Source organism: Lathyrus oleraceus, chromosome 5 (assembly GCF_024323335.1).
Source record: "Lathyrus oleraceus cultivar Zhongwan6 chromosome 5, CAAS_Psat_ZW6_1.0, whole genome shotgun sequence".
Classification (NCBI taxonomy): domain Eukaryota; kingdom Viridiplantae; phylum Streptophyta; class Magnoliopsida; order Fabales; family Fabaceae; genus Lathyrus; species Lathyrus oleraceus.
Window position 1 is genome coordinate 103,107,449 of NC_066583.1, and position 72,089 is coordinate 103,179,537.

The 72,089-nt window shown below is 34.0% G+C and overlaps 1 protein-coding gene across 1 annotated transcript; it reads right to left on the reverse strand.

Moving 5' to 3' along the window:
• Positions 1-22,333: 22,333 nt before the first annotated feature.
• Positions 22,334-25,703, reverse strand: LOC127087976 (AP2-like ethylene-responsive transcription factor ANT). Its single transcript, XM_051028892.1, has 9 exons — positions 25,127-25,703; positions 24,385-25,036; positions 24,203-24,285; positions 24,068-24,076; positions 23,889-23,977; positions 23,718-23,791; positions 23,563-23,613; positions 23,389-23,465; positions 22,334-23,061 (listed from the first exon to the last, which is right to left on the reverse strand). Exons 1-9 carry the CDS (start codon positions 25,428-25,430, stop codon positions 22,442-22,444), a joined length of 1,959 nt encoding a protein of 652 aa, XP_050884849.1. The 5' UTR covers positions 25,431-25,703; the 3' UTR covers positions 22,334-22,441.
• Between the last annotated feature and the right edge of the window lie 46,386 nt (positions 25,704-72,089).

The window sequence follows — 72,089 nt, forward strand, 5'->3', positions numbered from 1 at the left end:
GAAAGATTTTCTTCATACCGGTGAGCCAATATCAGTTTCAGACTTCCTTCGAACTCCAAGGAAATCTCCCATTAGAAATCCCAAAATTCCTAATTTCTTATGTCTTGCTGAGAGGATTTAATGGCTTGGAATCTGCTGAGAGGAATGTGAGATTCATGTAAGAAGTATTCAAAGGTGAAGGCATCTGCTTACGTCTTTTCCATATCTGAAGTTAATACTTTAGTATATTATGGAGTAGTAGTACTTATTATAACCATTTTGCACTCTTATATTGTTTAAAATTTCCAGGTTGAAATGTCAACAAATTAGAAAAAATATTATTATTATAATTTAATTTTATAAATTAAATAAGTGAATATTAATTAAGTAAAGAATATTATTAAATTACTTATATTAATATTATTAAATAACTTACCGTGTAAAAGGATATTAAAAGATGTTTGATATTAATTATAGACGTTGGATATTAAAAGATGATTGACTTTTATTTTAAAAATCTATAAAATAATATAAACACATAATGGTGATGAACCGACGGTATAAATTTTTTTACACAGTGTATAGTAATTAATCTCAATTAATAATATAATAATTGAAAAAATAATCTAAATGGCGTATAAAACAATTTTATACGCAAATAAGAAATTAATATCAACTATTTTAAAAAACAATAATTTTATTTTTAATATATCCGTGAGCTAAGGTGTAATATTAATCATTCTTACTTTTGTTTCTTTTGAAACAAAATTTTAAAATTAAAATTAATAAAATTTTATATATATTAAACTATTAAATTCAATAATTAAATAAATGATTTATATTTTATAAAACTTAAAATGTTAATTTTTAAATGGACTTTAAGACCCAAAAGATAGTTAATAATTTAAAAGATATCACTATAAAATATGCTTTAGACCTCCATATTCATTGGGTTGAAGATAAAGTTGTTTTAGTGAAAAAAAATCAGTTTTGGATGATAAAATAATTCAAATAGTCAACTTTTCAAATAAATATTCAAACTAACTCACATTCCCACATGTATTTTTTAAACTAACTTATTTTTAAATAAACTTTTTTTAATATAAAAGTGAATTAGTTTAAAAAATATGTGAAAATATGGATTAATTTAAATATTTATTTAAATTTTTTGATTATTTGGATAAAAATTTCATTTTTGGTTGGTGCCTATTCGAAGTGCATGATGGACGAAGATGCTCTATGTATTTAGTTAAAATTCAAATTGTGCATAGCATAGTATACCAATGCTTCCATTAATTTCAGATTATGCATTTAGAAAATTGAATAGGGAAGGGGAAGGAAGTAAATTAAGGATCCCAATAAATAAAAATTGATTACTTTTTAAAGAAAATTTAAAGTGGTCGGTTCTGTGTTCATTTATTTACTAAAACCATGCCCTAACCAACCACCCAATCAAGCACCATACCTAGGTGTTTCTCTGGCCAAACACCATCCAACAATAATGCTCCTCCATTGTGTGTGATCCATTGCCATTTATATTTAAGCATAATAAGTATATATCTAGTTGAGATGGAAGGTAGTTTATGTTCCATATGTGAAATTAGCTTATGCTCTATATGTAAAAAAATTATGCAGAATGAATCTACACATGTGTTAATAATTCTTTGAGACCACACATAATTAATATTAACAAATCTAAATCAAAGTAATTTCACTGATTCCCCCCAATTGCTGGCAAACCCTAAGTCATATTCCAATCTGTCATATCAAAATTAGTTACCTGTAGTGTTTTATGTGTACTTGTTTGTATCGAAGTAAAATCAGGTGAGTTATATGTTAGATCATTATTGTGCATGATAACAAAGTCATAAACATATAGTAACCTGAATTTGTGATGCTTCTTTAGATATATCAGCATCTTAACCGCGAAGTATTTGCAATGCTGCCACGAAATCTTTATGTGCGTCCTATCTTCACATTCAGTCATTAATTAGTCAGTTTTGCTATCCTGAAAGTTGAGTTAACCCAATCTAAGATATTAGAATACGTTGGATAAAACACGCACGATTGAAACTTGTTCCCGTTAGAAAGCAAATCACAGATGTATTTTCCATCTGACCAAACTCGTGCATAGTTTTCATTGACAGAAACAAGAAACTTTCCACTTCTATCCCAACAATTGGAAGCAACATCTTTATCATGTGCCTAGAAGGAAAAGAAATTCAGTTATGATACATGTTGCCAAATGCAACATTCAAGCAGTGAAATGAAAGGTAAACCCAATAGATTACCTTCACTTCATTCAATTTTTTGAACAAAAACTCAATCGGTAAGTTTCTCATTTTCTTTCTATTTTTGAGTTGTGATGCATCTATTAGGTAAAATAGATTGTTTAATCATTAAATTTAAATCCAATGGTCTAATATCAGACAGGAGAGATGGCAACAACAAAAATGCAGGAGAGAATCTTTTTCCGTTTAAAATACATTAGATTGTAGTTCCATTCAAAATATGTACTTTTTTAAACATGCATACAAATTTGGTGGTGTTTAGGACATTGTCTGCATTTTCTAGAATTCCCGCTATCGCACACTTTTACGAAGATACATCTCCAGATTTTTTATGGATTTTTTTCCTTTTTAGTTTTATAGAGATGCATCTCTGAACTTTTATGAGTTTTGATTTACTGTTTTACAAAGATGCATCTTCGAATTATACTTGCCTTAATTTTGATATTGTTTTCTATTTTGTATTATAGAAACAATGGTTGAAATCCAGGACGGGTTGAGGCACGATCATGTATCCCAACATATGTTTGTTCATAGGGAGAGGGCAGAACGCTCGAGGCCACGAGTTAATGCTAGTTTCTTTATGCAGAAGGGTCGACTTCGCATGGTCGCGTGTCTCAGACTTCACAAGGTCGCATGTCTCATACTTTGACCTCCCGATGGCACGTGTCTCTTGCCGACCCTACAGCTTATGAAACCCCTGAAGCTTAACATCAATAACATGATGTTGCTGTTGATTTCATTCCTGATAGTTTTCTAGGAAGTCCTTATGACACCTCCTTACTTCCTCTTTATGCAGAACATAGGCATGTGTGGGAATGAGAGGTACATTTATTTACTTTTATGTTACATTTATTTTATTCTAATTGAGTTGCAATTGATGTTGATATATTTATTATTACAGGAGCGTCAAATAATAAAATCTCTAAACCATGCCCAAGGGATTTTGAACTATAGTCCAGATGATTCATACGATTCATCGTCATGCCATCGTTGTCCCCCATCAATGACCACCTAAACATCCCATTGCCACAACCCTAACCATTGGTTGACTATAGTACCCTCCAGGAACCATTGATTCGTTTCCAAACCGATTCAATGTCTCAATTCAGGCAACCATACGGTCCACAATTCTACCCAACCACAACGACCCAATTACGACAACATGGGCACTGAACTCAATTAAGGACAAATGATGACACGTCTATCAAATATCATTGGATCTTCCACAGGACCTTCACATCAACCATCATTGGATCATGTCAGCACCCAAAGACCCCAAACACCTCAGGAAAATCATGAGAGACCTTGAACACAGACTAACGCACCTGGATGTGGAACATGGGGGCGTTTCAATCGGGCAGGTCATTGAATTTCTTGTCAATTCTATGTAATTTTTTATTATAATATAAATATAATTTTTATTTTCAATATTTCTTTTAATTAATTATAAATTTAACATTTAAAATATAAAAAAAAATGAAAGGTGCATGCGCCATATGCATTAGTGTATATACTATGTAGTGTATGCATGCGTCAATGCATATGACACCAAGACATGCATGCGGTAATGCATATGGCGCCTACTTGCATTGACTTTACATTCATGCGCATGCACTCTGGGCGCCTCCTATGTTATGTGTCTTAGTTTGATGCGCCAGTTCAACTGACGCATCAGTTAAAAAAAGTGGTTATTTTGATATATTTTTTGAATTTTTGGTTATTTTAATATTTTAGTTAAAAATGTTGATTACTTTAAAATAAATTCAAATTTTATTTTATTTTAGAATTATTGACGTAGATTTTAGATGTGTTAGTACATGCTACTTCGATTCAGTTGCGCATAAGAGTAACACTCTAATACTCAAATAAGATCTTAATAAAAAGAATATGAAAATAATCATATTTTAATTTATATATCATGAATGATAATTGGACTCACATATTTGTGGCCGGTTGAAAATATTTTTTTTTAAGATTTATTTATTTCAATTTGATAATAAAATAATATAAACTACTTAAAATGAATATTTAAGATTATGTTCACTCTCAAAAGCATATTTGATTAGAAGCTACTAGACCGAGAATCTTTGGAATCAATTCATCTTTTTACTAAATTCTTATTAGTTTGAAGACTCATGCATAAATGAATACTCACAAATGATAATTTGATTTCAAGAGGTTGTATTATTCTTTGCACATCTTTCCATGTGCAGTCTCTTTTTTATGAATTTATTTATTTATAAAATAAAGTGTTATTGTATTTATCTCGTGCTGATTATATTTTATAAACCTAAAAAATCAGACTCAAAACGATAATTTTAAAGTGATAAATTATTTATTTATTCTGCAATGTATTGATATTTTATTTTTGTTAATCACATTTTATTACATTTTAAAGTAAGGATCTAACACATAAGAAGAAATTAAAGAGGGATAGATCCAAGAAAGCCCATTTTCTTAATAGTCTGGTTTTGCAAGTAATTCGAGAAAACTTTTTCCGATACCCCTTACCTATTATTTTTACCCTTTGAAAATTGCTAAATTTTGCATCTCTACACCAATTTATCGGAAAATTTTACATAAAGAATTTCGATATGTAAATTATCTTTACCAGATAACTTATAATCAAGTATTCTGGTAAAACTATATATTTACGGATAATTTGGTTATAAAATTTCAATAGTTTTTATATTGTTTACCAAATGACTTAATTAAAGTTTTTTTTGATAGTTTTGATATTGTTCACCGAATAACATAGTTAAAGTTTTACGGTGATTTTTCTTTATAATTTTTTTAACTCTATGCAACGATTTAAAGCGGTGGCTAAAAGTGATGTAGTTTGTAAAATACCTTGGATTGAATTGCAAAAGGTTGTAGGCCACGATTTCCTTAAGTTGCATAAACTCGTTTTGTTTGTAAGTTATCTGAAATGGAATTTGATTAAACACAAATTCAGACTACATAAGAAATTGTTGCCTAAAACCTTTTGCAATTCAACCTACACTTTTAGTTACAATTTTAAACTGTTGCCTAAAGTCATAGGTTTTGAAGAAAAAACCATTGAAATTTTTTAAATAAGTTATCTAGTGAACAATATGAAAATTATCGAAAAACTTATAACCAAGTTATCAGCCGAGGATATAACCCTATCGAAATACTTGATTACAAGTTATCTGGCGAAGATAATTTACATACCGAATTCTTTACGTAAAGTTTTTTGGTAAACTGGTGTAAGTGTAAAATTCTCCAATTTTTAAATTTTTTAATAATAAATGAAAGAGTATAGTTGAAATATTTTGATAAATTGGGGTGGGGGAAAATAGCAAGGGAATAGAGTAAAAATTTTGTAATTCGATTGGGCTTGGACGTTTAAAATTTATTGGGCCCATTTTATAAAATTTTAAAAATTAATTAGTTTTTTATAAAACTTTCTTGAACATTTACTTTTTTGGCATTACTTTATCCATCCTACGGAAGAGGAAGAACAAATTGGAAACTCAAATTTGCACTTCCATATTATGAAGATGCATCTCCTAAAATACACACAACGCTTCATAAATGAGTCATTCACCCCATATTTGCTAAAAATTGTCTGGAGATGCATCTTCATGAATTTTTAGGGGTGATTTCGTAGATGCATCTTCAGAATAACCCCTATATACTTTTGGGAGTTATTAATATTTGGCAGCAAGTGTCCCAAATTAAAAAAAATTAGGCCATTTACACTAAGGATATATTAACACCATGTTAATTATACTAATGTAATTCAAACATGTCATATATAAATTCAAACCCAAATATTAATCAATTAATCAAAAATATTATAATGATACATAATTTGTTCAAAAAATATAATTGTTACGAAAATAAAAATAAAAATAAACTCATGTGTATTTCTAACCGCACTAGCTTCTCCTCTACTTCATATACCCCAGGCATTCCATGCCTCGAGTAAGATGGTTTGTAAGGCGACCATACCAGGATTACCTTTTGCAATGTCTCCTTTATCTATGGCGTCTCTCGCAATCATCATGATACGCTGACAGACCGACAACATGTCTGATGCGTGGTCATCCCTAGATGGTTCCTATTATAATATCTCTTGATGAGTTGATCTAGGTGATGTTTCTACGACACCTAGTGTCATATAAGGATGTGACACTAGATATAACCAATTGATGTAGCTTCAACTGGTACACTGCGTGCCTCAAGAGCTGGCACACTGCGTGCCTCAACTGGTACCGAACGATTATAGAAATCATCGAGTATGACATAAAGATCTTTGCTGCAAATTGTCGAAGGAGCAGACACGAAGGAAGGTCTTGGAATAGTTTGTAGAAACTTTAACTGGCGCATAACCTGTTCAGGAAGATGTGGATCCATTAGGTATGACCCACAAGTCGACCATCTAGAGTAAAAGGCCATATCTTCAAAGGGACGCGTCTGAAGGTAACGTTGGTACAGGAAGAAGCATATGTCATATACTATAGTGTGTTTAATAAACACTCGAAATGACTCTATGGTATGATTCCCTCTATAACGGGAAAAGGTGCAAGCACATGGCCAATCCTCAGTGTAGCCCATCTCAGATTCCCGCCTGAATATGTGAGGAAAGTGTGAGATGATCCACTCTTAAAAATGATTCAAATAAAATATTAGTAACAAGTGTAACACAAGCGTTGTGAAAATATTAGTAAAAGTAATGGTTGCAAAATAAATTAGCGTAAATAGTGTGAAGCTTCAAGTCATCTGTCTTGTCTTCCAAAGAAAAGCTTCACCTAGTTTGGAGTATAAATAAACCAAACACGTAACCCCTAGTTGCACTCCTGGATCTACTCTAAATCGGTGAAGTATGTCAAGGAGACTACATCGACCTAGGTTGCACTTTTGTCTGCGAATATTATCATTCCAACCAAGTATAAAAAGTATCACCTCAATGCACATTATCTGTGGAACAAAACCTACTCGTCATCACCTATAGATTCAATTGTCACATAGATGAGATTGAGTTGCTGCCCTAGGCTAGTGGTGCATGTTTTGTTTAAGACATGCATGGTCATATCCGCCAAGGTTAGTGCAAGGAGTAGGCGCCATGGCAAGTGGCGCATGTCTTGCTTTATGCCCCATTGATAAGGGTGTCTACCTTGGATTATTAGGGCAGAAGAATCTTCTTTGCAAAGGCATGCTTCTAGTGTTTCGATTATTAGGGCAGAGATTATTTGCAGGCACATGCTTTGCATTGTCTTGTCTTTGCATGGATTATTTGCATTGGATTGTCTTGTCTTTGCAGATTAATTGTGTGATCAGTACATACACTGTCTCCCTTATTTAACTGCATGTGAATAACATATCAATGCATTCACCATCAAACACTAAACTTACATTTAAAAAAAATATCTTCGTCACCACATTACATGATCAGTGCCCATACTGATGGTGAAATATTTGATCATCAATTATTCAGTTTTTGTTTTTGCAACATAGAAGTAACTCGGTTTACAATAAATCAACGGTCAAAATTTTCACATTTGAAACAAAGAATAGAAAAGAAATTGCAGTGTAGTCAGGTGGGCCAAATCATCTATAAAAATCCGGTGTGGTTTGCAGACAACCAATTAAAGTTTTATCAGTTGAAGATTCGAAATGATGACGATGTTCATCATATGTTTGTCAGTCATGAACAATCTGGGTACACGATATAGTTATATATATTACCACAACAACAACAAGTGTCTTAGTTCATTGATCAGTCACAAGTGTTTTGTGAAACTGATAACGATGAACAAGCTGAAATCGATGTTGTTGATGAGGAAGATGAAGAAGTCGAGTTATTGGTTGATTCAATGGTGAACGATGAAGAAAAAGAGGAGTCATTACCAGCTAGTCATGTATATTGTCCACCTTAACACATGACAAACTTGAATTTGGGTGCCGATGAACCTTCATCAGATATATTTTACAATCCTTATGTGCACATTCAAGGATCATTGAAAGAAGGAGACACATTTCGCACAAAAGAAGATTGTGTAAAAGCCATTAAAAATTATCACATGGAACTATCAGTTGATTATAGAGTTGATCGAACTAATGCAATGAGGTATAAGATTTATTATTGAAATGAGTGTTGTCTTTTCCGGTTGTCAGCTTCTTACCGGAAGAGGAGTGATTCTTGGGAGATTGGATCCATGGGTCCAGTTCACACATGAATGCTCATTAGCGATGGAGTTTTGTCTGTCATTAGCGACAATCCTTCGTTAAAGGTGAGTAGAATAATCTCGCATATTATAACACAATACAACTACACTCCATCATATAGAAATGCTTGGATAGCTAGGACAAAGGCGGTTGAAAAAATGTATGGAAATTGGGAGGAGTCTTACAAACAACTTTCAAAATACTTGGTGGCTCTTAAAAAGTATGCTCTATGGACTACTATCAAGTTGGAAATGTTGTCGACGTATACCCCAAACGGGACTTGTGCTATTGGAAATGGAATATTCCACCGTCTCTTCTAGGTGTATCAACCATGCATCAAAGGTTTTTCTTTTTGTAAATCTATTATACAAATTGATGGTACATGGTTGTACGGGAAATATAAAGGAACGCTACTGATGGCAGTGGCACAAGATGGCAACAACAACATTTTTTCAATCGTCTTTGCCCTAGTTGAAGGGGAGACTGCTGAGGGATGGATTTTTTTCCTAAAAAACCTCTGATTGTATGTTGCTCCTCAACCTATGTCATTTGTATGCCCTGCTCCCATGTCATTGCGGCATGTTCAAAGGTTCGAAGGGATCCATCCTACTTACTATCCGACGTTTACAAAGTCATAAGTCTATCCAATGTTTACAAAATTAGATTTTCAGTGGTTGCAAAAGAGGATTACTAGCCTGAATATCAAGGGGACATTCTCTGGCACAATTAAGTAATGCGAAGAAAGAAAAAGGGTCGCCCAAACAGCATCTGTATTCAAATCGAAATGGATACAACGAATAAAATGGTTCGATTATGTAGTTCATGTCGTCAATTCGGTCACAATCGTACTAATTGTTCTAGTGTTGGAACAAGCACAACAAGATCATTTAAAATGTACCTCTTTTGCTTTATATTAAAAACAATATTTATTTCATATGATAACTTGGTGAGAAAATACCATCACAAACAAATACAACACATTTAACACACAAGCAACACATAAACAACAACACAACAGACTACAACAAATAAAATACCATTACTAAAACTAAGCGATTATAACCATCAAAACAATTTTGAACATATTATACATCATCCTATAAACGTCTCTGTCAGTCTTAATATCCACCCATACATGCACTTCTCAATTTTGGTTGAACGTAGACTCAAGCCATTGAATTCTTCTAATCCTTTCACCATCTATAATTTCTCCATCTAACCAACGGTTCAATGTCCGATTAAGACGTTCAAACGATTCTATATTCCAAAGTCGAATCTTTATCGGATGTTGCACTGCTGAAAAGATTAAATCGACATTTCTCTTGTGAATGTATTCAGACATGGTTAAAGAACAAAAAATTGAAGGGGATTGAAGTATAATGAAAGAAAATGGGGTTGAAGGGTAAGAAGTTGGTTGCAAAAATATGGGAGATGCGCATGTTATTTATAGATGAAACCATGAATGCATGTGTCAATGTCCTAGGCGCCACACACGCATGACACAAGCAGACACATGCATGCATCAGATGCATGGGCGCACACACTAAAACATACATGCATGCGCCAGCTAGTATGGCGCCTAAGTGCAATGCCATTGGGAGCATGCGCCAACTCAATTGACACATCAGTTAAAAAAGGTGGTTATTTTGGTATATTTTTGAAATTTTGATTATTTTGGTATTTTAATTGAAAATATTGATTATTTAAAAAAAATCACAAAATTTAATATAAAAAAAAATCATAAAATAAATAAACACAGTGTTATTGTTATTTTTAATAGGTTAACTATATTTTTTGTTCTTTTAAATATTTTGAATTTCGTTTTTAATCTTTCAAAATAGTTCTTTCATAAAATTTCACGTTCATATTTTTTGTCTCTCCTACAACTTAACGATGGTTTTTATAATTTACTGACACAATTAACTATGGTTTTAACGATAATTTATAATTTAGTGACTAAATTAACGACAATTTTAATGGCGGTTTTAGTATTAAAGATTAAAAATATAGATGAAATTTTTTTTAAAAATTATTATTTAAAATATATATTCTTTATTTATTTAATTTAGAAATTACTACCTCACAATCATGCAAGGGTATATATTTTTCTTTTCACAAATGGATAAACTACAAATTGCTATGTTTATAATGGGCCGCGGGTAATTTTGACATATGCATGTCCATAACATAATTGTTTCAAATATGAAACATATCCCAATTCCTAACTAGTTCCACCTCTATTTTCTGAGTACCTCATTGTTCAACTTTTACTATTTTCACATTGAAATTCAACTACCACATTCACATTCTTTAGTTTCATATCCTATTTTCAAGTCATCCCTTCAATGCAAGTACATTAGTAATCCTAAAATTTTCTCACTAATTCACCTTTCAAATTCTTATAATCAAGCATATAATCCAGCTCATGAGCAAGTGTTTTCCAAATATATGTTTAGTAAACTATTTTGCTTGTGTGCTTAAGCTGTAAACATTAATAAGATTTGTAATCATATTTGTTGACTATAAGTGTCTTTGAAGAGAAAGAAAAACATGGATCTTACTTTTTGCAACTATTACGAGTAAGGAATCAATCTTTAACTTTTCTAAGAGACTTGTTAGCTTTTTGACTATCAATTGTACACATTTTTGTTTTGCATGCAATCTGCTTCTTTCTTGTGTTTCACTTTTAGACATTCCCGCTTTTTCTTTGTCAAAACTCAAAGCTAAGGTTTCACTTTTAATCCAAAGATTTATACTTTAATTAGATAAAACAAATGAAAAGAAGATAAATCGTCCCTTCTCATTTGCACTGTTTCTATTATGAGGAAATAAAGGTAAGTTTGCCGCCAAAAAGAAAGAACAAGAAGAAGAAAAAAGTGTGTATTCGGTGGAATGTTCATACTCTCTCTATTTTTTTTTAATAAAAAATTTAATTAATTTTTATATATATTATAAAAAAAATTTAATAAAATTGTTACTCACTCAACTCTTTCAAGTGTATTTTGTTAATTCTTTTCGTATAATTAACGACCAAAAAAATTCAAAAATCAATTCCTAAAATTTGTCATTAATAAATTGAAAAGATTGACATCGTTAATATAATAAAAAGATTAATATAATATTGTTTAAATTAAATGATCAAAATAAATTTTGACGGTAATATATTGGATAATAAAATATTAAACTCATAAAAAAATATGTAATAAACACTAATAATTTTATATGATCATGACTTTGTTATTTTTTATGTAAAGATTTAATATTGATTTCTATATTATGATAAACTAGTCATATTAATTAAAAATACAATAAAAAATATAAAAAATATGTACACATAAGAACAACTTCTTTTTATGTTTAATTGTAACTCAATTTTCTATTCTCTTGTCTCAATACATGAATCACACAATTTTATGATGTTACAAAGTATTTTCTAAAACTTAAATTACAATCAAAGATGAACACAATCAATAGAACGATGAATCATACAAATTCTCTCTATGTCTCTCTTGGTTTCTCTTTCTCTAAATTCTTATGTTGTTGTTAACAATAAAAACCTCTTAAAATTAACACGAAACGCGCCTTGCACGCTAGATAGTGGAAAAAGTTCTAAAAAACATTAAATTGTGGCCCTTGCGAGTCCTCATGTATGCCTCATGGGTGAAGGAGAGGTGAATCCTCTTTTAGTGGTGAAAAAAAAGTGGGTGAAGGAGAGGTGAATCCTCTTTTAGTGGTGAATTTTTTTTTTTTGAGATACTCCACAAATGTTTACTTTGACTAAAAAAATGATGGTGATGTCAACCACCTTACTTCTCTCTATAAGATTGAATCATTCTTCAGCAATATTTATCAAATCTAAACAATACTTGAACCTTGACCTTGGTAAAGACTTGGTAAACACATTTGTCGGATTTTCTTTCAAAGAAAACTTCTCTGCCACAATCTCCTTAGACTCGACCATTTTTTTAATGAAATACAAACAAATGTCAACGTGCTTTGTCCGCTCATGATACATTTAATGATTAACTAAATTGATTGCAAATTGATCATCACAATGTCTATTCACACATACTTTAGTAATCATTAACTCCCTATCATACCTCTTAATCATATGGAATTGTTGCCTCATTCAACTAGGGCAATAAATTTTGTTTGAGATGTAGATACAAATTATTAATTATTGACGTCCTTTTCAACTTGTAGTCGTTCCAAACAAAGTTACCACAAGACCTGACAACAGTTTTCTAGTGTTTACATTATTCATATGATTTGCATCTAGGAAATCCTATAAAGCTTTTTTCTCTTGAGTTGCTTCTATGTACTTCATTGAACCATCCATCAATAAACCATTCAAATACCTCGTCTTCAACTTCAACACATCCCAATGAACTTGGTCCATAATTTCAATAAACTAAATTACTATAATAGCATATGCAAGGTCTGGTCTAATACAAACCATATCATACATGATACTTCAGACTCCACTTGCATAGGGAACACTCTACATCATATTCTGCTCTTCTTCGATTTAAGGACGTTGCATAACTGAAAACTTATTGTGATCATCCAAGGAAGTGTTAATGATTTTAGCATCTAACATTCTAAATCTCTCCTCTAATTTATTCTATTTATATCAGAACAACTCACTCGCTTTGAAATTCTCATGATATTCATCTTTAAGATCCTGTTAATTTCACCAAGAACTTTCATCTTAAATTCTCCATTCAAATTCTACTTGACTTATCGATTTTTTTCATAGCTAAAGCTTCCCATCTAAATATCATCTACATATAGAAGTATATAAAAATTGACTTTATCGCTCATCTTCTATGTTTACACAAATATCATAACCACTTCTCATAAGACCATGCTTGTGAAGAAATTTATCAAACCAAATATACCATTTCTTAGGGTTTTATTTAAAATCATACAAATATTTATTTAAAAGACACATATTAGAATTTTTCTATACAAAATCACCAGGTTCCTCTATATAGATTACCTCTTCTTCAAGGTATCCATGTAAGAAATTCATTTTGACATCCATTTTTCCAAATCAAGATTATATTGATACACAATTTCCATAAGTGTCTTAAAGAACAATGCTTTGCAAAAGGTGAAAATATTTATTTGTAATCAACTCCCTCTATCTGAGTAAAACCATTTGCTGCGAGTATTTATGTATACTTTGTTTCTTATATTTTCATAATTACTTTTTCTTCTTGAAGATTCACTTACATTCACAAACTCCTTTTCTCTTAGGTAGACTCATAAATTCCTAAGTATATTTCTTCTTCAGTGAATGCATCACATCATTTAGTACCTTCAGTTATTTCTGAATCTCTTTTATTTTGAATGTCTCTCTAAAGGTCTTTGATTATGAGTCTTGTAATCTTTTAGCCACATTTGGTGTATACCATATAATAGTGGGACAAACATATATCATAGGTGTTAGAATCTATATGTTTACCCTATTACGAGCCAATCGATAATCTTAAGCCATAAATGGTTGTCAATCCCTATAAATAGAAGTGGGAGCCTCTATTTCCCCTTCATATCTAATCTCACTAGAAAACCCTTCATCCTAAACTGGTTCTTCTCTGCCTTAGTTCCAAATCTTTCACATCCAAGTCTTTGTATTTCATCCACATAAGGTTCTAGTCAAAAGTAACTCCTCTACTTATAATAAAATTTTCTCCCCCAAGGTTTTATCTTCCTAAACTTATACCATTTCATGCTATCAAGATAAACAATTAAAGCATACTCCATATACCTAACATCAAGTTTATCTTGCATGATATACATAAACACCAAAGCTTTAAAATTCTTCAATTTAAGGTGGTGTGACGAATTCCCACTATGAACCTCCTTAAGTCTCTTGAAGCCTATTTCTGTATATGGATATATGTTGATCATGAAAATTGTAGTAAAATTAAATTCACCATAAAAACTCGAGTAACTAAGCTCCCAACTGAATGCACCTTGTAGCACCCCGTATAATATAATTTCAGAATAATATCATACACAGTGTTAATTGGTAGTGATACAACATAAGTTTCTAACAACATCATATATATATATATATATATATATATATATATATATATATATATATATATATATATATATATATATATATACACACACACACACACACACACAACAAAAACTACTCAAAACATCATAATCTTGTTGAGCGTCTTCAACAAATTATGCTTTTTCCCTTGTCCTGTCTTGAATTACCTGAAATTCAAAAATATAATTGGGTGAGATATTAATCTCAGTGGATTCTCCTATCTTATGGGTTCACTCAACTCTAAAGGGACTATCAAACAGTATCTTAACTTAAACATGTCGACTTTATAATACTTGTGTACACTTACACAATAGACAGTGGCTTAAGTATCTGAGGGGGTTTTCGTCTCGTATAGAAACATAAGAACTTGAGTTCACATAACTCAACGAATCACTATTCGGGAATACAATCACATGGTAACTTTCCCTAGCAAGAACCTCTCCCGTAGGTCAAGACACAGGTCACGGTATCTATCTTAATTGATTTGTCTTTTCTGCTGTGAAATTATGATCCTCCATAGGAGTCAAACCGAATTTGAGGTTCACTCCTTGTATGAGACTCTAACTCACTTTGTGGTTCACTCCTCATACGAGACTCTAATCCACTTTGAGGTTTAATCCTCGCATGGGACTTTAACCCACTTTGAGATTCGCTCCTCATATGAGAGTCTAACCACTTTAAGGTCCACTCATCGTATGGGACTCTAACCCACTTTGAGGATATGAATCAATGGTTCGTCTATCCCGGTCACTACTTTCCATAAGTATAGAACTCGGGACAAGCACAAAAGGGGTTATTCCTGAATACGTGATTATTCACTACAATTTACTACATAATTATACTCATCAATCACTTCGTGATTATACTCATCAATCACTATTTGACTATTCTTATCAATAACATTATTATAACATGTTTCCATACAAAAGACCCATTATCTCGCAACTAAACATCGTTCACCATCCTTGCCATCCGCCATTCTCATAGATGGAACGATTCATCTCAAGCGACTTATCATTCATGGGCACCACGGAGGTACCTATCATGTTCAAGTATCACAACCTAAGTTATTTATCATAATCTAGATATCTTTGTTAATATTATTCACCTAGCTATGATCCTAGGATTACTCTCACTTATGATCATAATATTGGATCAATTTCTTTTCATTTCAATTCATCATAATTCTCCTACCATTATCATTCTAATAAAAAAAACATAGCATATAACATGTAATGAATCACACAAATACTCTGCGTACGGTTTATCCTCACAAGTTTTTTAATTAACTTGCTAATTAAGCATTAGATGAAGCTTTCACACAACCTGCTTCAGCCTAAGCTAATTCATTTACACGTCACAAAGTAAGTGCACGTTTGATCATCCAATATTGGGTTTAACCGGACCAAACGGGGAATTAGAGTGGAATCTCCACTATTATGCATAAGCTTTCCAATGCATCTGACCTGTCAGAATCCGAGTTGCGAAACTCAAGTTATGAGTAAAACAAGCTCTTAACAAAATCTACCTCTCCTGATTTGAATCATGTGTATTCCTTGATTTGAATCAAACCAGTCAGAAGGCTTTTTTGGGAAATTTTGAGCTCTGATTCAAATCAGGTTAAAACCTTGATTCGAATCAACCTTGGAAAAGCTGAATTTCTCGGTTTTCTTCCCAAAAAACTTATTTTTAAACCCATATTCTTCAACCCCTAACCATCCAAACCATATCCAACCATATTACAACATATTCATGCATTTTATGCCATTAAATCAACATCATAGAAGGATGTATATACAACTATGTTTTCATCACTTCTAAACCTTATTAACCTATAACAATCCAACTCATGTTATCAATATGTCATAACAACAAGAAACAACAACAACAACATAGTTTCGTCACATGTTCCACAATAACAACACAACATCAACTTCATGGATTAGCACCAACAACTCAACATAACATATAACACCAACACAACATATCTTCAAGACATAATTTCATTACTTCACCATAACCTCAATACTCATCAACACAACATAACATATCATTATGATTTAGCAATAATAACACAAGACATGGTTAGAGTCATATCTCAATCATCAATTCCATAACATATCAAGAATTCACAAACCCTAATTCCCAGTTTTCATGATAGTTTTCCCCCAAAAACTAAAACTAAACTAGAACCCACCTCTTAGAAAGGATTATGATGATAAAATTGAGATGAAGTTACTGATGATGATGATGATCGATGATGCTCCTTCCATGAGTTTTTTCTTCTTCTCTTCTCCTCTTTCTTCTTTCTGCTTTCTCTTATTTCTCTCTTCTTTCTCTTTTCCTTACTAACTTTATCAAATGAGAAAATTAAAAAGAAAAGAAGTTGGTAAATGATATGTAGTTAAGTCCTTTGTCATTTAGTGTCTTACTTGTGCTTTGATCATTATACCTTTTCCAAATCCTCATATTCTCCAAAATTCCATTCAAAATTACCAAAGTATCATCTCTCTTACTAACTAGTAATGACTTAGAGAATTGAGTAAGAATTACTTTTATCTGAGTTCACTAATTACTCAATTTGTCTCAACTGTCAAAGAATAGAGCATTTTGGAAATCATTTTGTCTCAACTGATAAAGAATAAAGCATTTAAGAGGATATGGGATATTACACACCCTACCTATTCCAAAATAGTCTTACTCACGTGTTGGATTAGGCCATATTATTGTGGTATGTCGGTTATGGTTATATGCCTCTTTATACCTTGTTTTTAGTAAAACTCATTAAACTACTCTAAAATAAACTCCATGTTATTGTTAGTTCTTAAAACATCAATTTATTTCCCAGTTTTTTCCTATAAGAGTGTTTCATTGCTTCAAATTTTAAAAGGTGTCATTTTATATTTTAAAATGTGAATCCATATTCTTCTAGAAAAATCATAAACTATAGTGAGAAAATATAAATAATCTATGTGTGTTGCCATCTTTGTTAGACCCTAAATATTTGAGTGAACATATTCAAATGGCCAACTACAATTATGCATATCACTTCCAAACATCACCCTATGTTGTTTTCCTAGTATGGAATTATCATTAAATTTTAGTTTGTTTAATTTTTTACTTCCTAAAAACCTTTTTTTTGCTAGCTCAACCAAACATTTTTCACCAACATGTTCTAACTAGAATTTTATCCTCAAGGAACAAGATAGTGGCACTCCTGACCTTTTCCAACATCTCAATCTTCTTCGCTTGTGTAAGGATTATCACAATAAATGTCTCACATTTCAATGCTTCTTAACACATATATTGAATCAAGATTGCTTGCATATTTACTTTCTACTGCCCAATTTTGTAGTCTCCATAAAAAATATAAATATCTCGTTTAGAAACAATGGTGTGCTCACAAGGAAACTCATACCATTTACCCCCGCGTTGGATGTTAGTTGTTGTGAATTGAAGATCAAACACATAAAAAAATATGATGTATGTGACAAAGAACAGAAGCAACTCCACTAAACAGTATCAAGCAAAATTAATATACCAATTAGTGCAAACAAACCCACAGTAAAAAGAAAAACAATAAGAACAGGAACATACACATATTGTTTACCCAATTCGATTCAAAATGATCCACTATGGGGAGACACAATCTCTCATATCCACTACCAATCTAGAGTCTTCAACATGAGATTACAAAGTAGTTATAAGAAAATAGATCTTCAAGTTCTTAAGAACGTCTCTTATTTTATACTAAATACAAGACTGAATATGTTCTCTTATCAATACATGAATCACATAAAATTACAAGGTATTAAGAATTGTTTCTCAAAGTATATATTACATGTATTTATCCTTGCCATGTCATCTTTTTTACCTTTTTATAAACATCTGTTGAAGCCATCGGGGAGACGAATTCGAAGAATGCCATTGAAGCAGTCATTGAAGCATCACGAAGCACGAAGACGAAGTTTGGTCCCAAGAAGTATTTCTTTGTCATTGAAGAGGAAGCACGAAGACTCCATTGAAGCTTCCAATGTCTGAGGTTAGTTTGTTTGGAATGTCTTCCAATGTCCGAGCTTGCTTCTGTATTGAATGTAGAACATTAAAACTTCTTACCAACCCATTTCACATGACATGCAACAATTTAATGTTATTTTTCACCATGGAAGTGAATTTTTAATGGCCAAGGAGAACGACATCATATGCAGAGGTGGTTTGGATACAATATTTTCCTTGCAACAGATTGACAAGTGGATAATGTTTGAAATCCATATGTTGGCGACGGGATAGGGTTATAAAGAAGGAAGTTATAGGATGTGGACGAAAATTCTTGAAATAGATAAAAACTTCTTTCAGCTAAGGAATGATGATGATGCATATGATTTTGCTGCATATGCTTGTGTCACTCAAGTTAATGGTGATATTTATCTGGAACATGATGTGAGTGACATAAAACTTAAAGTCAGGGTACCCAAGTGCACTAGTGGGATGACATATATGTAAGGATTAAATGGTGAGGGCATGGAAGGTTTTGATGATATTGAGGATGAGAGAATTACTGATATTATAGATGGTTTGGATGGAATTGGTGTTAACCTACCTATAAATCCGGAAGGCATAATTGCAGGATACCTAAGTATGCCCCAAAAGAAATTTGAAGATGATGATTATTTAAGTGATGAACTAGACAACCCGGATCCAGATGAATCTGGTGATGATTAATGGCCAATGTTTGAAAAGCATATAAATGAACAACTTAATAAGGACTACAAGTTTAAGTGGGATATGGAATTTAATTTACTAGCTGATTTTAGAGATGCAATTCGTGAATGGTCAATATTAAGTGGTAGGGAAATTATTTTTGTAAAAAATGAGAGTTATAGGGTGAGAGTAGAATGCAAGACTAAATGTGGTTTTTTAGTGCTATGCTCTAACGTGGGCCACAAGAAATTTATGCTATAAAGACATTGGTGGTGGAAAAAGTGATAGAGCATGATGAAGGAACTATGACACAAGGAAAAACTGCTCATGGACCTGATTCAAAGTTGGGTGTGTGTCTGAGATCAATGAAATCTTGAGCAAAAATTAATGAGAGATGTTATCATTTTGTAATGAATTTCTTATGCCTTATGTGCAAAGTACTATGTTATCATTTTTAATGAATTTTTTATGCCTTATGTTCCAAGTAGTATGTTTATGTCGTATCTGATGCACTTTTATGTGCCATTATGTACTGCAAATGTAATGACTTATGTATTTTGTGTGCTTCTTATTATCTACAATATGTTCACTTTGATTTGAGACAAATTGACAGTTTGACGGAATTTTAATTTTGTGCTTCTTGTTATGCACTTAATCACATGGCCACATGACAGAGATTAACCAAACCCTAATTGTAGCAAACCCAAAATTTCCTTTTGTAACCAAAATCAAATTTGACTGAATTCAACATCACAATTGTAACCAAAACATAAAGTTTCCATTAGATAATCTAATATTACATGAACATCATTATTGACAGAATTCAAACATTACAATATCATCTTATACACTAATATTACATGAACTTGACAATTATGGAGAGTAAAATCCAAGACAACATAAGTGTAACCATCAAACAATAAATTTTATTCTTATTCATTTCAAGCTTCTTCTTGGCCTTTTCATGCTTCTTTGAGCTAACTTCTACACCAAATTGCTTGTCAAATTCCTTCCCAACTTCCTTGTCAATGTCCTTCCCAAATTCTCCAAATAAGCCATTACCATTTCATAATTATTGCAATTTGTGGGAATCTTCTAAGTTCTTTGAACCTTACCAAGTTCATCGTTCCGATTGAATAATTCACATCTTACTACACTCTACAATTAGGTACATAATAAAAATGAGTTAAACTTATGAGAAAAATCGAGAAAAAAATTAACAGTTGCTTACCTCTGAATTTCGACATTTTTCAGAATTTCCTATTGGAGTTTTTAATGGTGTTTGAGACCCACATCTTCATTGGTTCATTACATCCACGTCTGGGTAAACTCAATCCTTGAGTTTCCAATTGATGAGGTTTTTCTTCCACCCATTTTCAAACTTTAATTTCTTTTTCACGTGAAACCTGTAGCTGGAACAACGAAGATGGACGAAGAACAATGAGGCCTGCAGCTGGAATGGCGAAATTTGATGAAGAACAATGATATTTGCAGTTTGAACGATAGCAAACATGAAGAACGTCGAAGGTTGGAATGAAGAAGAAGAAGAACAACGATGATATATGACATCTCAATTGACATGGCAAACCAGGGGCGACTTAGGCTAAAGAAAACATGCCACATTGGATGAAAATGAGATTCTGGATTGAAATAGTCAATCTAGGGGCCAGACATAGGAAATCTTGATGTTATAAGGGGGGAATATCAACAAATTTTTTTACATAATATTCAGAAATTCGCTAAGGAAGTGACGTATATTTAACCTAAATTTCTATTTCTAAAAATTCCTCCTCTCTTACAAAAGTGGTAGAAATTGAAGACTAATACATAATTCAAGACATTCACCTTGGACGTCCTTATTCGGACCTCACGTTTTAGACTAATGTAATGTTGTTTTTTGAGTTTATTTTGTTTTATAAATTTATTTTATAAATATAAGTAAGAGTCTCACATAAAAAAAAGATATTTAACAATATATTAAATAGACAACTCATATTTAATATAATCCCTTTTTACTTTGTTTCAATAAACTAATGATAATGGCCAATGGTATGAACATACATTTACTTATACCTAACCCATCCATTTGATGTGGCTGCACTACTTTTTTGCAATTGGATGGGAGAACAACTTTTTAAACAAAACTATACAAGTGAAGGTAGCTGTATTCATTAACATCATCAATGGATTATTAATCCACACCCCATTATAAATCAATCACTACAACCTGTCCTTTTCTATTGTTAATAGCAATATTAGCACAAAATAATTTCTTATTATTAACACATTACTACAAAAACATTATAAAAAAAAACAGCTATTAACCACTTCCAGCTTTTCCGGCATTGATTCCTCATTTTCGTCCCAAAATGTTGTTATGGTCAAAGAATCAACAAACATTGCATTCAAACACAATATATACACACACGTGTGAAAACACTTGATTACAATATAGACTCAATAACCACACAAGACATGAAATCACTTTTACCTCCCAATAATATAAAAATTATTATATCTCTAATGATTTTGGCACTTGCAAATGGAATTACAAAAAAGATATATAATTTTTTTAACAATGAAAACAACTTTTCTTTTAAAAAAGAAAACACAATGTCCCCATATAATCATGAAAATTTGGCCACTTTCATGCAAGAATGACATAGTTATTTTTCCTTTTTGAATAATGAATAGAACATTTAGTTGCCTTTGGAAATAAAGCTTAAAAAAGAAAGGTTTATGCAATGATAGTGTTATGAGAAGATTAAGAAACATGATGATTTGGTCAAAACTCAAAAACCTTAAAGGCAATGTCTTTTATATGCATTATTAAGAAAAACAATGAGTTGGTTTTTGTACTTAACAAAATAAAACATAAGTAAAGTTTGCAACTTCAAAAAGAATTTTCAATAATAAAATTTTAAGGGCCACTTTCATTTGTCAAACATCATTTCATATAGAATTTAATCATTAGTGTTACCTTTAACTAATTCTTTCCCTCCAATATGCATATTCTCATATTCATTCCATTGATTGATTCCAACAATATATAGCCAAAAAGCTATGCTTGTGTTACATAAAGAAAATAAAATTAAAAAAGTGGCCCCTAAGTTCTTAACATTCATTCATTCATTCATTAATTAATCCCCTAAGATATGTTTTTTCATAACATAATTTCTTTCCCTTTTTACCCTTTTTTCTAAGCATCATTCCATGCAGCAAAAACAGGAAAATGTGACAAATTGATAGATGAAGTTGGTCTCATTTGAGTTGTTACTTGGGAAGGAAACCAAGAACTAGTAACACCAATGCTAGAACCAATCTTTGATTCCATTGAAGGCTTTGGAAAGAGTTGAGAAGGAGCGGTTTTATCAGGACTAGCTTCTCTAGAAGAGCTTAAGCTTGTCACCAATGAAGACGGGTTCGAAAAATGAGTACCGATCTTTGTCGAATCGTCTAAACCAACAAGGTCTTGTAAAGACATCGAAAAATCAGAATTCTTGAAATTTCCAGCAGAGTTTTTTTGGTCACAACCATTTGACACCATCTTCCATTTTGAATCATTACTTTCGTTGCTGTTTCGCGCTTGATCAGCTTCTCCGTTGTTCTGGCTCGTTACGTTTGTGTCGTTATATTCGTGAACATCGGCTCTAGGAACATTTTGTTTGATTCTTCTTGCTTGGTCACCAGATAGAAGAGTATTGCTAGCCATGATTTTTTCGACTTCGTATTTAGATATGTCGAAATTCGTTACCGCGTTCGAGCCACGGAATTTAATTGCTGCTACATCATATGCTTCTGCTGCTTCCTCTTGAGTGCCTGAAAGTTTCATTTCCAAGATGATAAAAAAACAAAATAAAGCATTACAAAATTTTGAACTTTACTCAAACCATTGTATTCAAAATAGCCTTTATCTAAAAAGAACAGCCTTAGAAAAAAGTGGAATTTTGTGATCAAAGTGGCAACATGTTCAGCCTTAAAAAAGCACTTCCAGTATCACTAGTGCTTTGGAAAAGAAATATTGAAGCATAAATTACATAAAAATATTATATTCTTATGCATGAAATTTAAACAATGTAGAATCTTTAATACACATAACATAAACATTGATTGGTTTCAGTAACAATGTTTGAGGAATCTACTTACTGAATGTTCCAAGATAAAGATCTTTGTTACCAGCAACTCTTCCAATCCTTGCTTGCCACCTACCATGTTGGTGGTGTCTGCAAAACACATAAAAAAAAGTGATTTTAGTTCAAATTTCAAAATAAACAGTGTTACTAATTTGAATGAAAAAAGGGTCAAGGAACTGAATAAAACCTTGTCACTCCTCTGTACATTGAAGCACCCCTGGAAAATCCACTGCTTTTTCTGCAAAAGTTAATGAATACTAAATCATCATGATTATCATATAATTTTAGTACTAGTAACTTTTTTCAAAAAATAATTGGTGATTAATGAACAGATTTATGTACCTTCTCAAATGAGCAACATATTCTTGCCTAGTCATGTTCTTCATTTCTTCAAGCTGAGTTTGATAATTTTCTAGCTGCATAATTATAGTAAAAAAAAAAAGTGATTCTAAGAAACATAATAATTAGATCAAAACTAACAAGAAAATGCTAAAATAGGGTAATGAAATGTACTGGGAAGTTTATATGAGTTGAAGGCCCCCAATATTTAAGTGCTGCTTGATCATAAGCTCTTGCAGCTTTCTCTTCCATATCATAACCTCCTATTGAGTCCAAGAAAATCAAATCAACTAAGTGAAAAATCAAAAGTAGTAACAATAATTTAGTAAGAGAAAGAGAAAGAGAAAACTTACCCAAATAAACTATAACATGCATGCAAAAGTTTGGTTAAATCATCATCCAAACATGACACATAAGAAAAGAGTTAGTAAAAAAACTTAGCAGTTAAAAATAGTTATGAACAAAACTTGAGTATTTTTCTTACTAACCTTGTCTTCCTTTTCTTGTTTGACCTTCTTTCTTGCAACTGTTATCCCATAAATGTGCTTCATATCTACCAGTCCATCTATGCCTAATGTAGAGAATAATAAATAAACATCAAAAGCAAAGTTAAAAATCACTATTTCTATCAAACTTTGAGAAAGTGAAAGAGTGGTGAATGAAGTTTTACCTTGTGACACCTCTATACTGTGAAGTTCTCTGTCCAAAAGTGTCGATAGATTTTCTATGAACAGGTTGTTTCTGTCCAAGCTTAGCAGCACCTCTTTTTTTAGCTTCCATGGTGACTGATTCAGTTGCAGAAGGTGAGATCTGTGTAGGAGCAGTAACGCAGCTAGATTGAGAACCAGGACTCATTGATAGGCTTAGAGATTGTAACTCACCACACCCAACAGAACCACCAACAATAGAACCACCACCATTGTTGTTTCCCATGTTTGTGTTCATTTGTTGCTCAAGAGTCTGAGAAGCATGGGAAGCTGAAGAATAATCTCTTTGAGAGAACCAGTTTTGCGGCATTTGGGAGGTACAAACATCAACATGGTTTGCTGTTGTTGTTGCTGTTGCTGTTGTTTCCTTTGATTCAGCCTCTAATGGTGTTTGAAACATTCCATGGAAACCAAGTGCTGCATAATATGGATGTGATGTCATGTGGCTATGTTGTTGTTGATGAGGATCTGCATTTTGTTGGTTATTGTAGTAGATACTGTCTAAGCTTAAAGCCATTGCCGCATCTCTTTCATGGCTACCATAATCATCATGAGTCCCCATTGTTGCACCACCGAGAAAGTCTTCAAGTTTAGGAGATGAAGATGACACCATCACTATACAACATAGTAGCAACCAAAAAAAAACATTAAACAAACATGATTAAAAAAAAACTTTATAATAAAATAAGATACGAAAAAACGAACCTTGTGATTGTGATCTACCAAGAGCTTCCATGATACAAAGAGAGCCATCTGATTTAAGAGGCATAACAGACAAAGATGAATGAAAGTTAGGATTGTCAGGAACACCATAACAGATAGGTGAGTTGGTGAAATGAGAAGGTGATAAATAGAAAGCAGTAGGAACAGTGTTGGAAACGGAAGAGTTTTGGGTTTGTTGGTAATGATGATGATGATGGGGTGAGAGTGAGAAACCCAACCAGTTGTTGTTATGATTATTGTTTCTGTCATCAGAGTTGTTATTGTTAGTGTCATTCATGGATTTCATCTTGAAAAAGGTTATTCAAAATGGTTGTTCTACCTAACAAACAAGAGAATCTATTGATCTTCAAGGTTGGAAAACTCAATCATTGTTTAGTGCATGAAGTGAAAGGGTAGTGAAGTGGTGAAGAGGGTTTATAAGAAAAACATGTGAGAGTGAAGAAAACAAAAAGAATGAATAAACGGGAAGCAAAGTGAGTAACAATGTTGGGTGGGGAGCACCCACTTCATTCCATAGGGATCTGTGTTATGAGAAAAAGACCACGTCTCTCTTGTGTGTTTTGTTTTTCTTGTTTAATTTAAGGATTATGTTTGTTAAAGAAATGTTAAATATAAAAAAAATGAAGAGAGAGAATGGGAAATGGTAGATTAACTATTTTGGTCAGAGCCTATGTTCCTTGGAAACGACTGTGGTCATGAAGTATGTAATGTATGTATGTATAGCTGAATCTAGTGAGTATCACATGGATACATACAACGAGTAAACGACATATTTTATAGTACTACCAACTAAAATGTGTTTTTATTTTCTTATAAAATCAATAATTATAATAATAAATATTTTAAAACCATATAATAGTTCATCAATAGTAACATTTTACTTAATGTCTGTAATTTTGATTAAATGATGTTATAATAGATGACGAGCAGGGCCTAACTTAGTCAACAAAGTAAAAAATAGTACTAAAAAGTAAATTATTATTTTTAACCAAAGTAGGCTCGTGAGTTTGAGATTTGATTTAAGGATAATAAGAACAAAACAAAAAACAGTGCAATGTTTTATTTATGTGTTTTGTTAATGACAACAGTGACAGCATAGCTGTGTACCTTAGATTTGAAAGGAAGGACATATCTGCCCATGTCATCTCATACTGTACAACAATTCTGCACCACTCTTCTCTCTCTCTTTAGTAATTTATTTTCAAACTCATTTAGTTTTCAATCTTCAACTTAATAATTTATGAATTCATAGATACTGCATATTTTAATTTAAAATTATAATAATTTATGATTTATGTTAATATTTGCATCTGAACGAGATGGATATAATAGATTATTAAGTAATAAAGTAATAGTAATAAATATCAACAAGACAAGTTAATTTTAGGGTTACACTTGAAGCTTAAATGAATGGGAAACAACCCATCGTCCAATGTGGACAAAGAGAGGTTTATTTCATGGGTCATCCAATCTGATCTTGTGCTGACTATGTGACCCAATCTTAATTTTTTTAGCAAAGTGAGTGAATGTCAAAATTCCAACCAAGTGAACAAGACAATAACCATGCAATGTGTACTACCAGGGACACATTTAAACTTTTTTTACCTACTTAATGGAAATGTTTGACTTTTCATCATTTTTTTTCTGCCATGTTTTTAATTAAATTTATTATGTAAGGGAGATATTTTTTAAGATGCATGTATCTCTTATATAATGCAATACTAATGTTATTATTTAGATTATATGTTAAAGTGTCCGGATGTGTATATGTATGTTCTATTTAAATTTATCACACAAAAGTTTATAAAAATATTTGTTTAAATATGCTCTACACCTTTAAAATTTAATCTTCTATCCCCAAAATTATGCTTTTATTATAATACATTTTGTCCTTAAAAAAAAGTAAAAATCATTTCTTATTTGTCATTCTTCGAACATTTTATAAAAATCGTGCAATTTAACGTGTTTTTCAGTCTTCTATTTGATTTTTACAAATAAATTCTTTTTTTATTAAAACTTTACTTTTTATCGACAATTTAAAATTTATACCGCACTTTTACGAAAATCATGATTTCTTATATATATTTTTGAAATATTCCATAAAATCTCATAATTTACATGCAATTTTATCGGAGTTTTTGAAAAACCCGATAAACAACATCCATTTTTATCAGAATTTTTGAAATATCCGATTAAAATGCATACATGCGTACCAGATATTTGAAAATCTTTGATAAAAGAGATTGTCAATAACCAGGTTTTTCAAATATTCTCGTAAAACAATGTTTATTTTTGAATTTTTAAAAAATCCAGTAGTTCATATTTCTTTTTTATTACTATAGTGGGGACCAAAGGAAGACACGACACGATTACTTCTAGAAGGAACGAAAGAGCTGAGAGAGTAGTTATAAAGTGCTCTCGTGCAGGGGGCATATGATAAGGAGGATTTGCATACTAGGGAGGATAAAGCAGTCTCATCGGTCTTCATAAGAGAAGGATTTAGCAGTCACACACACCCCTTACTCTCTAGCGTATAAGAGCTAGAGTTGGACGAGACATATATCTTGATGCAAAGCCTGGTGATGTTGTTGTTGCCGATGTAGAAACATCAACTCAAGAAAATATACATACTCAGGCTAAGGCTCTGGCTGACACTGAGGCGGAGGCTCAGACAGACATAAAGGTGGCTGCTCAGACTGACACGAAGTTGGAGGTTCATACTGATACAAAGGTGATAACTCACATTGATATATAATGTTTCTACACACAGATTGTGGCTTCCCTAGAGGGTCTAGTGACCATACTTTGCTCACTACATATGCCGATCATGCGTCTTTTAGACTGGCAGGCACTACTACAAATAAAACATTTTAAAACGAAGCTTTCACCTCGAAGAATAAAAAACTGAGGGGATACATCCCAGGAACGCCATGTTCTATTTAAAAAAATATATACAACATATTCCCTCGGTTCGAATATAGCTACACATGAGCCCGCTTTGAATCTTTGTTACTGCAATTTATATTTTGCATTAATATTTTCAAAATAATTTTTTCACAATCCCTTTTTAATTTTTTTTTATATATTCAAATTCTTCGGTTTTTCTAAAAATCCAACGTGATAGATATTTTAAATCAATTCCCATAATATGACGCTATGGTGTTTTTTTTATACTTTTTTTATTTTTAATTAAAACATACACGTCATTTTTTTTTGGAAAACTGACATGATTTCTCTTTTTCCTATCAACGCTCTAACTTCATATTGTCATTCTCTTCGGAAAAAACCCTAGGCGGTTTTCATCGTCACTCTCATCAAAACTTTTCCAACAGTAGGCGATATTCATCAACACTCAAACATCAAAAGTCATCATGTTTGAGGTATGTTTGTTCTTCTTTTTCACATTTGTTCTTCTTCCAACAGTAGGTTTATATCACTGAAATGACTTTAGTTTCTCTTGATTATTTATTTTTTTATTTTGTCATTTGTTTCGGCACCTATTTAACTAATGTCTTATATGAGTTGTTTTTCACTTGTATTTATTTCATTGAAATGGCTTTAGTATCACTGAAATGGCTTTAGTATCATTGAAATGGATTTAGTTTCTCTTGGTCATTTGTTTTTCCATTTTGATCACTGAAATGTTGTTAGTTATTATGTTTCTACGTGTTGTTTATCACTGAAATGATGTTAGTTACTATGTTTCTTTATTTAGATAGTCATGTCTGATTCGACAAGTACATCTCATACAACATTTACTGCAACCTCAGTTAATACATAGCGTAAAATAAAAATTAGAGGTTCTACGATGACACCAAGGTGAAAAAAGCCCACAACAACGATGTTCGCTATCCAATTACAGTTGATGTTGCAACCGACATGGCTTATGGTGAAAATGTTGAGGATTTTATGGGTTACATTGCATTATGAGGTAGAAGTAAAGTGAGTATTTTGATAGATAGTTGGAACAATGTTGACCAAGATTTGAAAAACATCATATGAACCGATATTACGGTATTTATTTTGATTTTTATGATTCGTTTTACAAGTATATATGATCATTTATTTTTTTGGTTTCATACTAATAAAAATTGTATTGTGTAAACATGTGAGGTGTTTGATGTTAGTCCAGAGGATAGTATGGTGAAGAAGAAATTTCTTACATATGTTAGTGACCGTTGGAAGGGCTTTAAGACACATCCCACCCGTGATTATATTACTCATAGGCTAATCGTCAGTATTCCCTATGTGCCCAAAATCAATTTAAAAGAGTATCTCATATAAAAAGCATCAAGAATAATAAGTAATTTATTGGCATTATAGATCAAAAGGTTCATACAAAGTCAAATCAACATATTATCCAACAATATTGAAATAGGTTCATCATAACACAACCTAACATAGAGGAGCTTATCTACTTATAATTCAAATTATAATACCATAATTGATTGATGAAAATAACATATGAATTCCTTTGAAGTAGTGGCTACCATCGGCTTCAAACGCCTTAAAAATCTCCTTTTATGCTCTCTAAATCGTGCCTTTCTCTCTAACTTTTGTAACCCTTATCAAAGTGAAAAAGTTCCTCTTAAAAAGAGCTCATAATGGATTAGACGCGTCAGAAAAAACCCAGAAAAAGGGACCATCGCACGTGTGATGACTTGCATCACGCACACACGATGTTGCGTGTGATTTTTCCCGAAGCTACACTCTTTTTCCTCCCTTTTCACCCAATCTTTTACTAAGTCCACAATATTTCTATTTGCTATTTTTCCTCATTATTTGGTCTTTCTTATTCATTTTAGTTCATATTTCATTTGTTTTGATCTGATTCTTCGACTAAATTCATGCAATGACAGATTGTCATCACAAAATAAAGTTTTCTCTAGCAAAGCTTAAAAAACCAAAAATAGAGATTTTATAAAGGTTGATCTTAAGATCCAAAATCAATCCTTAAAGGTATCACACCCTTAAGAATATAAACGACCATCACAATGACTTACAAAAATATATTCCTCACAAGTAAAACTTCACTTATTAGCACTAAGGCAATTAGAAGTGAAAAGAAATATTTTTCAGAAGAGAGAAATATAATTTCCCAAGAAATATGAAAATGTTGGAAATTGGAGTGGTTTGAAGTGAGGGTGAGCCTCTATTATATAGTAGTTGGAAAAACCAAGAAAATAAATAATCCATGGGCCTATTTGGTTATCTAATCGATTGGCAAAAAGCTCCAATCGATTAGATAACTCATTTACAATCGATTGTCAAGCCCAAATAGGAAGGTTTAGATATAGAGACATTACAAGTCATTAATGCGTTATCCTCATTGATTTTGTAATTGATTGACACCCTTCTAATCGATTAGCATAATATTCTAATCAAATGGCTGGTGTAAGACCCCAATTTTGACCCTTAGATCCCTCATGCTACCTCATCATATGCATTAGCATTGGAATCATACCTTGGCATCCTCCTTACCCCTCTTTCATTGGGTTTGTTTTGGGAGAGATCACCAAGCGCCATGTGATTGTATCATACTTGTTATTTTGTCCTTTACTAACCAAAACGCTAAAAAAATATGTCTTTGTATTTGTCTAACTCTTTTGTAGGTAGGGCATGATCACCATTGATCTATCAAGTTCATATATAGGGTTTAAGACCCTCATTGCTAAAAGCTCAACCAAGGAATGATCCATAATGGCTCTAGGCATTATATATGAGTCCCATTGATCTCTACATGTTATTTTGATTAAGATTTCTTCAAGAGTTTGGAGTTGGTTTACCTTGGAAACCCTAGCTCATTTGGGTATCTTGAGTAACTTCTTCAACAAGCTTCTTCACCAATTGATCAAATTTCTCAAGGGGGAATTAAAATTTCATCATATTATACATATATGATCTACCATGAGCCTAAAAAGTCAAGAGAATTGCAAGTTAGCAAGTTGGTTGATGGTGGTTGGCCAGATGAATTCATCTTATCAAAACTGGGTCCCCCTAGACCCTATCTCCTACAATTTTATCATATGGAAATGATTACAAGATCAAAGTTACTCTAAATGACATTCCAAACAACTTTCATGTTAAAATCTAGAGCTAATTTTGCTTGGAAAGCCATTTTCTATGTTAAAACATTATAGGTCATTTTGTCTAAACCCTAATTTGAAAGTCAACTTCTCAAGGCCATAACTTGCTCAATTTTTATGACATGAAAGATTTCAAAGTTTAACAATCAAATTAAAGGTGTCTACTACAACTTTTATGTTTGGAGTAAGAGTTAATTCAACTTTTATGAGCATGTGATATGAGGATACATTATAGGTCATTTTGGACCAATACCATTGAACAAGTGATTTTCCTCAACTTCAAAAATGCATAACTCACTCATCCCAAATCCAAATGATGTCAAATTTGCGACCATTTTAAATATTTTTGAAATAGATATAACTTTTATGAAGACACTTTTATCATTTGGAGCTCACATAAAAAGTTAGGTAAGGTGGAATAATTGAACATGTGACTTGACACTTAGAAAATATTTTGACATGTTGAAATTTCGAAACTTCCACCTCAAAATTCACCATGATACAAGTTCCAAATGGAAAAGTGTTCAACATAAGAGTTGTTCCTCTTGATCTAAGCTTTCCAAAGAGTCCTAATTCATTCATGTTGGACAAAGTTTGAGGGGTCTGCGCATGGCTTAAACAGGGCTGTATCAGTTGGCAAGAATCATGCTTCAAACATTCAAATCTATTTGCCTTGCAACCCAACCTTCATTCAGATCTCATTTCAGTTGATTTCGGGACCTAGTAGAGTTGCTTCACGGGCCTGCACACGCCCATGTAAACATGTACATTGCATTGCCAATTTTGGAAGTATTTTCAAGTGTGCAAATAACACTCATCTTTTACTATAAATAGAGGTCCAATGCTTCAGTTTCAAGGACCTTGCGCGCTAGCTTTGAATCCCTAGCTCCAAACCCTCACCATTCAAAGGAAAACCTGATAAATTTCAATTGAAATTTGAGTTTGAATCTCACTGTTTGGAGATTCAAAAACTCCAGGATCAAAAGCTTTGCATCCTTCTTAATCCACTTCTCCAAGCTCCATAAGCAAGATCAAGCAAGAATTGAAGCAAGAGAAATCAATTTTTGCACAACATTGAAGGTATTTTTCCAAATTTTTCTTCTCTTCGATTCTCTCTCAATTCTCATCAATTCTCTTGGATCCTTGGTTGTCTGAAGTCCTACCAATGTAGGCAAAAAGATTGAGTTGCTTTGAGGTCAAATCGAAGCAACTCAGTTGACACACTTCAAAATTCAACTCCACGTATCTCTCTATATATTTGGAGTTAGGTTAAATTGAGGTGATATTCGTGATCTACGCCATTTTTTCTTTAAGATCATGTCCTCCTTTTTCATTTATGATATGGTGATGAATGAACCAGTCCGGCCAAGGTCATCGGAGAAGATGACCGGCCTCTGACTCCTGCGATGAGCTGGAAGTGTTCAGAGCCATTGATTTATTTTAAAACGTTTTAATCTGAAGCGCTCATTGTGATTACCAAACGTGTGGAATGTTGACTAGTGTGCACCATGGAACGCGCGCTCTCCACCACTTGATCTGCCACCTCAATTAATGAGGGAGATCAAGTGGTCCACGTTTTTTTGATTATCTGATTTTTATTTTTATTCCTTTGTTTTTCATTAATTCATATTAATTTTAATATTGATCCAAAAAATATGAGAGTTTCACCAAATTTTTTTAAATAAAATCCTCTTTCATTTTCTGAATTAAAATCATTTTTTGGATTATTAGTAATATTTTTCATGATTTAATTGATTATTTGAATATTTTTAATTGTTTAAAAATACTTTTAAGTTTCCAAAAATTCTGAATTTTTTTCTCCAAAGTCCTTTGACCTTGTTTGACCTATGATAAATCTCATGGCCATTTCTTTGGTGTTTTGATGAGTTTTTAGGAAATTGACCAACCATATTTAATTTAATGCATTATTTTTAATATTGTTAATTGATTAATTGCCAAATTAATTGTGTAGAGCCATTTTAACTGACTTTGTGAGTTTAACTTGTGTTGTTGGGCCTTGGTCAAGGTTGATTTGATTTTGTTAGGTTAAGATCATTGGATTTAGGGGATTGATGGAATGTACATTTGTCGCTCCCCGGATTTCCCTAGTCCAAGTACAAATGCGAAAAGAGTGGCACGGAAAAAGAGTAGAGTCGTCAGCTATGTACTTTTATCCCAAGAGGAGGGAAATGTAGTACTGCATAACCAAGAGGGAACAGATAAAACAAAGTCTTGAACCAAAGAAAACCGAGTAAGGGGGCCGGTTACGTGAAGGGAAGGTTATCGCACCCCTTCACATCTGTGGTACTCCACAGGATCCACGCTTGCTATTTATGCCTAAAGTGTGTGTATAAAAAGTCCTATATGCGATGCGAAAGAGAGAAAATCAAAGTAGGGAAAAGAAAGAGCTATTGCTTGCACAGGCCCTACCCTGTTGCATACGTATCTCAAGAAGGATTGAGAATCAGAGCACCGTAGCTCGGCTAACCTATTTTTATTTGTTTTGTGTTTTTTAGATGAACGACGTTACTACGCAATCTACCGGATGCTCGACCATTGGAGACTTACTCACTTGTAGTAGAAGGAGTTAACGTGTTCTTAAGAAAAGAAAATCAAAGAGTTTGTTTGTGTTTTAGGAATGCTCATGCAAAAAGGAAGTCCTAGACGAAGGAACCGTGCTACCTTAATTGACATGCAAACGAAAGACTATACGAAGCCTAGCAGTCCTATGGGGAGACGATCACACCACACATAAACATATAGCATAAAGTAAACGCACCAACAAGGGGGCTCAAACATACATGGGTAGGGCTTTAGTCAAGAGGGGTCATATCAACCTCGACAAACAAGCCATGGAAAGGTAATCAAATGGGCTCTTAACCACTGACATTGAACGTCAGGGTGAGCAGATCAAAAGGGTAATGAGGATAATACCTCATAGCTCTTAACCCTGGACAGGGTGAGCTCATGACAAAGCGTGGGGGTTCAGAAAGATGGAACCCTCTCCACTGACTGACCGGACAAAAGATCTTGGGCTTTTGTTCTGAAGCATCGACACGTAGTGCGAGCATAAAGAACGATACAATGAATAACGGGGGATTGACTACTAATCCCTTTTATCCGTCAATTTCCTCTTCATGGAGGTCTTTAGCACTGGTGCCTCCTCTTGGAGGTCTTTGGGCACAAAAGTAAACACACAAAAACATTGCCTCTTATCGAGGTCTTCCAGCTAAGAAAGCGGTAAAATGCTGGAAAGATGTAAAAGGGATCAAGAGATCTACCACACGGATAAAGATCCAAAGTAACAACAACTAAAGAAACAAGAAACCCAGAGATCTCTCAAGCTAGCACCATCAAAGAAAGCAAGTCAGCAGAGCAATCAGAATAAATCTCCAAATGGTGTCCCACAAATAAAGTGGAATACCAAGCAAGCTATCTCTTCAGGAAGTTTCTTCTGGGTGCAGGTGACTCTGGTGGCTTATTTTGGGGCTCTCTAGGCGAACCATTCTGCTCGCCTAACGAGCATGACAGCTCAGGAACCAGTCCTATAAGTAGCAGGGGCTACTTTTTGGAAAGGGGAGACAAAGATCTACAACTTTAAAGAAAACCTCTGAAAATGAAACCCTAGCTCCTAAGAGCTCTACACAACATCCATAAGACCTTCAAACCAAGAATGCATCTCAATCCTTGAGGAACCCTACTTTGACTGCTTCAGTAGACCAAAGTTGACTAGAGGTCAAACCCTAATTCAGATGAACTTTGTTGATAAGAAATGAAAATTTGAGGAAAGAAAGATCATGAGGATGGTGATGCACCCTTGATACCCAGATGAATACAAACTTCCTTGAGTGTTGAGAAAAACCCTAGTTGATGCACAATTTCCCTTGTGTTGACTGATCATTCAGATAGAACTCACAAAGTGACTTTGATGATATCCAAGCTTCTTGGAAGACAAACTCTTGGAGCTAATTCTGATTGACATGATGAAATGCAATATGAAATGTTAAATGACCTAAAATGAATGCATGAATGAGGAGGGCAAATTTGAGGTGCTACAACATTCCATCTCCCAAAATGAATGAATGATCTTAACTTGGTAAAAGTCCTCCTTTGTCCAATTTGTGTTTGATTCATTCCCCCTCCCTCTTCATCTCATTCCCCTTATCCACGCATTCATGTCATGGACCTATGATATCTTAATATCCTAAGGCTAGTTGATTGCAAAATCAACATAACTATGGATGAGATTAGGTCCCCCACTTTGCATATTATTTTTGTGTGTGGTATGTTTCATGAGCATAGTTCATCATACTATGTCTCTAACATGCATTAACACCAAAATTCTATTGCCCGACCTCAAATAGTTGTGACTTCTACATAAGTCCAATTACGATTGCTTAACAGAGCGCTAAATTTTGACACAAAAGGCATAGCATTCTAGTTAATGAGATTGTAAGTCTCCCCTCTTTCATGGTATTGTGTGGAAACTTGGCCTTTTTTCCTTCCTTTGGAAGATGTCTTGGTTCAAGGATCCATGCTTGTGATAAGTGGGTTGAGTGTTCTCAAAAGAATGACTTAAAAAAAAACATAGCAAAAGCAATACTAACTTCTAACTCATTAACAACTAACATTTACTTTCAAGTCATTTATTTTTAATGCAATTTAATTTTTTGAGCTTTGTTCATTTGCCATTATTCATACCATTCAAATTGTTTATGTTAATGTCATTTTCTATTTGTCCACCTGGACCATATTTGGTGATATATTTTGTTTATGTATATTGTGTTCGTTTGTGTGGTCTTTGACCATTAATGTACATAATAAGAACAAAAACCCAAAAAAATATCTTGTGTGGACTGTTGGTTTGATCTGAGACAATTGGACTTAGAATTTAGGCAACACTCCCTATGCAAAGGACTTGGCCAATGCCAATTTTCATGTAACCAAGTGCTTGAAATTTGAAACTCCATCTGATACATCATTGAGGATTCATCTGAGTTCATCTGCAACATGATCATGGTGAAGTTGTTATATTGAACCTGTGATTTGTGCCATCTTGAAATTCATCTGCTACATGGGCAAACATGAAGAAGATCATGAAGTTGCTAAGCTTGGATGTGGCTATCTTTATTTGATGCCTTGCTCTTCAACTTGATAGTTGTATATTGTTTGTTGCTTGATTCTAAAGTCCAAGGGAAATTTGGGTTTCTATTTGACATTCTTGTTTATTGGATTGCAGCCCATTGGTAAGATCTTCTCAACTCTCAACTTTTAAATTTTATGCTTAGGATTAGTCTTTTCATCTCCTCTCCACTTCTTTAATTTCAAAATCTCTCCCTCCTTTTAAAAGTCTTCTTTGCTTGTGTTTGTTGATTTCTAAACTTTGATCATTTTTGCAAACTAGAAACTTTGGCCTTATGCCATTGCATTTTCAAACTCATTTTCTTAATCAAAGTTGCAATTGAACTTAACTACACTTGACTTAAAATTTCAAAAGATAAAAAGAACTATTACTCATTCAAACCATTTTTAGGCCGTTGTGCCTTTCAAACTTAAATTTTTGTTAAAAGCAATGCACTCACTTTGAAATTGATACCACGAACTACGAGGTTTTTAGCCCTCATTTTATGTTGGTACGTAGGCACAAGTCTGAAGGTCTTGTCAAACACAAAAATATAATTAATGAATTCTTTTCTCATCCCCACACTCTTTTTATTTGCAAACATCATTTGTAAAAAACACATATGTACACAAAAAAGGGCTCCCTAGGAGTACCTAGGACTTTGGGTGCTAATACCTTCCCTCTGTGTAACCAACCCCCTTACCTGTAATCTCTGGCATTTTATTAGTTTTGATTTGAAAACTTCTTATTCTTGGTTTTTGTTCGTACTTTTCCCCTTTCCCTTGGAAACAATAAAAGCGCGGTGGCGACTCTTGTTTAATTGATATCTAGCTTATTCATAGCCTGATGATCATGAATTTACCGCTACAACTGGTAAAAAAAGTTTTGCCAATCGATTGACATATTTTTCCAATTGATTAGATGTTTAAAAAATTGTTTGGATAGCTTTAATCACTTGGTTCTGGCTTAGAAAATTGTTTTTAAGGTAGAGAAATATTTTGAAGTGTGTGTGTGTGTGTGTGTGTGTGTGCGTGCACGTGTGTGTGTGTGTGTGTGAGAGAGAGAGAGAGAGAGAGAGAGAGAGAGAGAGAGAGAGAGAGAGATAGAGATAGAGATAGAGAGAGAGAGTTGTCTTATTACTCTTAAGTTACTACTTTACTTTTATAGTACTCTGTTCACTCAGACAGACAGACATGACTTGGCGAGCTTTCACACCTTTCACTAGAGTTACTTCAAGATTTTGCTAGATAGTATGTGATTGTATAAGTAATTAATCTTCCGTTCTCTTATAATATGCTTTGCTTATCATCGGGATTGAGGGTTGTGTTGTTTTGCATTGGCCTGCAAGCACATAGATCTACAAAACAAAGGTGTTTTTCTCTCACTGACCAGTAGTGAAATAATCCGAAGAAGTGATATACATACAACATAATACTAACTATTCTTTAGTATTTTGAAGGCAATAATACACAATAAGTCACAAGGTGAATTCAAAGAGCATGTCCTTATAAGAACCATATATATTGGTGAGCAAATAAAGATTGTTATGAATTAATAAAAAGGAATAATGTAGAGTAGGCACAAATGTTTAGGTAGAAACGAGGGAGTTTGAAATAAAAGATTGTGAGTAAGAAGATTCAAAACCGTCATTATCATGGTTACGATTTTGGGAATCTAAAGAAGAAGTTTTTAAAATCTTGGGTTTTCAAGAAGGAAGTTCAAGAAAGATGTTGAGCTAAAGATAATGAAATTCAAGAAACAAAATAGATAGCAAGAATAAAATATCATAGGATTTGAATAAATTTATTTACAGGAGGTATCCAAAATTTAGGAAAATTTATTGCATAATTAGTTGAGAATTCAATATTATTGTTGTGGTAATCAAATTCACGAAAATTAATAAGCTTCGCACGATTTTATGTCGGGATAAGGTTTATAACTACTACTACTTTCCTATTAGGAAATGCAATGATGATACAATCCGTGCCCAATAATTGTTATTTACGTCGGATTTGAAATTACATTGAAATCGATATCATTATTTTGATGTTATGTCAATTATTTGATCTATGTATGTTTGTAATTTGATTTATTCCGCTTGTATTATTTATTTGTAATTTTCTTGTAACTTTATGCCTCTTTCGTTAGATATGTACCTTAAGATGCCTCTTCATTTATTCCATTATATTTGGATCCATATAAATGTATTTTATCTTTTTTACAATTTGTTACAAGTCAAAATATTGATCGTTACTTGAATCTAAAGTTAGAAGTCTTAAATCAAGGTTTTTGAAAGACTTGATTTGAATCATACATGTTGTGATTCGAATCATGAACTTGGAAGTAAATAATTTTCCTCTGCCAGACTGATTTGAACCATAGAATTTTGTGATTCGAATCACCATGCTTCCTAACTTGAATCACATTATTCGAATCACATATTCGGTGATTAGAGTCAAATTCATCCAAGTTTCTTTAAATCTGAGTGTGATTTTAATCAACATTTCTTAACTCAAATCACACATCCATACTTGATTCAAATCATTATTAACAAACTTTTTTCACTTCACTACCTTTGAATCACTTCATTCTTTCTTTGAGTAAACTCACAATAATTCATGATTTGACTCAAATCACATTATTCTGTTACCAGTTTTTGTGTCTTACCTCTAGCACCTATTTAAACCCTTTTTATTTCCCACCTTAAAGAGTGATGTATCATGTATCATGTGAAATCAAGCTTCTCCAACTTTGTGTTTTGATGAAGACAACTTTAAATATCATGTGCATTAAAAAAGGATGAGAACAATCTTCTTAGTCAAAGCTAAAGTATCAAGACTAGTATCTCAATCAACATTATCAAGATAGCTTTGGATCCTAAAGCATTGATCACATCATTTAAGGTACAAGTTGCATTTCCATTATATATTATACCATAATGCACACAGATATTTACATTATTTCATCTTGATGTATCGCATAACTTTTAACATCAAATGGTTATATGTCTAAACTTATTTTAAAGGTATTTTTCAAAGTTGAATCAGGTGTAACCAGTTACACCATTTGGTTAATCGGTTATGCAAATGAAAAATAAAGTATTTTTGAAAACAACATCATGTGTAACCGGTTAACCATTTGCTGTAACCAATTACACCTTCAAGAATTTCAATTTTTAAGAATTTTTTTAGCTGTAACCGGTTACGATTATGTGTTAACTGGTTACCACTGAAGCAGTGACACTTTTTGGAATAAAATCTTATTCCAATGAATTCTATGTTTCATCTATCAATCAAGGCATTGATTCATGATATCATACTCATTTCTACAGGTATGATGCATGCATAAATACCTAAGGTTTTAGATTTTGAAAACTCACCTCTTTCATTACAATCCAAACTCATTCTTTCATCTTTCAAAAACAAGTGCCTAATGTCATAAGCTTTTGAGTGAAGCTTTTTGCACTCATTTTCATTACATCAATAAAAAAGTTTCATCATTTATGTACTAAGAAATTATGTAATATATATGTGAATTTTATACTTGAAAGGGAAGATCAATTCAAGAGATTGATATTCATAATTCAACTTCAAACTTCTTGTAGAAAACTCGTATTTGTGTATACCTTGTTATCCAGAACTGTTGGAAACAAGAAAGTGAAAAGGGGAGGGTTATTATCTTTTTCTACTTTGTAAAATCATAAGGGAGTGTTCCTTATTTATTAAGTTAGTAACTAGTTTATAGAGGCCATGATATACCTTTATAAGGTTCTAACACTTAATGAAATCTCTTACCGCGTTAGAAGATTGGAGTACTCTCGGATTGTGAGGGGAACCAGGATATATCTTCAGTGTTCTTTACTTTTCTGAATTTACCGCTTTCTAAATATAAACAAATAAGATAATTAAAGTAACACTTCTTTAAAACCAAAAATCTATCAAAGTACCTAATTCACCCTCACCCCCTCTTAGGTGCACTTTACACTTGCAATTGGAATTAGAGGAGGTTATAGGTGAAGCTAGCGGAAATATACCTGAACATATCGCATGCTCGAACATACAACAGAGTCGCCATCGAACTTTATTTATCCCCAAAGGGAAGGGAAAACAATGATAAAACCCGGAGGAAAAAGATATGATGGGTAAGGAAGTCGGTTATGCAAGGAGAAGATATTAGCACCCCAAACATCCATGGTACTCCATGGGAACCGTTTTGATTGTTCTCGCTCGAATAAGTGTTTTCTAAAGATTACTCGCAAAAGAATGGGAAAGGAAGAAATATATAAAGTGCTCAGTGAGGATTGGGCCCTTCATACCTACGTATCCTCATAGTGCAATGAGGAATTCAGAGCTCCGTAGTTCAAAGAACTAGTGGTGGGAGATAAAAAGAATGGTGATAGAAGTATGGTCTGAACCAAATGATAATGTTGTTTCAACTCCAACAAAAGGGGAACAGACGTGAACCTAAGAGTAAACAGGTATGAACCAACAAGTGAGGGCCTACGACGCTTGTATCACTTTATTGGAACAACCGAAAAAAGAATGAATTAGGTGTTTGGGTTAAGGGCCAAACAACTCTTGGTTCACAAGGGAGTATAAGATGGAGCACAAAGGTATAGTGTATTTGGCTCAAAGAATAGGTATATCACATGGAGTGAGTGAAGGTAGAATAAGAATGCATCATGGAGGTGAACGGAAGGAAGTGACCGAAGTCACAAAAATTGAATATTTGGTATAAGTGACTGAAGAAGTATTGTTTGAAATCGAAAGGTGAAAATGTATTGGAATCCATAAGAGAAATGAGATTTCTACCAAAGAGGGAAACAACTTTTAACCACTACAGGGTGTTAGCTAAAAAAAGGAAGGAATTAAGTGTTTGGGGTTGTTTGCCCAAACAAATCTAGGTAGAAAGACGAACTACATTAGGTGTCCTAAAAGGGTGTATATGGAATTCCAAAGAAAGTGTATTTCAATGTCAAAGAAACAGTATGTCACTGGGTGAACGATTTACGATCGAAGGTGGGTAATGAGTAGTTAAAGATATGAATGATGCCATAAGGAGAAAGAGGAATAATTAGAAGTATGCTCGCCAAGGATTCGCATCCTCGTGCCTACGTATTCTCATCGTGCAATGAGAAAGTCAAAGCAATCGTAGTTCAAAACCACGAGAATAGAAAGAGAGACATACAGTGATGAAGAGTATAACTTGTACCAACAGAATGGTATCAAAAGGTATTTGCCCAAGCAACGGGGACTCACAAGACAAACCTAATTTCAGAGATTAACTGCCATGAAATAAGGAGAGAGAGATATTTGTCTAAGCAACGGGGACTCACAAGACAAACACCAATTCAAGGAAGGATTGCAGTACTGAAGTGCAAGGATTAGTGTATCACTTGCCGTGGAATCAACAATTCGAGATCAACGAAGGATAATATCTTGGATCCAAGAGAAGGATAAACTCTTAATCGAAGAGCAAGGTAGGCATTTACCAATACGTGGACTAGCAGGCCGCCACTATAAGGTAAAGCCAAAAAGAAAGACTGAATTAAGTGTTTGAGGTTGTTTGCCCAAACAACTCTAGAATGAAGAGATGGACAATGATTAGGACGTCCTAAAAGGATAAACAAGGAGTCCAAGGAGAAGTATGATTGATCTAAAAAGATGGTATGATTGAATGAATGAAGAATGATTCATTGAATAGAGAAGGTGGATTGATAAATAAGATATAGATAAGATAGCTCGCGAAGAATCTGGATTCTCCTGCCTACGTACCCTTATAGTGCAATAAGGAAATTAGAGCTTTCGTAGTTCAACCCACTAGGGCTGAAAACAAGGTGATCAAGGCAAAAGAAGATGATAGAATTGAGATGATTAGAATGGAAAAGACTTGATAGTTACTAGATGAGAATCACACTAAAGTCTATGGGTAAAGGTGGATACGATAAGCAACGAGTCAAACGTCTCGCACCCAAAGATATCCAGAATGAGTGTAGGAAAGCTCCAGTCTCATTCCTTCTTTACCACTTAAGGCTCGTGGCGTGTAACTCTCGTCTTAAACTTCCAAGTGGAGAGAGAAAAGTCTTTATAGTTGTTTCTTGCAATGATGAACACCTTATCAATCGTTCGATTCGAATTGCACTAAAGTCTATGAATAGAGGTGAATACGATGAGCGTTGGGTCCATTGTCCCATACCCAAAGATACTCAGAATGGGGGTAGGAATACTCCAGTCCCGCTCCTTCTCTATTTCTTAAGGCTCGTATCTTACAACTTGATTCATGATTGATAAGTTATTGATTATAGTCCTTGCTTTTGTTGTTTTTGCTTTGTGAAGAGAGAGAGACTTGTCAATTGTATGGTTACAACTATGCTAAAGTCAATGAATAGAGGCGAATACGATGGGCGCTGGGTCATACGTCCCATACCCAAAGATACTCAGAATGGGGTAGGAATGCTCCAGTCCCACTCCTTCTCTATTGCTCAAGGCTTGTGTCACACACTTCTAACTTTGATTTACAAGCTCTTGAAGATGCCACCTTTGATGTGCTTGAATAATCCGCTGTTTGGTATGACTGAGGATGCCTTGATTGAAGATCTTGTCTTGAGGCCTTGAGCTCCACAGATTGGAAGAAAAGTCTTATTGAGTGACCAAGGGTCTTTTGGTCACTCAATCTAGATTGTGGGATTATACAATTTCAAAGGATTTAATCAATCAAAATTTCTTTTGATCAATTTAATCATGGGTTTTGTTCTGTTTTTGGGGAATTAGGTTTAGATCTAATCAAAGTTAGTAATTGTTAGAAACTATCCTAAGGGACCATGCATTGATTTATTAAAAGTTGATTGAAAATTCTATGTTAGAAGTCCTAAGGGAGTATGTACATATTGGTCAAAATCATGATTAAAATCCCATGTATAAGTCCTACAATTGTTAGGAAATTATTAAAGTTCCATGTCACATTCTAATCCTAATGGGATCATGTCATTATATCTCTAAAATAGCAAAATAAAGTCCATAAGGGCAAAATGGTCATTTACAAAATATGTCAAATTCTAACCATGACCTAAAGTTGATTAAATCCTAATGCTGAAGATGGTATGATTCTAGATTCACTCAAGAGCCTAAGTAAAATCTAATCAAATTCCTAATTAAATCCCAATTGAAAGTCCTAATTAAATCCTAAAATCCTAATTAAATCCTAAAATCCTAAAATCAAGATTTAAATTCTAATTGTCAATTATCAATCTAATTAATCTATCAATTACCTAATTAATCTAAAATGAATTGCAAAAAAAAACAATTAAGAAAAAATAAAAGCAAAGCAATTAAATGGAGGCGTGAATTGGAAAAGGAGGTGTAAACAGGATTTGGCCAATGGGTTGCAGGATGAGCCTAATGCAATTTTTGGTATAGAAAGAAAATTCCAAAAAAATGGAATTGGGGTGTGAATCTGAAAATGCACATGGGCTGTATCCAAGCCCAATCAATTCAAACGTTTCCAGGGGGTGCACGTTGGAAAGGTCTGGTGAATCCAGCAAGAAGGTTAATGGGCTTGGTTAAGCCCAATTCCATTTCCTCCAAAAGCCAGTGGGTGTGTGCTAGTAATATGTGTGTGCGAAACATAAATCCAGTGGGCCTTTAGAGATTAAGCCCAAATCTCTCACCTCTGTTAACTTGTCTAAGTCAACAGATTCAAATGGCCTTCACGCGCGCGCTCATTTTCAACGCCCGTTCATTATGGCTCACCGCGCCGGTGCCGGTAGTGGCCTATAGCTAAAATCTCACCACCAATGGATGCACCATGACAAGCCAAGCATGAATATGGGAATGGAATTGGGAAACAGTCCCTGTATCGGTTGAATCAAACGGATAAGTGGAAGAACCCTAGCTGTCTATAAGTCAAATTAAATGGCGCATGGCGCGAATCAATCTCTAACACTATGGGACTTCTACTTCGTACCTTAGATGCTACATCCTGGTGTGCTCAAAGCAAGAAAATGACACGGAAGAGAAAATGACATACCGGAGAAGATGATCGAAAAAATCCACCGGTGAGTTTCTGCACTTGCTTTGCTTTCTTCTTCATCTTCTTCGTCTCCTTCTTCTTCTTCTGAGCTAGAAAACTATGAAAAGAGAATGCAGTGGCTTAGCTCAAGCAAAATTTAAGCTTCAATGTGAAGCTTCAATGGCTTCTAGGAGAAAAAAGAGCTTTGAGTAGGGTGTGGGAAGAGATTGCAATAGAGAGAGAAGTGCAGGTTCAAGCAAAAATCCAAGCGTTCTAAAAATGTGAGTGGTCAGATTCTTAAATAGAGGTGAGGCTTGGAACTTTGGTAGATTTGGATTTAGGTTTGGAGTCAGTTATATATGGTTAGGAGTTAGTTGGTTCTGACTCACTGAGTTAACTGAAAACTCAGTTGGTTAGTGAAGCTAACTTAGTTAGTTATGTTAGTTTAGGTTGACTAGTGAATTAGTGAATTGAAATTAGACTGGCTATTACAGGTTGGGATTAGATTGAAGTTATATGGAAATGATTTTAGTGACCCGCTGAACTTGTTGCAGGTTGGACTTAAGTGACTTTAGCCTTTCCCTTTGGATTGATGAGTGGCTTGTTGTGTGAATGTTACCTTTTGCTCATGATTTGGTTCAATGCTTCACAAGTTTAATTCCTCTGTTTGCATTCATTCCCTTACCCTTACCTGTTTCTTTTTCTGCAGCAAGCTTGAGTGGATTTGGCATATCATGGTAGCTTTTTGATGTTTGGCTTTGAGGTGTGCATTTGCTGTGATGAAGATGCAATGCTGCTACTCACTTGGTCTTGCAGTGCCTGCTATGTTGGATCTTTCTTCCAGTTCAAACAACACTACTTTATCTCATTCCCCCTCCTTTGACCAATTTGGTAAAAGGACAACACTACTTTCTTCCCAAAATGAATGAATGATCTTAATTTGGTAAAAGTCCTCCTTTGACCAATTTGTGTTTGATCCATTCCCCCTCCCTCTTCATCTCATTCCCCTACTTTATCCATTCATGTCATGGACCTATGATAACTCTATATTCTAAGGCTAGTTGATTGCAAAATCAACATAAGTATGGATGAGATTAGGTCCCCTACTTTGCATATCCTTTTTGTGTGTGGTATGTTTCATGAGCATAGTTCATTATACTATGTCTAACATGCATTAACACCAAAATTCTATTGCCCGACCTCAAATAGTTGTGACTCCTACATAAGTCCAATTACGATTGCTTAACATAGCGCTAAATTTTGACACAAAAGGCATAACATTCTAGTTAGTGAGATTGTAAGTCTCCCATTTTTCATGGTATTGTGTGGAAACTTGGCCTTTTTTCCTTCCTTTGGAAGATGTCTTGGTTCAAGGATCCATGCTTGTGATAAGTGGGTTGAATGTTCTCCAAAGAATGACTCAAACAAAAGCAAAGCAAAAGCAACACTAACCTCTAATTCACTAATAACTAACATTTAATTTCAAGTCATTTACTTTTAATGCACTTTAATTTTTAAGCCCTATTCATTTGCCATTATTCATACTATTCAAGTTCTTGACTTTTATGTCATTTTCACTTTGTCCACTTGGACCATATTTTGTGACATATTGTGTTTGTGTATACTTGTTGGATTGTGTGGTCTTTTGACCTTAATGTACATAATAAGAACAAAAACCCTAAAAAACATTTTGTGTGGCTGTTGGTTTGATCTGAGACTATTGGACTTAGAATCTAGGCAACACTCCTTATGCAAAGGACTTGGCCAATGCCAACTTTCATAAAACCAAGTACTTGTGAAATGAGCATTCATTTGATATAACTCTGAAGATCCATTTGAGTTCATCTGCAACGTGATCATTGTGAAAGTTGTTATTTTAAACCTGTGACTTATACCATCTCTGAAGTCATCTGATACATGGGAAATTTTGAAGCAGATCATGGAGTTTCTAAGCTTGGCTGTGGCTATATTTATTTGATGCCTTGCTCTTCAACTTGCTATTTGTGTATTGTTTGTTGCTTGATTCAAAAGTCCAAGGGAAATTTGGGTTTCTATATGACATTCTTGTCTATTGGATTGCAGCTCATTGGTTAGATCTTTTCAACTATTAACTTTTAAATTTATGCTTAGGATTAGTCTCTTCATCTCCTCCCCACTTATTTAATTTCAAAATCTCTCCCTCCTTTTAAAATCTTCTTTGTTTGTGTTTGTTGATTTCTGAACTTTGACCATATTGCAAATTAGAAACTTTGGTCTTATGCCATTACATTTTTAAACTCCTTTTCTTAATCAAACTTGTGAATGAACTTAACTATACTTGACTTAAAATTTTAAAATCCAAAAAGAACTAACACCCATTCAAACCTTTTTTAGGCCCTTATGCCTTTTAAACTTAAAATTTTGTTAAAAGTAATACACTCACTTTGAAATTGATACCACGAACTACGAGGTTTTGATTCCTCATTTTTATGTTGGTACGTAGGCACAAGTCCAAAGGTCTTGTCAAACACAAAAATAGAATTAATGAATTCTTTTCTCATCCCCACACTCTTTTTATTTGCAAATATCATTTATACAAAAACACATATACACTCAAGAAAGGGCTCCCTAGGAGTACCTAGGACACTTTGGGTGCTAACACCTTCCCTTTGTGTAACCAACCCCCTTACCTGTAATCTCTGGAATTTTATTAGTTTTGATTTGAAAACTTCTTATTTTTGGGTTTTGTTCGTACTTTTCCCTTTTCCCTTGGAAACAATAAAAGCACGGTGGCGACTCTGGTTTTATTGACGTCTAGCTTATCTATAGCTTGATGGTCATGAATTTACCGCTACAGAAATTAAGTGGCGACTTTGCTGAGGGGTAGTCTCCAGTGGGTTTACTCTACTTGTGTGTGTGTATATATTTGTGTATTTGATGTATGTATATTTGTTTGTGTGATATAATCTATTTGTTGTGCTTGGTGATCTCTGAGTGGTGAGATAAGTTCTAACCCAAACATGAGTGCAATTAAGATATGAGAATGGTATAGTCATGTTAGACTTGTGTGGAGTAGTCCTTAAAAAGTTGGCTTGAGAACCATCTACTCAGTGGAAACCCTTTTGGAGTTATGAATGTCACACAAGGTATTTGTGGTTAGGCATTACTATCTCTGATTTGGGGTCCGAGAAGCTAAGGACCGTAGAAAATTTAACCCCTCTTGGCCTATTTAGGACGTAGTGCGGAGACTGTTCAAGTGTAGACTTGATAACAATTGTTACGCGATACTACACTTAGACGAGTTTCTCTTGAGAATATTATGGGTTGATGAGTCAGTCATCCTAACCTGTAATATCCGATAGATGAAATTAAGACTCTGGGAACTTTTTAGAACATGATCTATAGGTTTTTATCCTTAGTTCACTCCTTTGGGATGGTTCTTACCTAGACTCCATGCTCGTGACTCACAACAAACCCTTGATTCTTGGTTGATCCAATCAAGTCTTGTCAATATCAATGGAACTTGGGTGTTGATAAGGTGTAAACCATAATCCACCAAAATGGATGATTGATCTTGACAATGGGTTGATTCATCCATTGACCTTTGCTTATTTGCCTTGTATGTGATCCCTTATTTGTGATTATTGCATTCATGCATTCATGTGCATCCTGACGTTTATCACACTAAAATTTTAAGGAACTGAGGTATTATTTGCAAATATTTTCAGACCACGGATTGTGGACGAAGGAACACTAAGAAGTACAGTTTCAGATGTCCCAACTTGAAAGAGTTAAGGAAGCTAGCATCTTTTGTATTAGATCCCTTGGACTTCAAACAACGCCATGGGAAGCTTCTGTCTATCTTGTCTGCCGATATGGTTGAAGGCCTTCTGAGTGTGTTGTTTCAGTTTTATGACCCTCTCTACTGTTGCTTCACTTTTCCGGATTATCAGCTTGTGCCTACATTTGAAGAGTATGCACATCTTTTGGGAATATCTATTTCTAACAAAGTGCCTTTTAGTGGATTGGAAGAGATGAGGGTTATTTGGGTTGAGTTATGAGTTCCTCATCAAGGAAGCTACTGCCTTTGCTCTAGCCGGTAGTGTGGATGCTTTTGAAGCTATCTTTGTGCTACTCATCTATGGTTTGGCTTTGTTCCCTAACATTGACGGTTTTGTTGATGTTAACGCCATTAGAATTTTCTTGATTGGGAATCCTGTGCCTACTCTGTTAGGTGATATGTATTTCTCTTTTCATTTGAGAAATTCTAAGGGTGGTGGAACTATTGTCTATTTCATTCCTCTTCTATACAAGTGGTTTATTTTGCACTTGCCTCAGACACCTGCTTTTGTGGAGAACAAGTAATGTCTACGGTGGTCTCAGAGACTTATGTCTCTCACTAATGATGATATTGTATGGTATGACTCTGCATTAGGCAGCTTGGAGATTGTTGATTGTTGTGGTGAATTCTCTAATGTGCCTCTCATTGGTACACAAGGAGGAATTAACTACAACCCTGCTTTGGCTCATCCTCAACTTGGGTTGCCCTTGAGAGACAAACCTAATAACACTTTGTTAGAAGGTCTTTTCTATCAAGAGGGTAAAGATCCCCAACATTTGAATTAGAGGATTGTGCATGCTTGGCATAATGTACATAGGAAAGAAAGATCCGAGCTTGGTCCGTACAATTGTGTAGCCTTAGAAGCTTACACTCTTTGGGTGAAGAAGAGAGCTATGGAGTTGAAGATGTCGTATGTTTGTGAAAGACCTATGTCTATGGTTGTGGTTGAGCCATTAACTCTCCCTAACCAAGATGTAGAGGAGTTGGAAGACGCACTCGCCAAGATGAAACAAGAGAAGGATATATGGGAAGAGCGTTTCCATGCTTTAGGCCGAAAGTATGAGGAGTTGCATCTTGAGTCTAAGGACAAAGATGCACTTATTGAGCTACTTGAAGATCAAGTGACGAAGAGACAGAGGGAGTCGGAGGTTTCATCTTCCTCTAGTATGCCTCAGCCTTCCGTTGCTTGGAAGAAGATTATTGATCAGCTTGTCCTCGAGAAGACTCAGATGAAGGCTTCTTTTGAGGCCGAGATCCGTCGCATTCGAAGGAAGTACGCGCCTACAGCTAGATCTTCTAACATTGTTGTTAGGGATCCTTAGGACGACTAGTATCCTTTTCTCTTGTATTCTTATTTGGTTTTTGAAATTGTACTCAGTGTAATCCTTCCAATTATATACATAAAAGAGATTTTTATGGTCATATCAAATTGTTACACTTATTTTTAAATATACATGTATTTGAAAATGATATAGTAAGTTCCTTGAAAATAAAAAATAATAACAATTAAAGCATTGCATTTCATGCATCATTCGCATAAGCAGATTTCTCTTTCGCTAGATGTCTCATTGGCGTTTCTTCTGTGCTTCACCCAAGCTGACTCATCGATACAATACCCATGCCAATCACTCAAGGATTATGGAGCATCTTGAACAAGAGAACAGAGATCTGAAGGATGAGATTGCCCGTCTGACTGCCATGATGGTGTCAGTCCTAGCTGCTTAGAGCCAGTCTTCTCCAACGCCTGTAACTCCTCCTCCTCAGAGGACTATCATTTTAGAGGTGGCTACCTCTACCATCCTTGCAACTGCTGCTCACTTTGAACCTAACATGCCTGCCGGATTCCCGTGGGGAATGTCGCTGAATTTTGTGCCTGAAGGCTTTGCGCCTACCTTTGCTTCCATGCTGGCATCTAGCCCGGTCATGTCTATGCCGCCACCAGTTGTGCATACTCTACCCCGTGTAGAAGACACCATCTATCATTCTGAGTCGTCTGAGGGTCCTGATGTGTATGAGAAGATGGACGAGATGAATGACTAATTGCTTGAGTTGCGTAAGAAATTGAAAACTTTGAGGGGTAAGGATCTGTTTAGGAAGAGTGTTGCGGAACTTTGTTTGGTTCCAAATGTAAAGATACCGGTGAAGTTCAAAGTGCCTGACTTTGAAAAATACAAGGGGAATACTTGTCCACTCAGTCATTTGGTGATGTACGCTAGAAAGATGTCTACTCAAACCGATAATGATCGATTGTTGATCCATTATTTTCAAGACATTTTGACCGGTGCCGCTCTGAGGTGGTACATGGGATTGGATAGTGCGAGCATCCGCACGTTCAATGATTTGGGCGAAGCATTCGTGAAGCAGTACAAGTATAATGTTGATATGGCTCCAGATAGAGACCAGTTGAGATCATTATCTCAGAAGGATAAGGAGACATTTAAGAAGTATGCACAAAGATGGAGAGAGCTTGCCACTCAGATTACCTCTCCTTTGGAAGAAAAGGAGATGACCAAATTTTTTCTCAAGACCCTGAGCTCATTTTACTATGAGAGGATGATCTTCAGTGCTCTCAGTGATTTTACCGAGATGGTGAATATGGGGACGAGGCTCGAAGAAGGTGTCCGAGAGGGACGATTATCTAGAGAGGAAGTATCATCCAGCAAGAGGTATGACAATAATTTCAGTAAGAAGAAGGAGAGTGAAGCTAATGCAGTTTCAGTTGGGAGGCAAAGGAAGCCTCACGTAAGAAGAAATCCACCATCTCGTTAACATCATCATCAAGTATCATCGGTCATTCTAGTATTTTCAGCTAATCATTCATCACCAATTCAACAACAACGTTAACAACAACAACCACCGCAACAAACAAACACTTACAACAACAACAATACCAACAATCATCAGCAACCTAATTTTGATAGGAAGAAGGTCTGTTTTAGGGGAAAATGGACTCCTAATTATGAAGGCCTATATATTGTGAAGAGAGCCTTTTTAGGCGGTGCCTTGATTCTTACAACTATGGATGGTGAAGAGTTCACGCGTCCTGTGAGCGCCAATGTAGTCAAGAAATAATTCGCCTAAAAAGAAAAGAACATCTCGCTAAGTTGAAAACCCGAAAGGGCGACGCAGGCAAAAATGAGCGTCTTGGTGGATTGAAAACCCGAAAGGGCGATCCAGGACAAAGTTAGAGACATAAAATAGAAAAATTATCCTGATAAATTGAGTACCCCACCTTGGTGCAATTTACGCAAAAATTAGGGATTATGGCAAGTAACTGCATCCTGTTGATCTTCAGTCTTGAAGACTTTCTTGAGCACAATGTTTGGTTCTTATTCATCTTCAGCCAAAGCCAAGAGCACAGTGGATATTGGAGGCGGTAGAAGGATTAGTGATCATTGTATTTAATGTAGCCCTTTTACATGTAAATTACCATTTTTCAATTTTTGTAAAGATCTATGGAGTCTTGTCATTTACAGACTACCATCCTATTAAATAAAGTTGAGCTTTTTATCCAATTGTTTCTACTCTTATTATTCAGCTAAATGGAATTAAATTTTATTATGATCATTTTGAAATTAAAATTTAAAACAAAAATCATGTTTTCTTAAATAATAAAAGCAATTACTTTTTAAAGAGCAATCAATTTTGTTTAAGGAATATCCACAGTGGTCCGAGAACAGGTAAGCCCTAAAAATGCGAAACATTATTGGTTTACCCCAAGGAGTTGGTGCAATATCTGTTTCTTCCCCAACAACTTTGCAATCTCCAGCCTAGTTTTGATGGTTTCCCCAATTGAGTTCGTAATTTCCTCCCTCAAGTTGTAGGCGCATTAACACAGCAGGTTGCATAGATCTGACAAATTTTGTTTCCCCTCAAGTCGCCAGCGGAGTTTTACCTGACCCCTGTTAGCCCTGATTCTTGAGCGGTATTTTCGATCCTCTGCAAGCTTGTCTCTCATTTAATATGGTATTGACCTAAAATTCCCCGCAGAGTTGATGGTACAGATTTTCGGCAAACCTTTTCCTTTTCCCCAGTCAGGGTTGAACCTTTGAGATAGATGATTCCCGTTCATCCTTCGCTACCCTTTCTCTCCAGCAGACGCTTCCCTCTTGTGAGGATTGGATGAGTATTGTATTGGTGATGCAGACCAGTGACATTTGTATCCTTTGTGATTGATTTGTCAGCATAATCATCATATATACATTTACATATACATATACATTCATAGATTTCATCATTGCACTAATAATGCACTTTGTGTTTCATTATTTCTCTAATCCTCTGCTACGGTGGTATCCTTTCCCCCACGTAGATTTGGTATGTCTGTCCTGTTTCAATTATAGAGTGTCAACCCCGTAAGCAGAAATAATTTAACCTTTCTCATTCTCCACTGAGTTACTTCCTCGTGGATGATCATTATTTTAGCTTCCTCCCCAATTGATTGTCTAGATGGAATCACTCCCCCTGAGTTATATCCTCATCGGGTTGAGTCTTTGATTGACCGTTTCTTTCTAGATCCTACCTAGATAGATGATTTTGGTCCCCCGAGAGTCTATTACCCAGTAACTGGTAATATTCTTCTCAATTTGCAAGTATTTCACTTTTGCCCCAGTATCCGACAAAAGTGACCCTTTGTTCCCCAGCAGGTTCGTTTTCACGTTTCCCTAGGAAGATTATCCTTGATATGTTCATCTTAACCGGTGAGGGATATTTTCTTACCCTTCTTTGAGTCTATCTTTGATATGTTCACTTTAATCAGTGACAAATATTCTCTCTTTGGTATTCTACCCAGTAAAAAGGTAGTTGTAATCCCTATTTTGTTCCCCAGAAGGTTAATCCTTGATATGTTCATCCTAACCAGTGTAAAAATTTCCTCTTCTTTGCGGTCTTCTTCCCAGTAACTGGTAGTTGTAAATCCTGCTTCCCCCTTGCGGAGTTTATCCTTGATATGTTCATCTTAATCGATGACGGATATTCTCTTTTCGATATTCTATCCAGTAATTGGTAGATGTAATTCCTATCTCTCCCCTCGGAGTCTATCCTTGATATGTTTACCCTAATCTGTAACGAATATTCTTCCTAATATCCCCAAGTGAGTCTATCCTTGATATGTTCATCTTAACCAATGACATATATTCTTCCCTTTGAGTCTATCCTTGATATGTTCACCTTAGCCAGTGATGTATATTCTCTTTCTTTGTGGTCTTCTGCCCAGTAACCGGTAGTTGTAAATCCTATTTGATTTGGTTCTTTCCTCAGCGAGTCATCCTTCATATGTTTACCCTAACCGGTAACGGATGTCCTCTCTGACAGATTATGTTATCTCCTTACTCAATAACCGGTAGTGGACAATATACTTCTGTTACTCCTGTGTTGAAGATTATTTCTTCCCCAGTTGAGTTTGAGTGCGTATTTCCTTTGTGAGATCGCCATTTTCCTGTTTGGTTCGAGTATTTCAGCTTTGATCTGATCTACCAGTTTCCCCTGCAGATGTTCCTTTTATTCCCCGGTTGAGTCTTTCCACTGATTTATTTTCGTGGAATCCCTCGAGTCCCCCATCAATTTTAAAGTCGTAGCCTGGACTATGCACAAACTTTTTATCCCCCATTGTCTCTGTCTCCCTAGTGAGTTTTCCTTATGGAATGCACTATGCTCTTGTGGACTTTTGGTCTCTCCGGATTCTTTTCCTTTGTGACAACATTTTCCCCATAGAGATTATTTTAACATTCATACCATATGCATCATGAGGTATCTTAGGGACCAAAATTTGTTTCTATATGTTGTTATTTAAGTCCATTCTACTGAGTCAGTGCGAAGATTTTAACCTTCATCTCCTCAGCTAGAACTTCCTTAAATAGGGGCAGCTGTAAGACCCCAATTTTGACCATAAGATCCGTCATGCTATCTCATCATATGCATTAGCATTGGGATCACACCTTGACATCCTCCTTACCCCTTATTCATTGGGTTTGCATTGGGAGAGATCACCAAGCACATTTGATTGTATCATACTTCATTTTCCTTTATTTACTAACCAAAATACCAAAAATAGGTCAATGTATAGTTTGTTACTTTTGTAGGTAGTGTACATGCTCACCTATGCTCTATCAAGCTCATATCTAGGGTTTGAGACCCTCAATGCAAGGAGCTCAATCAAGAAATGGTTTACTATGGCTCTAAGTATCACATATGGATCCCCATAATCTTCACATGTTATTTTGATCAAGAAATCATCAAGAGTTTGAAGCTTGTTTGCCTTGGAAACCCTAATTCATCTAGGTATCTTGTGTGACTTCTTCAACAAGTTTCTTTATCAATTGGTCAAATATTTCAAGGGATACTTAATATTTCATCATCTTATGCATATATGATCCTTCATGAGTCCCAAAGGTCAAGAGAATATCAAGATAGCAAGTTGGTTCATGTTGGTTGACAAGAGGAATTCAACTGGTCAAAACTGGGGTTCCCTAGTCCCTATCTCCTACAATTTTTATCATATGAAAATGATTCCAAGATAACAGTTACTCTAAATGACACTCCAAACAACTTTCATGATGAGGCCAAGATCTAGTTTTGCTTGGAAAGTCATTTTTTATGGTAAAAGAATATAGGTCATTTTGTCTAAACTCTAATTTGGAGGTCAACTTCCCAAGATCATAACTTACTCATTTTGTATGAGATGGAAGCCATTAAAATCCATGAGCAATTTCCAGACATATACTTCAACTTTGATGTTGGGAGGAATTTAAAATTCAACTTTCAAATGCATGTTCCAAGAGGAAACATTATAGGTCATTTTGGGCCAATACCATTGAACAAGTGATTTTCCTCAACTTCTAAAATGCATAACTACTTCATGATAAATCCAAATGAGGTCAAATTTCTGACCAAATTGAAGGTATTTGAAAGAGCTATAACTTTTATGAAGTAACATTTCTCATTTGAAACTCATAGAAAAAGTTATTCAAGGTGGAAGAAGTGAGCATATGGCTTGGTACTTGGATTTTTTTTTTGATATGTTTGATTTTCCAAACTTCGACCTCAAAATTCATCATGATCCAAGCTCCAAATGAAAAAGTGTTCAACATCAAAGTTGTTCCTCATGATCTAGCCTTTCTAGAAAGTCCAAAGTAATCTCATTTAGACAAAGTATGAGGTACTTGTGCATGGCTTAAAGTTGAAGGATCATTTGAAAGATTTCAAGTTCCACTTTTCATACACGAGTGCGTGGCTTCACAACATGATTTCAGCATGTCTTACACTCATTTTTGGACCTAAGTTCATCACTTGATGGGCCTTCACACGTCCATGCAAGCATGCAAGGGAGATTTTCATGTTTTTCCAAAAATGGAAGTGTGCAAATATCATTGACATTGGCCTATAAATAGAAGCTCTCTTGCTCAGAAACAAGGACCTCATGCGCTAGCTTTGATTTAGCAACCCTAAACCCTCACCATTAAAGGATAAGCTTGAAAATTTTCTTTAAAGATCGAGTTTGAATCTCCCACTGTTTTTGAGATTGAAACTCCAAGAGTCCATCCCTTTCATTGATTCATTTCTACTCCATAAAGCATCTGAAGCAACGCCAAGCAGAATTGAGAGCAAGATCGTGGCAATCTGAAGCTCCATTGAAGGTGAATTTCCAGATTTTTCCACTCTTTGATTCTCTTTTATTTATCCACTATTCTTGTTGATTTTTGGTTGTCTGAAGTCCTACCAACGTAGGCAACAAGATTGAGTTGCTTTGAGGTCAAATTGAAGCAACTCAGATCATGATCCTCAAAATTCAACTCCCGGTATCTTCCTATATACTTGGAGTTAGACAAAATTGAGGCCAAATTCGAGCTCCTGAGCATTTTTTTCTTTAAATCCATGTCTTACTTTTTAATTTTGGTGATGGTTGAAGGTAGACCAGTCCGGTGAGGTCCACTGGAGAAGAAGACTGAAGCTCTGGCTCCGGCGATGTGTTGGCATGTCTCTGAACCACATGATCCATTTGAAATGTTTTAATCCTGAGTGTTGGTTTTGATTACCATACATGATGCACCGTTGACTCAAGACCACATGGAATGCGCGCTAGGGACCATCTGATCTGCCACCTCAATTAATGAGGGAGATCAGATGGTCCACGTATTTTTGTAATTTCTGATTTTCATTTTAATTACTTTATTTTCATTAATTCATATTAATTTTAATATTGATCCAAAAAATATGGGACTTTCACCAAAAATTTCAAAATATTTTTCTCTTTCATTTTATGAATTTAAATAAATTTTTGGATCAATATTAATATTTTTCATGATTTAATTGTTTTTGTGCATATTTTTAATTGTTAAAAAAATACTTTTGCATTTCCAAAAATAGTGAATTTTTTTCTCCAAGGTCCTTTGACCTTGTTTGACCTATGATAAATCTCTTGTCCATTTATTTGGTGTTTTGAAGAGGTGTTAGGTTTTTGATCAAACATAATTTAATTTAATGCATTTTTAATTGATTTTTAATTGTTTAATTGTGAATAAATTGTGTTGAGCTATTTTTATTGACTTATGAAGTTTGACTATTGTGTTTGGACCTTGGTCAAGGTTGATTTGACTTTGTTGGATTAAAATCATTGGATTTAGGGGATTGATGAAATATACATTTCATCTCCCAAAATGAATGAATACTTTTAATTTGATAAAATCCTTCCCTTGGCCAATTTGTGTTTGTCTCATTTCGCCTCCCTCTTCATCTTTGATCCCCTTCTATACCATTCATTCCATTGACCTATGATATCTTTATATCCTAAGGCTAATTGGTTGATAAACCAATACAAGTATGAATGAGATTAGGTCCACCCTTTTGCAGTTTTCTTTTAAGTGTGGTATGTTTTAGGAGTATGGTTCAGTATACAATATCTCTAACATACATTAACAATAAATTTTTTATTTCCCGGCCTCAGATAGTTGTGACTTCTACATAAGTCCAATTAAGATTGCTTAACATATCGCCAAATTTTGACCCGAAAGCATAACATTCTAGTAAGTGAGATTGTAAGTCTCCCCCCTTTCATGGTATTGTGTGGAAACTTGGCCTTTTTTCCTTCCTTTGGAAGATGTCTTGGTTCAAAGATCCATGCTTGTGAATAAAGATTTGAGCGTTCTCCAAAGAATAACTTAAACAATTCAAAAGCAAAAACAATACTAACATCTAATCAACTAACATTTGACTAACTTTTAATTTCAAGTCATTTACCTTATGCACTTTAAATTCAGACTCTTTTATCATTTACCATTATTCATATCATTTAACTTGTTTATCTTAATGTCATTTTTACTTTGCTCACTTGAGCCATGTATTGTGAATATATTGTGATTGTATATACTTGTTTGTGTATTTTGTTTGTGTTTGTGGTCTTAGGACCTTAAAATACATAATAAACAACAAAAACGCTTAAAAGTGTTTGTGTGGACTGTTGGATTTGATTTGAGACTTGGAATTGGAATTAGGCAACACTCCCTATGCAAAAGGACTTGGCCAATGCCAACTTTTCTGAAGCCAAGCCATTGAGAATTGAACTAGCATCTGATGCAAGTATTGGGATCCACTTGAGTTCATCTGCTACATGGTCTTGATGCAAATGTGACTTTGAACCTATGTCTAATTCCTTATTCCGAGTCATTCAAGGAGTATGTCATCTGATACATGGGGAAGATTTTGAAGAAGACTATGAAGTTACTAGCTTGGGATGTGGCTATCCTTATTTGATGCCTTGCTCTTCATCTTGCTATTTGCTTGTTGATATTGCTTGATTTTAAAGTCCAAAGGAAAAGTGGGTTTCTATATGACATTCTTGTCTGTTGGATTGCATCCCATTGGTCAGATCTTTTCAACTCTTAACTTTTAAATTTTTGCTTACGATTAGTCTCTTCATCTCCTCCCACTTCTTAAATTTCAAATCTCTCCCCTCTTTCAAAATCTTCTTTGCTTGTGAGTTTCAAACTTAAACCTTATTGCAAATTAGAAACTTTAGCCTTATGCCATTGCATTTTTAAACTTCTCTTTCTTAATCAAACTTGTAAATGAACTTAACCATACTTGACTTAAAATTTCAAAAGACAAAAAGAACTAACACTCATTTAAACTCTTTTAGGCCTTTTGTGCCAATTTCAAACTTAGATTTTTGTTAAAAGCAATTCACTCACTTTGAAATTGATACCACGAACTACGAGGTTTTGATCCCTCATTTTATGTTGGTACGTAGGCACAAGTCCGAAGGTCTTGTCAAACACAAAATTATAATTAATGAATTCTTTTCTCATCTCCCCACTCTATTTATTGTAAACATCTTTTATGCTAAAACACATACACACATAAAAAAGGGCTCCCTAGGAGTACCTATGACACTTTGGGTGCTAACACCTTCCCTCTGTGTAACCAACCCCCTTACCCGTAATCTCTAGCATTTTATTAGTTTTGATTTGAAAACTTCTTATTTTTGGGTTTTGTTCGTACTTTTCCCTTTTCCTTTGGAAACAATAAAAGTGCGGTGGCGACTCTGGTTTTATTGACGTTAAGTTTATCCATAGCTTAATGGTCATGAATTTACCGTTATAGAGTGGATTCCAATCATTAATTGGGATTGTACTATCATCCATGCACCAATGCACCCATGCACCAATAATTGCTCATTTTGATTCAAAATTGGAAAGGTGCACATATCAATTGCTTGGCCTATAAATCAAAGATCATTTGCTTAAAATTGAAGGAGGACACTGCCCAAGCTTTTCTAGCCATTTCCATAAACTCACACCATAGAATTCTTTGAAGATTTCTTAATAAATCGAGTTCTTGTTCAACTCAAGTTTGTGAACAAAAACTCCAAAGATTCATTCCCTTTTCCATTCCATTAAGTTTCTACAAGCAAGAGGAAGAGAAAGCATGAAGCATTGCATCAAGAACAAAACTCAGAAGCAACTCACAGAAGGTGAATTTCACAAAACTTCATCTCTTCGATTATCCCTCCATACTCTAGATCTAAACTGAATTTTGTGTTGGCTGAAGTCCTACCAATGTAGGCAACATGATTGAGTTGTTTTGAGCTTGATTAGAAGCAACTCAAGTTGAACACCTCTAGTTTGATCTTCACTTTTCTAATTATAGAGTGAGAGATGGAACAAACAGAGGTCATATTCGTGATCCTTGTAATTTTTCCTTTAAAATGATGTTAGATCCATAAATTAATGGGCAAGTTTGGTCTTGACAGTCTGGTGACCCTCACCAGAGAAGAAGACCGGAGCTAGGGCTCTGGTGGTGGCGTGGCAAGGCCCTCACCCTTGGATCTCTTTTCCATCTTCTAATCTGAGCCTTTGTTCGTGATTACCATGTGTGTGACGCGTTGACTTAGGGAACATGTGGAACACATGTTTTGGATCATCAGATCTTCCATCTCAATTAATAAGGAGTGATCCGATGGCTCTGATTTTTCCATTTTATTTTATTTTTCTAAATTGATTTTTTAATAGCCACTTATTTTATAATTCACCATAAATTCATTTTTGATCCAAAAATTATAGGATCAACACCAAAAATTCACATATATTTTCTTCTTCGCATTTATGATTTAAAATTAATTTTTGAATTAACTTTGATATTTTGGGTGAATTTTATGATTTTTAACTTATTTTAATTAGTTTTTAATTACTTCTGACTTTTGAAAAATACCAAATAAATTAGCCAATGGTCCTTTGACCTTACGTGACCTATGATAAATCCATTGGCCATTTCTTTGGTGTTTGAAGGGGTTTTAGGTTTTTGACCTTTGAAAACTTATTTTTCTACATTTTTAAAAATGTTTTAAAATAGTTTAATTGATTTAATGCTTTGGTGAACTTTTGTATTGACTTTATGTTGACCTTACTTCTGTTTGGCCTTGGTCTTTGAAGAATTGGACCTTAACTTGGTCAATACCATTAGATTTAGGAGGTTGATGAAGTTTAAAACTTCATCCCTCAGATGAATGAATGATATTGATCAAGTGAGGTTCATCTCTTACCAATTTGGGATCCTCTTCATTTCATCTCTTCATTTTCATCTCATTTCTTCCCCAATCATCTCTTGGTCAATGACTTCTCATGGATCATTACCTAGTTGATTCATCAATGACCTTGTGTCAGATGAATCAACATAGACTTGATTGAGATAAGCCCATCCTCTTTTTTGTGTGGTATGCTTTAGGAGCTTGGTCTTGGATACCTTATCTCTAGCATGCATTAACACCAATATTATTATTGACCGATCTCAGATATGTATGACTTCTACATAAGCCTAGTTACGATTGCTTAACATAACGCTAAATTTGCTTAAAGGCACCAATTAACATACTAACTTGACAACTAACATTTAATTTTCTTGTCATTTACTTTAATGCAATTTAAATTCTGGCACTTTATCATTCCTTGTCATTTATATTCATGCAAATTGTTTATGCTTTAGTTATTTGCTCTTTGCCCACTTGGGCCTATGTTTATGCTTCAGTTATTTTCATTTTTGCTCACTTGAGTCATTATATTTTGTTCTTGTGATATATTTGTGTTTGTGATCATATTTTGTTTTGGTCTTAGGACCTTAAAACACTTAATAAAAAAACACTAAAAAACACATTGGTGGACTGTTGGATCTTTGTCCGTGACTTGATTTAGACCTATGGACTTAAAGTAGGCAACATTCCTGAGCTATGGAAGAAAACTTGGCCAATGCCATTAATTTGAGACCAAAAACATGGCCAATGTGATTCATCTGACACAAACATGAGAGACTCCCTTGGGTTTATCTGATATACTCTTTCTCTTTGTCTAAATTGTTATTTTGATCTTATTATTATTATTTGATGTTTTCTTTTTGAGTATGATTCAAGGGATTTTTCATCTGATACACATAAAGGACATTGAGGATTGCTTGCTTTGGAGTGCTAGCTTGGATGATTGGTTATCTTTATTTGATATAATTGGGTTTCTTATTAATTGCTCGGATGATTATCACTTTGTTGTTTGCTTGATAATCCAAAGAAAATGGGTTTCTATCTGACACCATTGTCTTGTGGATGCTTCCCATGGGTTAGATCATTTTAATTCAAAACTCTTAATCTTGTCTAGGATAGCCTCTTCATATCCACCTCCTTCTTCTTTAATTTCAAAATCTCCTTCTCATTTTCAAAACTTCTTTGCTTGTTGTGTTTTAACTTTGACTTGTTTTAATAAGTAGAAACCTAGGCCTTGTGCCATTGATTTTCAAACTATTTTCTTAATCAAACTTGTAAGATTACTTAATCATATTGACTTTATTTTCAAAAAGACCAAAAAGAACTAATGACCTCATCTAATCATTTTGCCCACTTGGTGCCTTTTTCCTTTTAAGCTTTTCAAAAAGAAAGCATTTAGATTTGAGTTATCCTTGGTTGAGATGTAATTCTCCCATTGCATGATATGTTGAGTGTAAGACTTTCCATTTAATAGGGGTTAGATGCATACTTGTTGATTTAATCCAAGTTGGAGCCCTCCCTCTTAAATGTTGTAAATCCCTTATTATCGGTGGATGTTTGGTTGAGTGTTCTCCCATTAATAACAAAAGATCTTTAAGATTTTGTTAAAATCAATCCACCCATCTTTGAAATTTTTACCACGAACTACGAGGTTTTGATCCCTCACTTATGGTGATGCATAGGCATAAGACCAAAAGTCTTATCAAACACAAAATCTAAATAATGAATTCTTTTCTCATCCCCTTATTCTATTTTTAAAACAAACATATTTTCAACCAAAACAAGTACACACAAAAAGGGCTCCCTAGGAGTACCTAGGATACTTTGGGTGCTAATACCTTCCGTTTGTGTAACCAACCCCCTTACCTGTAATCTCTAAAATTTTATTAGTTTTGATTTGAAAACTTCTTATCTTTGGGTTTTGTTCGTACTTTATCCCTTTTCCTTTGAAAATAATAAAAGCGCGATGGTGACTCTGGTTTTATTGACGTTGAGTTAACCAATAACTCAGTGGTCATGAATTTACCGCTACAACGATGATTTTAATCTTAAAGTTCTTAGGTCTTTAACCAGGGAATGACAACCAAAGGTGACGATAATATCAGAAAATAAAAGTCTTTCTACCACTACTAGAAATAACACATGTCATGTTGGATGCAAAATGGATTTCAGCTCGGTTACAATGCAGAGGTAACAAAGGGTGATATGAAAAGTTGGAACTTTACCCCTCAGTTAAAAAATAACTGATGTGCTTGTTTAAATGGTCATGCATTCGAACCACAACAATAACTTTTTTTATATTTCCAAACTAGCACCATGTACCTCTCAGTTTAATAACAAAATCGAAGGGATATATATATATATATATATATATATATATATATATATATATATATATATATATATATATATATATATATATATATATATATATATATATATATATATATATATAAAACAAATTTTGAATCTGATTCAGTGTCATCGCTGTCAATGAAGAATAAATGTTGGATATCTTGGGGAAGAACAATTGTTGGATCCTTGTTTCATTGAATCTTGGGAAAAATTAAATGTTTGATGCAATATATTCTCTATGCCTTTTGCATTCATTTATTTCTAATATAAATAATGTTAAATAAATAAAATAAATATTTAGTAAGAGATTATGTTAGTACATAAACCTTGGACCAATTTTTTTCTGCACTTGCAATCCATCATATAAATCTTTGATAAAGTAAATACACTCTCACCAACCACATATTAAATAAACCTAAATTTTTGATGCTCTTGAAATCTATCACATTGATATTTTTACTTTGTAAAATCTCATGGCGCTTTGATTAAATATAGAGGGTTTCACAACAACGTTTTAGTTTCTTGTGGATTCAATAATATCAAATTTTAATATTCATAATGCTTTTATAATAAGGGTTTTAGGTTCACGATGATCACAAATGATAGTGTCTTGAGCGTTGATACTCATTAAATGGATAACGAAGATTTGTTTAAGGACGGTGAAGAAACTGAATAATTATGCTTATATTTTACCTTGGTTATTACTTAAAATCGAGGTAAAATTTGTTTCTTTTTAAATAAAAAAACAATAAAATATGTTCCAACCCAAGTGTCACATACCTCTTTGTTTCTATTAAAAAACGAGGGGAAAAGAATTTTATTTGTATTCTTTATATTTACATTGTATACACAGAATATTAAAATAAATTATTTAAACAAATCAAGAGTTTGACAATGGATTCTTGGAGAACAATCTATCTTTTCAAATTCCTAATAAGTTATCTGTTCCAACTAAGAGAACTTTTTTCATGTACTTGCAATCTATCCCAGAGAGATTTCATTATCTTGAGAAAATGTTTTCATAGCAAATGCTTTCACATGAAAGATAAATGGATGATTGTGTTTATGAATAAATTTCTCAATGTTGTCAACCGAGGAAAGCAATAAATTTCTTAATATTTTCTTTGATTGACAACATATGAAGGTTATTACAAAAATAAAACAACAACAATAAAATCATTATGTGAGATAGATTACAAGGGAAGAAAAAATATTTTGTTCAATATTGAAGAACATTGAAGATTTTTTTGTCTTGCAATCCATCCCAAAGAATGATGCGTAAGATTTTGGAGCGGCTACATAAAAGTTAGGTTTATGTTAAAATCTGACAAACAAATGATTTTATAGTAAAATATGATAATTTAATCCCTCATTTATTAAATATAACCGGAGGAATAGATCATTAATTTAAAATTAAAAAAAGAAAGAAAAAAATAATGACACCATTTTTAAAGAAATAAAAACATAAAATGATGATGCTGAGATTTGAAGCATGTCCTAAAATACTTTTCTCCCCGGTTTTATTTAGAAACTGAGGGAATATATGGTATTTATTAAAGAATAATATAAAATATGGAGCGCCTTGACCTTTTTACCTCGGTTTTTGGTAGGGTGATGTAAAAGTTTTGTCATGAAATATATTATTTGTAGTGGTGTACCATGATGTCCATATCTTTGTTCGGAAAACTTCAAGAGCGTGAACTTGAACTTGGAAAAATAGAAAAGCATGAGAGTCAAGAGAGTAAATCCAAAGGCATTGCTTTGAAAGTTGACTCAAACGAAGAACAAGAAGAAGATGATTTGGAAGAAGATGAAAACATCATGCTCCTTGTGAAAAGACTTGGTAAGTTATTTGACAATAATGAGAAATCCTTAAATTATGCAAAAAGAAAGAAATTTTTCAGGAAAAAAGATGCTTCAATTTCAACACAAAATGTCACTTGCTATGAATGTGGAAAGCAAGGACGCAAAAACACAGGTTATCCAAAACTCACCAAGAAGAGCGTCTTCAAAAGTAGAAAATAGACAAAATCCAAAAGAGCCTACATTGTATGGGATGACAACTAAGTAAGTTCATCATCTAACTCAGAAAGTGAAGAATGTGCAAATCTTTCTTTGATGGCATCACATTATTCCGATGATGAATATGAATAGGTTAGTAATGATTTTCCCTTTATGATAATGATGCTCAAAGCGATACTAACCTATGGAAAGAGATGTCAAGCGATACTAACCTAAAGCGATACTAACCTATGGAAAATCATCCCTTTATGATAAGGATTTTCCCTTTGTGTTGACACCTAATGCTTGCTATGTAAGGAACTTTAGTGTGGCAAGTGAGAATTATGTATGGATAAAGAAATAAACTAATTATGAAAGACCCAAGACAATTTTAGTACCTAATATATTTTTTAGGTGTTCTTTAAAACTACTTCAAATCTATGGTATCTTGATAGTGCTTGTTTTAAGCATATGATGGGAGATATAAAAAAATCGTCTCTAGTCCTAAAAGCCAAGGGATATGTCACTTATGGAGACAATAAAAAAGGAAAGATTCTTGGCAGAGGCAAAGTTGGAGCATCACCTTTCTGATCCATTGAAGATGTTCTTTATGTTGAAGGAATAAATCAGAATGTTCTAAGTATAAGCCAACTTTGTGACAAAGGCTTCAAAATCAAGTTCACTAAGTATGAATGCTTGATTGAAGATGAAGTCACTCATGAGATAAAACTCAAAGGTAAAAGAATTAATAACATTTTCATGATTTCTTTATATTATTTATCTTTGAAAGTAAAATGTCTCATTGTAAATAACAATGACTCATGTCTTTGGCATAAAAGAGTTTCCCATATTCATATGGAATATTTAAACAAACTAGTCAAACATGATCTTGTCATTGGTTTACCTAACATAAATTTTGTCAAAGATAAATCATATGATGAATGTCAAAAGGGAAAGCAAACCAAATCAACTTTCAAACCAAATAATATGGTGCCTACTACAAGGCCACTTCAATTGTTACATACGAACTTGTTTATTCCATCAAGAACTAGAAGCTTCGGAGGTAATATATATGCTTTAGTTATTGTTGATGATTTTTCTAGATTTTCTTGGGCATTCATTTTAGTGCAGAAAAGTGATGCATTCAAGGCGTTCAAGAGGTATGCTAAGCAAGTATAAAATGAAAAATCTCTAAAAATTGCATCAATTATAACTGAACATGGTGGAGAGTTCCAAAATGCATCTATTGAGGAGTTTTATGAATAACATGGGATCTTTCACAATTTTCAACACCAAGGACTTGACAACAAAATGGAGTGGTGGAAAGAAATGAAAGATCTTTAGTATAACTTATAAGGACAATTCTTAGTTATTTAAGTCTACCAAAATATTTTGGGCGGATGCGGTAAGTATAACATGTTATGTAAGTAATCAAGTTATTATAAGACCAATATTGAAAAAGACTACATATGAACTCTTCAAAGGAATAAATACAATATTGTTCCCTTTCATATCTTTGGATGCAAGTGCTTTATGCTCAACAATGACAAAGACAATCTCGGTAAGTTTGACGAGAAGTCGGACAAAGATATATTTCTTGGCTACTTTCTTACTAGAAAGCTTATAGAATTTATAATAAAATAACTTTAACTATAGAAGAATCAATGCATGTTTCTTTTGATGAATCTAACTCCTCTAAGGAGGATATAGTTGTTTGTGATGATGCTAATTTTTTAGAAGTTCCTATGTAAGATGTTACCAAAGTCAACAAAGATGATTAATAGTAACACAAAGAGGAATCTAACCAACAAGAGAAGAATCAAAGTGATCTTCTTCAAGAATGGAGAACCCATCTTGATCACCCAATTGAAAAAGTCATTGGTGATATAAGTCAAACAGTTACAATAAAACTTAATCTCAAGGATGCTTTCTTGAATATGGCATTTGTTTCTCAAATAGAACCTTCAAAAATTGATGAACACTTAGAAGACAACCAATGGATACTTGCCATGCAAGAAGAATTAAATTAATTCGAAAGGAATCAAGTTTGGTAACTTGTTCCTAGGCCAAATGGAAAACACATCATAGGTACCAAATTGGTGTTTAAGAAAAAACTTGACGAAAATGGTATAAATGTTCAAAACAAAGCAAGGTTGGTGGCTCAAGCTTAAAATCAAGAAGAAGGGGTCGACTTTGAAGAAACATTCGCTCTGGTTGAAATAAGAAGTTATTCGCTTATTACTTGCTCACGCTTGTTCATTAAATATTTAGTTATTCCAGATGGATGTCAATAGAACCTTCTTGAATGGATACATCAATGAGGAAGTCTATGTCAAAGAATCTCCCAGCTTTGAAGACTTCAAGAATCCTTCACATGTCTTCAAGTTTAAAAAGGTTGTTTATGGCTTAAAGCAAGCACCAAGAGCATGATATGATAGATTTAGAAAATTTCTATGTGAAAGAGGATTTGAAAAAGGTAAAGTTGATAATACTTTGTTTACTAAGAAAATTAAAATTCATACTTTATTGGTTCAAGTCTATGTTGACGATATCATATTCGGTTCAACAAACAAAGAACTATGTGAAGATTTTCCATTAATGATGAAATAAGAGTTTGAGATGTCTCTGATGGGTAAGATGAACTATTTTCTTAGACTTCAAATTAAGCAACTAAAGAATGGCATCTTCATCAAACAATCCAAGTGTTGCAAAGAGTTGTTGAAAAGATTTGATATGGACAATTGCAAAGAAATGGCTACTCCAATGGATTCCAGAATGTATGTAGATCAAGATGAATCTGGTATTTCAATTGATATCACTAAATATAGAGGTGTGATTGATTAATTATTATATTTGACGGTAACCCATCCTGACATTATGTTTAATGTTTGTCTTTGTGCACGGTTTCAAGCAAATTCGAAGTAATCACATCTTGCCTCCGTGAAGAGAATCATGAAGTACCTCAAAGGAAAAACAAACACCAACTTATGATATCCTAAAGGTAGTGTATATGACTTAATTGGTTATTCTGACTCAGATTATGCTGGATGCAAAACTGGCCGAAAAAGAACAAGTGGTACATGCCATATCCTAGGAAACTCTCTCGTATCAGGGTCCTGTAAGAAGTAAGCATGTGTGGCTCTTAGTACATATGAAGCATAATATATTGTTGTAGGAAGTTGTTGTTCACAAAACCTTGGATTCATTCCGTTGAAATATGATAATACAAGTGCAATAAACATAACCAAAAATCTAGTCATGCACTCAATAATCATATATAGACATTCAACATCATTTCTTATGAGATCATGTGCTTAAAGGTTATGTTTAAGTGACTTTCATGGATACGCATATCCAATTGGAATTTATTTTCAAAAAATCTCTAGCAAAAGAACTGTTCTTCAAGATTCGAAGAGAACTGGGAATATTAGACGAACATGATGTTTGATCATCACACAAATACATTTCTACATTCATTGAAAACATGCATACACTGCTAAATTTGTATCAAGGTACATGTTTATTTTGCATTCTATAGTTGTTTATTTTCAATTCACATGTAGATTAATACATCTTCTTGATTCCTCATGATTACGTGTGTAATATGTGCTAAAATAGGTATTTTACATGATTGATATGAAATATATGGATTTAGTGTTTAAAATATGTGCTGATTATGCCTCTGTATTTGTTTACCGTGAAAATTGGTAAACAACCGATGATCTTCCAAATTACTAAATTTGGTTACTCACAGGATCGATCAGATTGATCCTAGGACATGTACTAATTGTTTTAAAGTAAATTCTAGTAAATATGAACACTCCGACAGTGTCTGTGGTACTGATGATTAAAATTCAGACAATAAAAGACCAATATGAATTAAATAGAAAAACTGATGATAACCAAATAGCAAAGGAAAATGTTTTAAATAAAGAAGTATTAAGACTGTTTGAAATAAAGAAGTATTTCCGGAAAAGTAAAGGTAAATTGTATTGCTTCAAAATAACTGACAATGGTGTAAACAAACGTGCATTTCTTAATTTACGGTTCCTCTTCACACGGGTGTCGCATCTCGAAGTATACGATTCCTCGCGATGGTCGCGGAAAAAATTACGTTCGAACAGAGTCGCCACCAAACTTTATTTATCCCAATGAAGGAATAGGAAAATATCGATAAAACCTTTTGAATAATAGAATAATGGTCATCACAACCATATTCGGGTTCGAGAGTGAATTTAGCAAGAGGAAGGTATTAGCACCCCTCACGTCCGTTGTACTCAACGGGAACCTTTTAGTTCCATTTTGCGATTTGAGTGTTAATTTACGTTGTTTGTTATCTTCGGGTTATAAATATATTGTAAATAGAAATTGATGGGAACCTCAGAAAGGAGAAAGGGGAGGTTTTTTATTAGGATGCTCGCGAAGATACAACAATCTCCTGCCTACGTATCCTTATGGTATAATAAGAAAATAAGAGCATTCGTAGTTCGGGGAACTACAGTTGGTTGGTATTTTTCATTAAAAACTGTATAGATCGCGTTCTAAAGGCTAAACGCCAGCTTTTCTACTCTCGGCGGAGGCTTAAGCACTAGTTTGTTGTGCGCATTAGGAAGGATTAAATAGTGTTCTTTTTGAAAAGAGTTTAGGTCACACAGAGGTGACAAGTCAGATTAACATGTCGAATGTTTTTGATTGGTTGAGATGTTTTTGGTTGGATGACGATTACTCGAATAGTTGAGTAAGACAACTCGTATCCTAACAGTCAGGAAAGGGAATAGAAGACTCTAGACCACTTTCTTTTCCATCCTTAATTATAGGAAAGATTTGATAATAGTTAAGGTGTTTTGGATGGATGACGAATACTCGGATAATCGAGTAAGACAACTCGTATCCAAATAATCAGAAAAGGAATAGAAGACTCTAGACTGCTTTCTGTTTCATCTGAATATTATGAAAATAAGGTTGTATACGGTTGACGCATTTTAGAATGAACGACAAGTACTTGAACAACTGAGTAAAACGACTCATATCCAAGCATTTGGGAAGAGGAGTTGAAAGCTCAAAACCATCTCCTTTTTCGTATAGTTTGTTAAGAAGATGATTTAATTAAATTGTATGTTTGTGGAAAAATGACAATTGTTCGACTGACCGAGTAAGAGAACTCGTATTCGCCCAATTGAGGAGTGAAGTTGAAAACTCAAAGTCAACTCCCTTTTCATTTAGCTTATTATGCAAATATTTTGATTTAATCGGGGTTTGAAGGATTTGTAGAGGAACGACAATTGTTTGACTAACCAAGTAAGAGAACCTGTATTCGAATAGTCGAGGAGAAGAAATTGAAGACTCAAAGTCATCTCCCTTTTTATTTCTTATTGTAAAAGAATTTGGTTTGTCTGTGTTTAGGTAGATTAGGAATGACGATTGTTCGATTATTCGAGTACAAAAGTTAGTGTTTAAATAATCGAGGAGAGGATTTGAAAACTCAAAACCATTTCCTCTTTTATTCTTAAGTGAAATAGTATTTGATTGTGATTAGGTATTTTAATTCTTAATAAAGAATACTCGATGTCGGATCGAGGTTTTAAATTTGTATTTTGTGAATGAATTGGATTTACTTAGGGAATAATTCATCTAATCGATTAATAAAAACCGAATAGGTCTCATTGTAAGAAGGCCCAAGAGTAAGCCATGTGAGGTTGATGGCGATACTTTTACAAGTAATCGACTTACAAAGGTGTTTTGAAAATGGGCTCGACTTTGAATCGAGAAACATGTGATTTATTTTTGAAATTGGTTTGGATGATTTTAAATCGGTGAAATCGACATAATCTTCTCACAATTATAACATGTCATCCATATGGACTCAAGGCTCGGTATAAATAAATAAATACAAAATAATCATGTACATACACCCCACAAAATAAACAATTATCTAAATTATAAGTGATACTAATAATAATATAATTAATTAATTAAATACTTAATAGATTATTTGATTAAATAATAAGAAATTAAATAATAATAATAATATAGACAAATAGTTTATTAGGTAATAATAATAATATTAACAATATTTATACATAATTTTGAAAGAAAGTAAATGAAATAAATGAAATGAAAGTAAATAAAATATTCAAATATTGTAAAATAATTAAATAATTATCATTTAGGGATTAATAATTATCTAATATATATTTTATAAGTGTTTATGAAAAATAAAATAAGAAAAGAAAGAACAAATCAAAAAAAATGAGGAAAATGGGCTACATCAAGAGGAAGGCCCAACTCTGGACGCTACTGAACAAAACAGGGGGTTTGAATAGAAAAAAAAGTCTTTGGGCCCAACCTGAGTTGGCCCAAAACGGAATGACCAAGGCCCTAAATAGCTTGGTCAAACATTGACCTCCTATGGAGGTGTCTGGACCGTTGGATTGGGAGACCTTGACCTGGTCAGCAAATCAGCTGGAGGCGCGTGAGGGTGCACCACCATATGGTGGGGGGATCCACGCAGGATCCCCTAGTTGACTCAGAAGTCAACTAATATGTGGCGCTAACAGAAGGGGGCACAAGGCGCCCATGCAGCCACCCCTATCAACACATAAAAACCAAAAATTGAGAGAGAGAAAACCATTTTCTCATTCTCGTTCTCTCTCTTCAACTCAGAACAAAAGTTGCTCTGCAACTCCTTCATCCTCTTCGTTGCTCTCCTCACGGCCAAACCTGCCGAAGAAGACGGTGGCGGCCAGCCAACCGCGGCGGCGCCGCCCTCTCTTCCGGCGACCTCCAACCCTAAATCCAAACTTCTAAACACGAACCCTACTTCATTTTCGCTTCTGAGTTCAAATCCAACCTCGCCTTTTTCAATCTCTCTCTCAAATGGCCAGATCAGCGGTAAGAAAATAAAAACCCTAACCCTAATTTCGCGATCTAACCTTCAATAATTATGTTTTAAAGAAATTAATATAGGGGTTTTGTCTGTTTTGTAGTGACGAACCACACGCATATGGATTCGAGCAAGGAAAGGAAAGAAAAAGATTACTCTGCCTGCGTCGCCGGTGATGACGAGCTCCTCCACCGTGCTTCAGATAAGTTTCTTTCCCTTTCTTTATGCTCTTCGTCTCCCTCTGTTCTTCCTTCTTCTTTTTTGGATTTTTGAATGTTGTTGTTCTGTTCTCGTTCCTTTGAGTATTGTGTGCTTACTATTAAAAATATTTTTTTGATTTCTTCTTTTGATTCCAAAAACGTGTTTGTTTTGTTGTTTTGGGTTTGAGTTTAACAGAAAAATATTTTTTGATTATTTTCTCTTGGATTCTCCAAAAAACCTCCTTATTACTGTTAATTTGTTGTTGTTATATACATGGTGAATTTTGGTTTTGAGATAACTTGTTGGATTATCTCTTTTCCAGATTTTGTGGGATGTTTACTCTGTGGATTTAGAGTTGTTTGATTTGGGTAATGAAACGTGTTCTTGGGCGTTCACCTTGGTTCATCGTGTAAAATATTAATCTGTTTATTCTATAAATTATTTTTCAGGT

Excerpts from the sequence above, each read along its gene's own strand:
- LOC127087976 (XM_051028892.1), bottom strand. The coding sequence starts at position 25,430 with ATGAAATCCATGAATGACACTAACAATAACAACTCTGATGACAGAAAC. Across the intron at positions 23,466-23,562 it reads ATGTACAGAGGAGTGACAAG|ACACCACCAACATGGTAGGT; the intron begins GTTTTATTCAGT and ends TGTGTTTTGCAG. Across the intron at positions 23,062-23,388 it reads TCTTTATCTTGGAACATTCA|GCACTCAAGAGGAAGCAGCA; the intron begins GTAAGTAGATTC and ends TGAAACTTTCAG.